Here is a 72089-nt window from a genome sequence, read left to right as displayed (position 1 = left end):
CCTTCAAGCAATTGAGCATTCTAGGTTTCCATTCAAGGCTAGGTGTTGCATTCAAGACAAGGATTCAACCATTGAAGAGGAGATCACCTACAACACACAACATACAACATACAACATCATTTACACCTTCGCATGTAAGAATACAAACATTCTTACAACAAGGTATCAGTACTTGATTACATTACAAACATTTACATTTACAACATTCTCATTTCTTGGTTAATTCCAAAACTGGGGTTTGACCTGAAGGCAAACCCCTAATCCCTAACCCCTCAATCGTCCTCTCTTTTTTGTGTGTAGGTTGTAGGTATGCAGCTGTAATTGAAGATCTGGAATCCTTGTGCAGAGACGAACAGATCCCCCTTCGTTTCGTGGATTTTTCGGAGGACCGTGTGCACTCCGGGCACCATCGTCCCGTCAACTTTCGCTCAAACTTGCAGGACAGCATCATCTCGACATTTTACTGCTAATTTCAGGTCCATAGCTTCATCCCGTGTCTCTAACTCCGTCTACAAGCGAATCTTTCCTACTTTTACATACACTCCTAGTTCAATCCTTTTATCTACATTCTTTACAAAAGAGGGTATCCTTGCTGTCTCAACCCTTGAAACTCATTTAGAATTCAATCTTGCATTGTGTGGGATTGGATCTTGTGAGTTTCAACCCCTCTTTTGAATGTAAAGTCTCTCCTAAGTGAAAACCGTCAATCCTAGTGACCTCCTTTCTCTCTCCTCGGAGTGGGGGAACACCTAGGGTTCGATTTTCCACTTTACAGTATATAATGAGATGGGTAAATAAAATATAGTGATGAAAGAGGTGGGAGGAGAAAGTATTGTTCCATGTTTCATGCCCCTTGACAAAGCGCCAGACCAAGATGGCTTCATCACTTCTTTCTTCCAAAAGGGATGGGATTTTATGGCACGAGAGATTTGGTTGGCCTTGGAGGAGTCTAGAAGAAACAAATCCATTCTTAAGGAAATGAACACTACCTTCTTTGCACTTATTCCTAAAAAGTCAATTTCATATTCTTTTACAGATTTTAGACCCATCTCTCTTTGTAACACCATATACAAAATCTTCTCTAAAGCAATATCACTGAGATTAGAAAAGGTTATTCCTCATATTGTTTCAGATGAAGAGGGGGGTTTAATCCTGGCAAAGAGACAACAAAAGGTGTGTTTTCCCTCATGGGTGTGAGTGTGTGTTTAGTGCATTGCAAATAACCATAATATGACAATATACACAGATGCAGACAAATAGATGAACTCAATACTGCATACTCATTGATAACATGTGCCAATACATCGGATAACATCAAGCATGTACTATCATACCAGAAACTGGAAACAAGGATGACTATATAGGTGTCGGCACAGTTACTCGGTGCCAATTGCTAGCAAACATCAGTTAACTGGTTACCTTTAACACACAAATTAACACATACATAATTACTCGACAACATCATCCCCCCAAAAAGAAGGGTCATCTCTGGATGACATACAACCAAAATGGGAATGATGTAACATATACAAGAAAAGAAACTCAAGACGAAGGGGGTATAGAGGGCGTCCCTGATGAAGAAGGGCCCGTTGGTGTGGTTGCCATATTCTCCCACAGTTGGTACACTTGCTATGTACGATAGAGAAGATACCTCTCGACGATCAATTACTGCTCCCTAGACCACTTCACCATATGGAAAACCTCCATAAGCTCCTTCTGTTTCCCGTAAAGCTCATCCAAGGCAGAAGTGAGTCGGGTCTCCAACAATGCTCGCTCACCCATGGTAGCTACCAACTTTGTCTTCACCCGAGACAACTCCTCCTCTAGGCTCCTGGCCCTAGCTCACTTATGAGAAAGCTCCAACTCAAGAAGTGGAACACGGGTGGCCAACTTTGCTCGAGTTGCCAGGGAGGCCACCCACATCGTCGATGCACTGTGTTGAGTCTACCTAAGCTGATAATAACCATCTCGAATAGACTATTTGAATCACCTAAGTAGGGGCTGCATCCCACTCTCTCCAGCCACCCCTGAGCATTGCCACTCCTCCAACATCACAAGAAGCTCAACCTCAAGCTAACCCCTATCCTCAAAATATCGCCCAAACGCCTCCATGCAACCCCCTATGGAAAATGCAAGGAGACCCTCTAAGGCTGGCGGGCTGAGACTTCGCTCTTGCGCTGAAGTCGCCCACCGCCGAGCACATACCTCCACCTCGGCTAAAAACTAGCCCATCCCACTGGGATGGCTCTCCGCAGGGTCCCCAGTCTATAGATCTAGCTGATGGGCCTCCTCTCCCAACCCCTCTATCTCATGTAGTGTCATGGTGTTCTCTTGTTGGGGAGAAGAACTATCCCTCTCCATGTCCACAATAGCCTTCAAAGGTGGTCATGGGGATACGAGCGGTGGTCCTACTGGCGTCAGGGGGGAGTTACATAGTGACCCAACCATGTATCCATAGAGGCGTCATCCTCTGCCATGTCCGCACCTCCCTCCAAGGTTTGTACTACTGGTTCCATGGAGGAGGGTGTACTCCCTACAACCCTTTGTGTTGGCATCTATGCGGGAACCTGTGCTGGTGGAGGATGCAACTGTCCAAAACCTAGCACAGGGATTGCTAAGATGACACCAACTATCACCCCCGTACGTGAGAGTGGTGTCACCTAGCCATCCACACTCAAAAACATCAGTGTAAAGAGATGTGGCTTGTCTTGGCTCCCTCTGGGGGCTTGACCCTACTAGATAGAATCCCTTAACATCCTCTAGGTATATGTCCAAAATTCATCGTGTCGTTAGTAATCTCCCCCATACGAGGGCTCTCCTGCACCTCTCTCCGACCTATAAGGAAAAATGCATCATCTCTACCATTGTTCCTCGATGAGCCATCATTAGACTCCATACTGCTACTATCAACCTCTTTTGTGGTATCTGCCTCACTCTAAAAAATGGTCACCTGGACTGGTCTCCTTCGCTTCTTACTAGACTGTGCATCTCCAACACCTGTGAAGGTGTCAAGGTGGGTCCGATAAAAAATGGAGGGCTGTAAGGGGTCAATGCTACTGCTCGACTTCCATACCCACTGTTCCAGAGCCCCCTGTGTGCGTACTGCATCTAAGAAGAGGCCAATGGTGTGGAAGGGAATGTAGAACACCTTGTGCTTCAAGGTAAACAATTGATTGATTCTATCTGAAAGCATCGTCGCCCAGTTATACACCGTGCCATTCTGCAATCCATCCATCAAGGCGATCATAGGTACTGTCGTGTTGGATGCCTTGTTGGCTCTCGTGAGCCAACTCTTCATTACATCGAGCAAACACTGCCACCCTCCTAGTACAATGAAAGATTTCTTCAAACCCCTACCCTTCGGTGCAGTTATCTCCCCCATTTGGTTACTGACAAATCACTATGGCATATCCGCTATAGAAGTTGTGTCTTCCTCTCGACTGACATTTTTGTGACACTCCTATCCACCTCCTTTCCCTCATCTGGAATACCAAACACCTGAGCGAAAGCGTCTAGTGAGAAGGAAATGACAATATCCATGTCTTGGTATTTGAATGTTGATACTCCTAGCTCTGTATTTGTATAGCCCAATGCACATGTGCCCTGCACAATGATGTCTTCAACACAATGTCATCTGGGGTTTGTGCTACCACCCACCATGCCCGACACACACTTCTGCTCAAACCTTCGAATGTAACTATTTCTGCTGCAATTTTTGTTGGCATTGCTTTCTTTCCTTCATCTGGTTGTACCACCTTTTTCGTTTTATCGACATTGCTCAAATCCACCATTCTTCTCCTTCTAGACAGTTGTCCTAATGAGTTCTCGAATTGCTGTAACTGCTTCCTCCAATCTAACTTCTTCAGTTTCCTGCTCCCTAACTCCACCGATGGATTTGTACCCTGCTTGCACACTTATATCCTTTTCAGAACTCATACCTTATCTCAACTTCTTTGGCCTTGGCTTTGTATGCAATCTTTAACAATTAATTATTCCACAAACTCTAATCTCAATGCCTTCCTTGGTCCTATGGATTTCACCTTTTGCACGTACAGATTTCATTTTATGATGTGCTGAATTTGATTTACTACTGTATAGAATTCATATTTCATAATGTGCAGATTTCTTTTCTCCATCGTATGTACAGAATGCTCTTGTCTATGTGTGTTGTACTGATTTGTATGGATTTTCCCCCAACATGACGTACAGATTAATAGTACAGACTTATCTTATAAGAACAATATTTTTTTCAAATATAATTGCTTTTCTGTAAAGTCGTATGGATTTATTTTTTATTTTTGGTTTAGTATGACTGTACGACATTTTTTGTACGATCATACAGATTTTTCATTTTAAAAAAAAAACTTTTAACTGACTCATCCGGTGGGGTCCTTTGAATGCCTCTTGTAATACAATTTTAGTTTCGACCTGTTTACGACGTCTGACACCTCCTTCCCGTTGAGCCTCGACAATTTAATTGCTTCGTTTGCACTGACCTTGCACACCTTGAAGGGACCTAGCCACCGTACTTTAAATTTACCAGGTTTGATTTTGTTCTGCCCATTAAATTTCAACACTAATTGCTTCAGAGTGAATCTCATTCGCCTAAGATGCTTGTCATGCCAAACCTTCCATCTTTGTTGGGCCACCTCTTTGGCTCATTGTGCCATCATTCATTGTTCGTCCAACTTGTTCAAAGTGTACAACCTCTCCCTTAGGCTTTCCATGTCACCCAACTAGTTCTCGATGACAATTCGAAGACTCGACACCATGAACTTCGTTGGCACCATGGCTTCTTGTTGGTATATCAACTGAAAAGGGGCCTGGTCAGTGGTCACTTTATATGTTGTCTGGTAAGCCCAGAGTACCGATGGTAGTCATTCCTCTAAATCATCTTTTTCAACCCCACACGACTTATAAATGAGAGACACTATTATTTTATTGGTTGCCTCGGCTTGGCCATTCGCTCGAGGGTAATAGGGGCTTGATAGGGAGTGGAAATTTTTTTAACTTTGTGGTTAACAACCGGATGGTGTGGTTTATGAAGTGGCCCCCCCGATCGCTCTTTAGCTGGATAGGAATTCCATATCATGTGATGATTTGTTCATAGATAAACTTTGTCATGTTGATTGCTGAGTTATCTGGGAGAGCTCGTGCCTCGACCCACTTTGTTAAATACTATGTCGTTGCCACGATGTACCTGCATTGACGTGCTCTACTTGGCTTTAGGGGTCCGATGAAATCTAGCCCCTATCATTCGAATAGCTCCTATGCATGCGATGGGTTGAGCGACATGAAATCCCTCTTAATTGGCCTTCCAACCCATTGGCATGTATCACAACTAATCATCCATTCCCGTGAATCATTACAGAGTGTCGACCACCAAAGTCCTGCCAACAACACTTTCCTGGCAATTGTATCCGGCCCCATATGTGCTTCCCTCAAGACGTCCTGAACCTCTTGTTCTACAACACAATGTCGTAGGACTTGGTCAGGTCCCATTTTATACAAGAGGCCATTGATTAATTGAAATGTCTTGCTACGGAGCACCAACTTCCTTCTTTCTCCTGGCGGCATCTCCTTTGGAAACTGTGACATTGAAAGGTAATCCCCCATGCTGGTGTACCAAGTAGGCAAGACAACAATTTGAAATAGATGAGCATCTAGAAAGTCTTTGTTGACTCCCTCGGCCGACTCACTAGACCTGATCCTTGACAATTTATCAACGATCACATGGATTTTCCCAAGTCAGACAATGATATTCAATGTAAACTCTTGCAGGAGGAGTAACCACTGGCTAATCCATCCTTGGATGATCGACTTGTTCACCAAGTACATCAACGCCTGGTGGTCCACATAAAATGTAAATGGTGTTGCCAAACGATAGTGCCAAATTTTTTGGACTGAATACACCATCCCCAGGGCTTCTCTTTTCATGGTGATGTAGTTCTTTTTGGCCTTTGACAACAACCGACACATAAAGTAAATCAGGTGGTCCAATCCATGGTCCCCAACTTGTGCTAGTGTGGCACCGATTGCAAAGCTAAACGTGTCCACATGGACATGGAACTCCTTGTCCCAGTTTGGGTACGTAAGAATTGGTGAACCCACCAGCCATGTCTTCAGTTCTTGAAATCCTTCTTCCTGCGTCATTCCCACGCGTACGGTTCTCCTCTTTGTGTAAGTTTGTCCAGTGGGTACGACACTTGAGTGAATTTTTTGATGAATCTCCTATAGTACCCGATGTGTCCGAGAAAGGACTTCACTCCAGTGACGTCCGCTGGTGCCTCCATTTCCACGATCACCCGAACCTTGTCCGGGTCAGTTTTTAGTCCAGCCTTGCATACGATGTGTCCCAGTAACTTCCCTTGAGGGACCATGAATCTGCACTTTTTGGGATTTAGTGCTAGTCGTGCCCTCCTGCATCTTTCCATGCATTCCCCGAGAGTCGTTAAATGTGCATCCTGTGTGTTGTAAATTGACTAGTCGTCTAAGAAAGCCTTGAAGTTTCCCACCGACATTTTGTCAAAGACATGGAGGATTATTCTTTGAAAGGTTGTTGGCGCATTGCATAGGCCGAAGGGCATTCTGTTATATGCATAGATGCCATCTTCCACCATGAAGGTTGTCTTCAAATTATCCTCCTTTGTGATGGATATCTGGTTATAACCCCAGAAAATCCATCCATAAACGAGTATATTTCGTGCTCGGCCAGTTCCTCCAGAATGGTGTCGGTGAATGGTATAGGGAACGGGTCCTTGATAGTGACTGCATTTAGGCACCTAAAGTCGACATAGATTTTGATTTGGTTGGCCTCTTTCTTCAAGGATATCACTCTCGGGGATACCCATTCGTTGGTTTGCACCTTAAAAATGATCCTCGCTTTGAGCATACGCTCAATCTCGTCATTTACCCTTGCCATATAATTATTGTTCATCCTGTAGGATCTTTTCCATATAGGTACGACTCCTGGTACCAAAGGAATCCGATGTACACATAGTTTTGGTGGTACAACCTTCAAGTCTTTATAGGTCCATGCAAACATGTCCTTATATTCCATGAAAATTTTAAATGCAACAGCTTTTAATACAGGATTCCAATCATCACCTACCCAAATATTCTTAGGCGCAACTTCTTCATCGAGGTTCGTGGCTTTTATGGAAGGCTCCTCATACTGAATGAGTTTCGCCATGTCGAACTCATGTGCCGATGCTTCATTTATGGGAGTGTCCCCTTCAATGTGCTCTCCATATGCTGGCGAGAACTTGTTCTCCTCTGGCTTCTCTATTTGGAGCATGTTACACTGGAACAACTCATAATCCTCCATCTGCCAATGGAAGAGTCCATTCAATGAGCATATGTCATCCTCTAAGCAACCGTCTAGTTCAAACACTCCTTTGTTATTTGGTTCCATCTTGTCTCTGCCTTCGTAGGAATCCCCCTCCCATCTATTTGAGTCTTATGAATCAGAGTCCGAAGCGAGCTCCTCGGTGACTACCTAGTTCATGAGGTCAATGACGTACTTCCATCCATCTTTCTCCATGGAGAGAGTGTTCTTCTTCCAATTGTGATTCACCTTTGCTTTGACCAACCACCCTCTCCCTAAGATGGGGTCATAGCCCTTCTTCTTAAGTGGGATCACCATAAAATCCAGGACAAATGGTTGTGTTCCGATCATCACTCGTTGTGCCATAAGCGTTCCTAGGGGTTTTATCCCATGTTGGTCCATGCCAAGAAAGTTAAAAGTTGGTGGCCATAGTGTCGGTTTGCCAAGCTTCTTCCAAGTTTCTTCAACAAGGACATTTACCCCAGACCTGCCATCTACAATGGTGTCCGTTAGGATGGTCCTGAGTATGCCCATTTCCACGACTGCTGGATGCCGACCATTGTTCGATGTCAGGATCAAGGGGTTTGTTGTCGACCCGCCAGAGACATCCGTACCTTGGGTTATCCGGCTCTGCACGGTTATTTGTACTAAACGCAAGAGTGTCGTACGTAGTTGAGGCATTGTTTCTAGAAGGTCCTTCACTTTTACTCCGAGTGGGAAGTACTTTCCGCCTTGTAGGTGTCCCTCTGTTGTGCCATCATCTCTTTCTCCACTTGGGATTTCGCCTCTAGTGTTCGTTGTTTCTCTGTACGTGGATTAGGGTAGGTGGCTTTCTTTGTCTTCGACCTTGTGAGAGCCAACAATGGCTCCTCCGTCCCCATTCCCTCAATGTTTAGTAGGTTGACCCCGGATTTTGGCTAGTTCCATTGTCCTGATCTCCTGGTCCACACCACTTACACAACTTTTGTAGGGTTTCTTCCATTGTGCAGTCTCTAGCGAAGTGCCCCCACTAGTTGCAGGACCTACACTGGATCATTGGTTGCCCTTTTGCATCATACTGGATCCAGTTGTTATTGTTATTATTGTTATTGCTTTTTCCTCCCTGCCAGTTGTTCTGGTACCCGCTAGATGATGCATTGTTATTGGTGGACTAGGACGTGCCCGCTATTGCAGACACTGATGATTGCTCTTATGTAAAGAGGATTTGTTGATTCCTCCTCTTCATATTATATGGGCATTCCTTCGTCGAATGTCCCATTATTTGGAAAATGTCACAACATGCCTTCTTCGGGCAAGAACCTTTCATGTTCTCGTCAGTTCTACATTCAGTACACCATAAATCACCTTCCTCAGTTTTGCTTGTATGATGTGGGCAGTACAATCTTCATTTTTTTCTGAAGGGAAGGCCTCAATCCTTCCACCAACCATCTCTTCTTCAGCCCGTCTATTGGCTGGCTATCCATCTTCCCCAACAACTCTTTCAACCTCCGGCCATACACACAGACCGTCTCCTTTTTGCCTTGTTTTGTACTGTAGATTTCGGCCACAATTTCATTATCGTCTCATAGTAGCCGAAACTCTGCTTGAAATTATTTTTGTAAGTTAACCCATGTAGTCACCTTTTGTTTATCTATGTCGGCCAATCGATGGCTACTCCCCTCAATGTGGTTGGAAATTGTAGCACTCACTCAGCATAGTCCACCACCCCATTGGCGGACCAATGGTCTCACATGTACGACAATGTTGTACGAGATCTTCCTTTCCGTACCCCATGAACTTTGACAATTTCTATTTGTTTTCCATCACACTTCTTGGTTGCGCTATGCCTGTGCCTCTCGAACCGGACCCTCCAGAGGTTGGTCCTCCAAAAACTGGTGTGTTGGTTCCTAGAACGTGACTTTGACTTTTAGGATTGGATGTCACCGAGCCAAACATATTGCTTCTCGTACCATGCCCCTGTGTCCCTCTGACAGCTTCAGTCACACTGGTATCCCTGACCTCTATGTTCTCGGTTTCGGTCCCCTTCTCCCTTCTTGTCTCGTTTCCCCTAAATGGTGTGTACGAATCAACTGTACTCCCATCACTGATCTCCTCCAACATGAGGGAAAAATCCCCCAACCATTTCTTGGTGGTTTCAATTAGTACCGAATCTTGGCCCTCGCCAGAGCCATTACTACCATTTCCGTTGCTTCCTTCCTTGACAATCCTCTTGAATCTTCTTCTTCGTTCTGCATGTTGCTCGAGAATTAATGCTCGTTGGGCAGCTTTAGAGTTCCCTACATATTCCTTTTTATTTTTTTCCTTATTTAGCAGATTGGGCATTAATTCTAAATTCTCCTTATGAAATAGAACAAGACACCATATTAATAAGAACACTTTTATTAATTCATCCCTCGTATACGATGTATGTCACTGACATACTAATTACAATGGGGGTGTTCTTGTTTATTCTCCTTCCCCATACACAGTTCAGGGATTATTTGCCCCTTGCTCGGTTTCATCGTGCTCCTCTTTTTGGTGCTCATAAAACTCCCGTAGGATTTGTTGTCGCCATCTCTCCTGATAGGTGTCTTCCTTGCGGTTTTGAAGAGCCAAAAATGTCTGGGCCAGAAGGTTGGGCAAGTTGCTCATCAAACGATTTACCGTCGGGCTTATACCAAGTGCACTCCACACAACATCCTCTGGAACTTCCTCGGTGGTGGCTTCTGTTCGTACGTGTGTTTCGATCACTGCCTGGAGGATGCAAGAGAAATCTTTCGTAAGTGCTAGTTCTCCCTCGAACAGTTCTTCAAGCTCTTTGTCAGGATTACCGCTCATCCCTTCAGGCAATGGTTGTCCCATTATCCACGTGCCATGTAGTATATTCCCGTGCTCTAGATTAATTTAGGCAATGATGCCAGATGTTTTCCCTCACGTGTGTGAGTGTGTGTTTAGTGTATTGCAGATAACCAGAATATGACAATATACACAGATGCAGACAAATAGATGAACTCAATACTGTATTCTCATTGATAACATTGCCAGTACATCAGATAACATCAAGCCTTTACTATCGTACCACAAACTGGTAACAAAGACGACTATATTGGTGTTGGCATGGTTACCCAGTGCCAACTACTGACAACGGTCAGTTAACTGCCGACCTTTAACACACAAATTAACACATACGTAATTACTTGACCTTTAAAACTTCTTTTGAGGCCATTGAGGTTGTTGGGCAACTAAAACTATGTCCAAGAACCATGTACACGCTTTTAGTCCCTAAAATTCCTCAGTAGGCCAACGTCCATATTCCTAGTACCCTGCATGCGCTTAAAACTTATCAAAACCCCGTACGCGTTACTTCCAGTAAAGAAAATGTAAAGGAAAAGGGAGGGAGGGAGGGAGAGAGAGAGAGAGAGAGAGAGAGAGAGAGAGAGAGAGAGAGAGAATATTATTATGTTCCAAGTGGTATATAATGAGATGGGTAAATAAAATATAGTGATGAAAGAGGTGGGAGGAGAAAGTATTGTTCCATGTTTCATGCCCCCTGACAAAGCACTAGGCCAAGATGGCTTCATCGCTTCTTTTTTCCAAAAGGGCTGATATTTTATGGGAAGAGGGATTTGGTTGGCCTTGGAGGAGTCTAGAAGAAACAGATCCATTCTTAAGGAAATGAACACTACTTTCTTTGCACTTATTCCTAAAAAGTCGATTTCGTATTCTTTTACAGATTTCAAACCCATCTCTCTTTGTAACACCATATACAAAATCTTCTCTAAAGCAATATCACTGAGATTAGAAAAGGTTATTCCTCATATTGTTTCAGATGAAGAGGGGGGTTTGTTCCTGGCAAAGAGACAACAAAAGGTGCAATTAACGCTTATGAAACTATTCATTCTATTAAAGAAAATAAAATCTCAGAATGGTGATCAAATTTGACATGGTGAAGGCTTATGATAGGCTAAAATGGGATTTCATGATCAAGGTCCTAGGTAAACTTGGCTTTGCTTACAAATGGTGTAAATGGATTAGATCGTATATTTCTCAAGAAAATTTTTTAGTATTGGTTAATGGCTCTCCACAAGGTTTATTCACCTCTTCTCAAGGGGTTAGGCAAGGGGACCCTTTATCTCCTTTTCTTTTTATATTAATGACAGAATCTTTGAGTAGAACCATTTCAGCCCATCACTCTCAATCCAAGTGGCTTGGTATAAATATTCCAAACTCTTCAATAAATATGACTCATTCGTTGTTTGTTGATGACACTTTATCGTTTAGCATATCTTCGATCATCGAGGCTGAGACCATTAAAAAAGTTTTGTCTGGTTACTGTGGTGCTTCGAGCCAAAAAATTAATTAAAGAAAGTCTAGTATTTTCTTTTTTAATACATCTCCAACTATCTCTGATCGGATCATGAAAATTCTCGACTTTAAGAGGGAATTCTTGCCCAACCAATATCTTGGTATTCTGTTATTTGTTGGCCCCAATAAATCTGAATTTTGGAATAAGATTCTAACTCAAATTCAGAATAGAGTTAATTCTTGGAAAGGTCTATGGCCGGTAAGCTAACTTTGCCTAAATCAGTACTCGCTACTTTACCAAACTACATGATGTCAGTTCTCCATTTACCACTTTCAGTTAAATCTAGTTTGGATCAAAGCATCAGAAGATTCTTGTGGCAGAGTAATATAGAGCATAATATGCAAAGGTAAAATTCCATTAATCTCTTGGGAAAGTATGTGCGAAATAAAATCAAATCATGGTGAAGGTATGCACAACCTAGAAGCAAGAAATCTTGCCTTGGGTGCCAAGCTTGCTTGGAATATGTATGTTAAACCCTCTACTAAATGGGCCCGAATTCTGCAAGCTAAATACATGGACTCTTCAAATCGAGAACAAATCTTCACTATGTCAAATCCACCAAGTGGTTCTAAAATTTGGAATTTCATTATCTCTTGCAGAGACATCATCATCCCATATCTCACATGGATTATCAATGATGGGGAGAAGGCAAATTTTTGGGACGATTCTTGGGGTGGTTTCCCTCCCCTTGCCAGATTCGAAGATCTTGGTGAGGCTAGAATTTACCTTCAACAACATTGGGGTAGCAAAGTGAAGGATTACTTCCTTTGTGCTGATTCCCTCCTTTCAAATGTTCACCTGAAGAGCCTCCAAGGTTGCGCCTTTCCAAAAAACCAAAAGGATCAGTTAACCATGCTAATTTATCAAAGAAAGGTCTTCTTCTTTGATAAGCCATATACTCTTGCTTAGGCCCCCTCCAATTTGGGCAATTACATAGTCAAATCTAGTTACTTATCTCTCACTCAACAAGGTAATTCCACCTCTACCTCAAATGATTGGCCTCATAAGCTTTGTTGGAATGATGCAGTCCTTCCAAAGGCGAGCATGTTTTCATGGTTAGTACTAAATAATTGCATCATGACATCTGATAGGCTAACTAAGCTAAGAATTGCTCCCTCTTTTAATTGTCTCATGTGTGGACTCCAAGTTGAGACAACAAACCATTTGTTACTAACGTGTAATTTTGCACAACAATGTTGGTCTTGGCTGCAATGCAAACTCCATTGGTCTTCTGCTCTTCCAAACATCCTAATGGAAATATTTCTTTATTGGCCTTTACTCCACCAAGACTCCTTGTTCTCCTCTCTTTGGGTCATAGGCCCTTCCATCCTCATATGGAGTCTTTGGTGGGAAAGAGAGAAATTTTTTTTAGAAAAGAATCCCTTCCACTTCCACTTGTTATCAATAAGATTGAGCAGTCCATATCAGAAGTGTTTATGGCTAAAGTTTTCAAACAAGGCCCAACTAGTATGTCCACAATTTGGGATTCTCAATGTGTAAGTCGGTGGAAAGCACTCTATTCTCCTAATCCTGGGTGTTGTCCCCAAAAACCAACAAATCTTAGATCAAATATCTCCTGGTCATCTCATCCTTCGGGAATTTCCAAATTGAATTTTGATGCGGCCTCTCATGGTAATCCTGATCCATCTGGTGCAGGTTGCATTATTCGGGATCATTTAGGTTCTATAATCAAGCACTTGCTCTCAAACTTCCTCCTGGGACTAATAACCATGCTGAGGCTCACGCTCTTCTAGTTGGATTATATCTTGTAAAACAATTGGGCTTAAAAAAATTCTGGTGGAGGGGGATTCTTTGAACATCATAAGAACTTTCAATCTTCTAATTGATCCATTAATTACATCTTACAACAAGCATTCTCAGTTTTTGGTAATTTGGAATATTACCAACTCTCCCACTGCTTCATGGAGGGTAACTCAGTGGCTGATGAATTTGCAAGCATTGGACTTCAACTTCCTGTAGGGGAAATTCAAATGTCTATTCCCATTCCTGAAAGCTTTGTGGAACTAAAAAGGAGGATACCACTAGATTCAGGTAACTTAAATATTGCTCACTAATCTTCTTTTGCTTGCAGGGACAGTATGATTTTTGACACCTTAAGCATCTCTACTTCCTGGTGCATTGTACAACCTGGTGGTAATTTGATTGCAGACTTTGGTGTGGCTCGCGGTTAGGCTAAGAATTTGAGGGTCATGACTGTTGTGAGTAAGAATTTGCAGCCAAATATTTCAATGTGTTGTCCCACATCTCTTGCAAATGTAATGATAAACGCTGGGAGGAATTTCAGGAAATATGGCCCAAGATGGATGAGGTAGCTGTATTGATAGTGTATATCATTATCGATGCTTATAACATCAAAAGAATGGATCAACCTCATGTATGCTTCTGCTTTTAATGGCATTGTCATCATTTATATACTGGTGCAATCACAGCTTGGAATGGCTCTTGTAGCCACTTTCTACATGAGAATTACTAAGTTTTTTGTCATATTTTGTTTTATTGATTGGTGCATACACAGATTGACATGATCACATCAGTAAATGATTATAATTTGGTGTGATCACAATAGCATAAAATCTGGCTTCTGTTCATAACTGAACCTTTCATTGGTCTCCAGTTCTTCTATGGGGTTGAAATTTGGATGGGTTTGCAGCTTGACGGGGTATTCCAAGTTTGCAGCGCTGTGCAAAGTATGGTTTGGTATTGGCTGCCTGTATGGGTGCTTGGCATCCGGCTGGAGTTTTTTCTTCACTGTTGTCTTGGGCTGTGGCAATATGGATACCTCCAGGTGATTAGCAAATGAGCACAAGAATCTCACCATTGCTGTCACAAGGGTTTGATGGCTTGGTCTGATTTTGAGTTTAGTCTCTATGACAATTTTAATCCTTAAATATCATGACATATGACTTTATGTATTTTTCTTATATTAATATAATGTTCAGGGTTTGCCTTTTACTTCTAATCATTAATTTGGCTAAAAAGTCATCTTTGAGATTATCCCACTCATCACTGTTAATGATTTTTAATATAAAAAAATGTCTTCGAGGCTTTCACAATTTAACATGCCCCCGACAATAACCTTTAAATGAATTAAAGTCAAATATCAACTATTAATATAATCTATTATATTATATTGTTGTATAGGAGCAATATTTTAATTAGGTAATAATTGAAACAAGCAAGAAAGCATTTGCCACTGAGGATGGTACATACCTAAATAGGTAAGAGAAAATAAAATCTATCATTAGTCGTCCGTAGTCTAGTGCTATGTGCCCTTCACAATATTTGCATTGGATTTGTAACATAACACTGACGTTGACAATGCCGCATGCAAATAAACAGTCAATTTACAGTGATGTGATGATTTAATATTTTTATTAATATGAGTTTTAAAATTAAAATGTATTTTTCTCAAACGATGTAAAGTTGCAAGGCTTAATCAAAACATTTTAGTCAATTACAAGATCAATAAATCATTTTAAAAATATTTTTTGTATTTTACATGTTAATTTTGTAAAGAATTTTTTTTTTTTTTTTTTAATTCTTAAAATTGATTGGTTAACATGAACAATGATTAATAACTATTTAAACAATTTAAAAACATAATGAATGCAATAGTATCTTCACATGAATTAATAAGTTTCATTAATATTTCTTAAAAAACATATTAGAAGAAAAACCTTAGTTCAGACAACATGATCGTATGAATATTTATGTAGTCACATAAATCTGTCCATTTTAATTAAATAAATATTTCGTATTTATTTGATTAAAAATCCACTAGCCATCAATTAATTAAATTAATATTTAATTAATTCATCCCCAAACATTCTTCTATTAATTAAATAAATTATTCAATTTATTTTAATTAAATCCAATTCCAATCAATTAAATAAAATCTATTTATTTAATTAAATTCCCTTTTCCTCTTTTAAATAAATTAAATAAAACATTTATTTAAATCATTATCCTCCCCCCCACTTGCATTTTCCTACAAATGCAACTTGCACACATTTTGAAATAAATGAATTTTTATTTTAATAAAATCCCATTTTCCCTCACCCACCAAATCCACTTGCAAAATCTAATCCCCTTCTAGATTCTTCTAACCCCTTCCTAATTAACTTAATCCATCCCCTAATTATTGTCACATTCCTAAGCAAAATGGAGTCACTTCTCAAATGGCCCAAAGTCTTGGATAACCATTGAAGGTTTTCAACCTTCAACCACCAAAAACCCCAAAGTCTTTGAAAACCATTAAAGGCTTCCAACTTTCAACCACTTAATCCACAAAGTCTCCAATAACCATTAATGGTTAACCCAAACTCTCCCACATGGTTAAAACATTTGTTTTGACTCAACCTCTACCCAACCCAAGGGTCTCATCAAGCCTTTAATGCTTTGACCATGATTATCTCTTAATCATTTGCACAAAGGTTTATCCTTGCATTAACTCCTAATCCAGTGGGTAATCCTAATTTAGGCTTGACTCTTAGCCTTTAGATAACCATGAGGTCTTCTCAGGCCTTTAATGCCTCCAACCTCTTCTCTCAACCCAATCCTGTGTTGACACTTGTCACCATTTCATTGGTGCAAATTGTGCACATGGATCCCCAACTTTCAAGCTTGGCCCTTGATTAAACCTTTCAATCCTGGCCATCCATTGCTCCATTTTTCCTATAAATAGAGCCCATTCCTTCATAATCCAGATCCTGAAAACTTGTAAGCATTTAGACTATAGCCATTTTAGAGAGCATTTAGCAATAGCATAACTAAATATTGTCTTTTTGGTTAAAACACATCATTTTAGCATAAAAATAGCTTTTCATTTCATGTTTAGAGCTATTCTATAAATCTCAATCCTCCATAAGCATCCATAGTGCAAAAAGCTGCTGAGAGCTACACTATTTTGGAACTTGGAGAGGAGAGGAACAAGGGAGAAGGAGCTAATCTCATGCTAAGAGACAGTTGGAGATGTCTCATTGTCTTACTTCTTTAGTTAGATTCATTAGCATGTGTTTTTAGTGTCTCCTTTGGAATGCCTTCATTGTTTCAGTTTTTGATTGACTAACTCTAACATCTTGTGTGTTTTGTGTTGTTTGATCTTAAACTAACATTGTGCCATTTAGGAGGGCATCAGTTAACATGAACAATGATTAATAACTATTTAAACAATTTAAAAACATAATGAATGCAATAGTATCTTCACATGAATTAATAAGTTTCATTAATATTTCTTAAAAAACATATTAGAAGAAAAACCTTAGTTCAGACAACATGATCGTATGAATATGGTAGCATATATGTATTATTCAGATGCAAATCATGCACCTCCAGAGTATAAATTAACCAAAACTAACATGTTATGGCCCTGCTTTTCCATCAGGTCGCCATTCAAAAAATGATAAAACAGAGAGGAAATCAAAGTCCCACAAGCCAAGCCTTTATTAATGTTGGAAGATTACTGTTGAAGTTAGTGACCAGTTACAGCCATCAACACCAGGTAACCACCATGCCCGGTAAGAGATCTTATTTGTGGAGATGTTCTCAGAATTACAAAAGAATATTAGGTTTAGATTTCTGATGTAGGTTCATTTTGAGGATACCAATACCGATTGTAGAACCATTGGGAATCACCCACTACAGCATCTCCATCCTGATTACGATGCCAGTTATAGTAAGCATGAGTTCGATTTTTAATGTCAAAGATTGCATGTCCAAAACTTGCTTCCCTGTATGCAGAGTATTCAGGTTGAGGGTCTGTATACCTGCAATCATTTCCCATGCAAACCGTGCGTGATTTTTACATAAATCAAGGACTGTGACAGATAAAAGAAGAATTCTGAAACCTAATAGCAGTATGAATGAAATTTGTTCTGTTACATGAAGCAATAATTGACCTATGATCTGAGCCACTTTTCCAACTTACACTGATGCAAGGCCTTCTATATTTCCTCCATCGCCTACAGTAATGTACACTGGGGAAGATGAATTAAACGCAGGTGTACACTCCCCATTTGTTATGTTATAAGCCACGTTCGATACCCGCTTCTGCAAAGGCAAAAATCAGAGATATAACTAAAAGTTGGGGGGAGGGGAATTTCTGAACTGTTTAATGGCTGCAAGTGTATGGGTCCAAGTGAAAAACAAATTAGTGCTTCTTAGGTAGTACATTCCTGGAGATTGTAAGTCCAAGGCTCAGAATGTCATGAATTGAAAAAGAAAACCCTACAAATTGCTTTATGCTAAAGGTTTCTTTATGAATAGGCATAAAGCAAGTGCCTTTTGCTTTAATGGTAGCCGTTGCTATTGCTTCTAAATTGACATGAAGAAACTAAGGTTTCCTGTCCATCAAAGTACTTGTATCTCTTTTCTCCCCAATATTTGCATTAGGTGAGCAAATATTGGCTCAGATTAGAGAGATGTAGAAAATTACAGGGAGCGAAGCAGGAGTTCTATATCAAGGATGAATTATATGCTCTCCAAATTAAGATTATTAAGAAAACTCTTAACAATGGAAAGTTGAAACTTACTGATCTCTCATAGGCATGAACATGACCTGCGAAAACAACGTCAACCTTATATTTTGTAAACCACGATTCAAATTGGACTCGCATAGTCTCCCCTTCCATGTAGTGGTAAGTATTGCTATTGTACCATGGGCTGTGCATGAGAACAATCAACCATGGTGTTTCTGATCTGTTAACCTTTGGAAGTTCGTCACTAAGCCATTGATACTGGGGAGTATATTTTCCTGTACAGTAAACAATTTTGTAAATCTCAAGTCTTGATGAAAAGATATATAAATCTACTGTTCATAATTTGTATAATTTCCTCTAAGAAACGCACAAGATAAAGGAGATGGTCACCATATGCTTTAAAATTGATCAAATTTTACTAGGAGTGTAGGTTGACATTGCTTATAGATATAACGCGACCTATAAAGGCACAATTTACGGGGAAGAATATAGCTGCAAATTTAATCGCTGGCCTTAAATTTGGTGAAGTTTAGTTACAAAGTTGTAACAATTTTTCTGTGGAGGCATCTAAATAATTTATTAGATATAATAACAAGTATATGAGAGCAAAACCCTGGCACTATTATGGAATTGCATAGCACGAATTCCAAATATCTACTTAGGACAAAGAAGAATCCTTTTATCACAATTTTGCATTCAACAAATTGCTATAGAAAAGCATATTACCATTGACATAAAGTGGTGTTTTTGTTGGGAAAGGTGTCTTAACCTTACGTCCTAATGTTCATATTTATTTATTATTTTGTTGAGGGTATCCCAGTTTGAGCCAGCGTGTCAGATTTTTTTAAAAATGGCTAAGAAGTTGTAGAGCATCTAATGTCATTGTCATTGTGACATATTTGAGTATCTTATGACATTTTGAGGTGGAAGTTACTTATGATAAACATGATGCATAAGAAGAGAATTAAAAAGGTTACATTGGAATCTTAACCAACATTATGATGGTTTATGACACATGTCATAGAGCATATTTGACTGCATAATGAATCCAAATTGGGGCATCTAAGTTGCGTGGTCAAATATGGCAAGTTATAGAATATGACAAGGTGTAAGAGAATAATATAAAATATCTTGGAAGACCAAGACCAAGGGAATTGGAAAATGACATGGATTTGGGTGCCCCACTTTTCGTAGGTTTGCTCATGGTTTTCCAAAGCATTTGGTGGTTTCCTATTTGTGCTTCATCTATTTATTGGGTGCTTGGGTTGGAGTATGCATAGTGAGCTTTGCGAGTATTGTAATGTTGCCAAAATTATATTTGATGGGATACTCCTATAAGGCCATGTCTCTGGATATTGTGTCGTTAACTTTTGTTGCTGATAATACAAATAATTTGTGTTTTGGAGAGCGGAATTTTCTCCTGAAGGGTTTTCTCCACATAAATCACTTTATTATGGTATATTGTTTATATGTTGTTTTTCATTGTAACAGTAAATATTTAATTGTTTTTACACATACCTCCTATCATAGATTAATGTAAGAAATATTCCACACCTCTACTTACCCCAGCCTTTTTTATAATGAGATTTCCTTATCTGTGAATTAATTTAAGATTAATAAAAATAGGAAACCACCAAAATACAAAACAAAAAATCATATGATATCATGGCAGCAATGTGTAAAAATATCTTGGTGTCGTTGAACATCTTGATAGCTGTTAAATATAAACTGTACTCAACACACATCGGTTAACCGTTAAACAACAACCTATGCAATTTCCATTTATTAAAAAATATTCATTATTTCCAAATTTGTACAAGGTGTTAATTTTTGATGTAGTATGTACACATAAAGATACACATTGACAAATTTTGCATTAGGTTGTTATTGAATAATACAAGCAAATCACTATTTGGCATCATTCATATCTTATCCTTTCAAAAAGAGATGAACTAGACATTCAAAATATTAGAAATGCCGTTAATGTTCAAAATTTATCTTATGTGTGTCATTTATTTACTTGATATTCTATCATGTCAACTGCTATAAGCATTTTAAAACCTGGAGACATGTACGACAGTTCCTCAAAAAGGTTTTTAGTTGTTTCCACCTCCGTGAGTCATTACTAATTGGTGTTTGACATTGTAATCAGAACTTGTTTATTTTTGTGGGCTGTATTGATTTTAAACTAGTACAAGCATGCTCGAATTCTTTAAAAACATCCCATGCCCATTTCCTATTTTTATTACTGGATTTTATTTGATAAGCAAATTGTCTGATATTTTCTGTCTTACTTTTTCTCAAGTGTCGAAACCATGTTATTAATTTTCCTCCAGTAAATGTCATGTAACTGTTTATTTTCCCTAAATAATTTGTAGAAGCCGTGATCAAATTTATCCAAACTTTCTAATATTTTTAGCCAATGTTGTATTGACAAACTAGCTTTAAGGACATAGATTATAAATTTAGTCACTGATGTTGACCCTTGTAATTGATTCTTAATGGAGTGATTTTAAGTGTGATAGCTTGATTTGATTTAGGTGAGGAGTATTTGAAGATCGTCGAATAGATACTGTGAAAAGAATCAAAATTTCCAAATCGAAAATGGTTGGATATTCTTTAAGAACAATGTTGTGACTCCCCATTTCTGTGTGTAAGTGCAGAGTGTCAATACGATTAAATCCCTATCAAGAATCTTTAATGGAAATTAAAAAAATGTAGGGAATATTTTATTGAGAATGAACTTAGCATGCTCTATTTCTAAGAAATTGGTTTTCCAAATAGGCTGTGTACACCCACTTTTGATGGTAATTTTGTCTTTTCTGAAAAGTCCATACATCTTATGTAAAGGGAGTGGGTTGGGAAACTTGTGTAGATATCTCTACTGTTTGTTAGCAAACTATACAGCTTTGAATCTACATATCATAAGTCAGAAATGAAAAGGAACAAAATTAAAGGCATTTAAAAAGAATTTAAACAAGACCCACCATATGCTGAGTATGAGGAGAGGACAATGATGTACGCTGATGCACGCTTAATTGAGTACCAAAATGGAGCCGTGCTTTGTGAGTAACGATATGGGACATGATATCTATGCATGTATGGTTTGAAAGGATGTATTTCTCCCTGATATACAAGACACCAAAATAGATTAAAAAAATTAGAAATTAAAAACAAGCAATTGTAAAGAAAACAGGATAGCACTAGAGTACTTCACTTGGTCAACTAATCTCCACTCAAGAAACACATCCATGACAATAACTTAGATCATTATATAGAGCGAGAAAATTTGGAATTAATATTATAATCTTTATCTTGTCATGTTTCTTTATTTAGGCTAAAATGTATAACAGGTTGAAATGATGTATATAAGCATGATCAAAATTGCTGATATTAGTAGTGCACAATATGCAGCCAAATTTTCAAAGACTAACTGTTCCCCTCATCAAATGCATACTAGTTTTAGAAGTTTATTTTCACCTGTTGTGGAATTTCAAGTCTAAGATTGTATATATAACATCCCAAGCCTTGATAAGAAATAAAAGCTAATATAATTGATGAGTAATCTTGTAAATGTTGGTAACACCCTCGTGAACTCCATTAAAGTCTTTGAGAAAGAATCTTCCAATGACTTTAAATGTTGGCGGCTTAGTTTTCCTTGTCAGAGTATTTGATTCAAAGAATTCCTGCATTATTCAAAAGGCTTTCCAAGCGTTTTCCAAAAGGTGGCCACAACAAAAGTTCTTAATATTGAGGAAGGGTAGTCATCAAAAGTTGACCTTTGGAATTGCAAATCTGTTATATTTTCAAGGTGTGGCCCTGGAAAAATATTCATATCTTGCAATCTGGATAAGCAAATTTCTGCTGCTTTTGATCTGCTTTCTCTTGTTTTTTTTCCCTTAAATTTAGGTGAGGAAAGAAATCATCTGAATGCAAGTTTTCTTGAAGATCTAGTTTTCAGCATGATACATAAGTTTAATAGGAAGGATGTTGTCAATGCTAGACAATGGTGCTTACAATTTTGAAAGACCTATTTTCAATATACATTTGCGCAATTAATTTTTTTTTCTGTGACATTGATTAATTGGTTTTGTTCTAAGTAAAACTGGAAAAGTAGAAAGGAACTTTCTTAGGAAGGAAACTTCTAAGCCCCTCATCACTCATCCAATCCTTGCTGCCCCTTTTTTTTCAAACTTCCATCGAAGTTGATTTCAATCAAAAGGAGGGATCCATTAAATTCTGTTCAAGACCTTGGAATACTGGAATTTGCAACAGAATAGGATTTGCCACTTTTTGGCCAGCCCATTATCTTTGATATTAGAAGATAAAAATATATCTTGACAATGATGAGAGAGGATATAGCCAATGTTTTAAATATGAGCGTGAACCACACAGATCAAGTCTTTTCAAGAGGTGATGGTATTTTCAAAGCTTATTCCATTTCATTTCCTCCATAGTGTTGACGTGTATTTTGTAGAATAAAATACCCAAGGGTACCTTATCCTCTCTTGAATAAAGACTCTGATTGCTGAAGATGTCGTGAAAAAGGATCAATTAGGATGACTCCAAGGTTCTTCGATGTAGGGTCTCTACGTGTGGATAAGCACCAGTGGTCGTTGTGAATGCTGTTTCATCAAGGGGCCTTACGTTTCCGAATTGTAGGAACAAAATTTCCTAAAACTAACAAGTTCTCAAAAAAGATCAAAGGATAGGGTTTGCAAGAGATGGATTCTAATCTAACCCTAAGAATGACTCAATGTAGGCTAAATCTACCAATCTTAGTATTGCCAAGGAATTACAACTTTACTGGAATTGATGCGATCTTGTAAGGTGACTAATGATTTTTCAAATCATCAAGAATTATAGACACTACTATGAAGGTACATATCAATAGTTCAATAATGATTGAAGGTTCAAGCAATCCAAATATCTCCAGTTGACCACACAAGGCGTTCTTACAATCAGTAAGAAGCTAGTGGTTTGGAACGTGAATCTCACCAAAGATCAAGCTCGACACTTAGTCCTTCAAACTTAAAAATGCTACTTCGACTGAGAATGATTCAAGAAAGTAAACAACCATGAAGATAGCCACAAGAATTGCAATAAAACACCATAATTTCAATATTTTAATGATCTCAAAGCCAAAATAGACAACAATTGCTTGAAATTCCTTCTTCAATGCTCAATCTTGCTACAAAATAACTTTCTTCTCTCCAAAAGCTCTAATCTTCTAACTGCTAATTTCTAATAATCTAATGATCTAATGAAAATGAGTGAGGGTATATATAGCATCCTCAATTACAATGAACGGCCTAGATCAAAAGAAGATCAACGGCTGAGATTCTGACACCTAAACCCTAATTAGGGTTTGTTACAAAAAGTTCCCCTTTTATTGAACAATATTAAATGCATAGCCAAATATTTAATTGGCACAAAAATCTAGGAAACATAGACCAATGATAATTAAGGTGCCACATCATCTACAACAACCTCTCTTCTAGAACCTTATTCCCTTTCCAATGCTCTTTCTTAGCATATGCAATGAATCTGGACACAATTCCCTCAATCTCAGCAATAGGAATCTCGGGAAGATTCCTCATTCGTTCCTCCAAATGGATAACCTGATCAAAGGCCTTGAGAAGGGCTGCATCCCATCCAGGTTCGAGTTCTTTGATCTTCTCAATCAGGAGCATAGTAGCGAACATTTGATCCCGTTGCTCATCTGTGATGACATTCTCATCTTTGCAAAAGATGACCTTGACTCTTTCTTCCAACTCTTGAAGGTCCACATCTGTCTCAACTTCGATCCTCCTGCCAAGAATGGTACATAATACCTCAAACACCTTGTCCTGAATTGGATGGATGACGCCTTTAACTTGATTGCATTTGGTGCTGATATCCTCGAAAAGAACTTCTTTCATCTCGAGTAGAGTTGACCACTGAAGTAAATTATGAGCTCCTCCTTCCATTATCTTTTCTTGTGCCAGGATCTTCCTTGGTGTTTGCCTAATCACTTGTAGAACAGGAATGATAACATCTCTAGTGTGGGCAAAAGCGGCTACTGTTATCATTAGGTTGTGGATGATCTCAAGGACCTGGATAGCTCGGTGGATTGTCTGCATCATTCTTGTTGCAAATTCAACGGCAACTGTGTGGGATTTGTCAATCCAAGAGCTCATAAGCTGAACCAAGCTCTTGACTCTCTCTGCCTCGCCAACTGATTCAAGGGGAAGTGCTTGCACAAGAGACACTGCTGGATCCTGACGTCCCAAGGGCTGATTGAGATGGATGAAGTAGCCTCTCCAAGCACCTCTCTCTCTCTCAAGCTTTCTATTCTTTTCCATTTCTTCCTTAAGCTTGTCTTTAAGTACTTCAAACGAATCGGTTGCCTCATCCAGTGCTTGTTCAGCAGTGAGTGGACCAAGCTCAAATGTTTCTACATCGTATTCTTCTACAAGGATTTCACCTTCATACTTGTCCACTGTCGGTGTAGCTATCTGCAACTTCCTGGACCCTGTCTCATCTCTAATCATCTTGGACATCTTGGTGGCCTTCTTCTTCTCCGTTATTTCCTGAGAATTTCCTACAAGGCTCTCTAAGTCAATCACATTACCTTCATCCTCGATCACAATCACCCTTGTCAGTCTCTCCTTCAACCAATCTGGAATGGCGGATCTCGTCTCTCTAACTTGTATTTCTTTAGGCAAAGGTTCTTCTTCTAGGAGAGGAGATGTCACTTCATCATCATTCTTGTCTTCATGTAGCTCATTGACTTGGGGAGATCGACTTGATGAACGCTGGGGTGCCTTCCCCTTTTCAGGTCTATCATTTTGTACTATTGACTCCATAGACTCATCCACCTCAGGCATCGTCATCTCTTGTCCTTCAACTTGACTTGTCCTTTTCTCATGTCGAGATGATGTACCTGATGAGCGATCTTGATTAGCCTCTTGCTTCTTCTTGGAGGGTTCCCTTTTCTCAGGTCTTTCTTTCCTCTTCGTGCCTCTAGGATGAGAATTGTCTTCACTTGCGCTTGCTCCTCCTTCTTCTGGTCTTTCCTCCAAAGTATAAGTCATTGGTACGTTCTGTTCTCTTAACTTTTGATGTTGTACATCCACCCATCTGCGAGTACATGACAAAACTGGAGCCATCAAAGCTCTCAAGTCTGTAATCTCAGGCTCGTTCCAATCTATCTTCACTGCCTTGTCTTCTCTATCATAGGATGACTGGAGATGTCTGCCACTGTCCTGAGCTTGATCGGCCACTCTGTAAACTTTACATTTCCTGATGAAATCTAAAGGCAATCTGGAATGCATCTTTCTTTTCACTTCTAAATCACTTGAGAGATTCATCCAAAAGTCTTCTACCTGAAATTCGTGCTTGTACTTCCTACCATATGTCTCTTCTATATACCCATAAGGATCAAAATTCTCCCTTGAGGCAAAGAACGTGAATGAATATGAGGCCAACTCCCTCTCTGCATCATCCAAGGCTAGAGCATTAGGACATACCTCAATTGAATTCCCCAATATGATGAGCACGGGAGCTCCATTTCTATGTCTGTGTCTGAATGCCTTCGCATAGTTTGCCAACTGCCTAGTGACCTCGAGTAGCACTATCTTGTCTGTCGGATACCTCGGCAACATGTAGGGTGTGAAGGACACCCATGAACTCTGATATATGTAAACTTTTGAAACTGGATGAACCAAGCACCGTACCTCTTTATAAGTTCTTGTGCATCTTGAGATAGTCGGTTGTGAATCCCGCCTTGTAATATCCTAGTGATGTTCATCGTGAAGGTATCATTGACTAACATGTAGTCACTTCCTGGTGGATGATGCAAATGAACATAAGAATCACAAACTCTGACTTCTCCGGGTCCTCTTCCGATCACTCCTCTGTGAGGTAGTCCTGCATATTCAAAACTCCTGATCAAGGCATATATGATGTATGAGCTCATGTGAAATGACTTGGTAGGCTTTAGTCTTCTTAACTGCACGTCCAAGCAATGGCTAATAATTCTAGCCCAATGAATCGTTCCTTTTCCTTGAACTATCACTTGGATGAAGTAGAACATCCACTTCTCAAAATAGAAGGCCTGAGGAGCCCCTGTAACTCGATTGAGCAAAGTTATCAAATCTCTGTACTCCTCTTGGAAGTCGATCCTATGTGGTGTGTTGGGAATCTTGCTCAAGCGAGGACGACTTTTGAGTAACCAACTCTTATTGATGATGTTCAAGCAAGAGTCTGGATCATCTTCATACATGGACTTGGCTCCTTCTAGGCTCTTGTAAATCATATCTTTATGCTCTGGAAGATGGAGAGCCTCACTTATAGCCTCCTCTGAAAGGTAAGCCAAAGTGTTCCCTTCCTTGGACACGATTGATCTTGATTGTGGGTCATAATGGCGAGCACACTCGATCATCAGCTCATGGCACTGGACTGCTGGAGGGAAACCGGCCGCCTTGATGATGCCACTTTCAATTATTCTCCTTGCGACAGGTGATGGCTTTCCAATGTAAGGGACCTCTTGAAACATCTTCACACTGAAGTTTCCCAAGTTGGTATCTCCAATGTTGCTCCACTTTGACACGATCTTAGTCTCCAATTCTTCATTCCTCTGATCTTCCTTCATGAGAGCTGGACGACTAGTGGATGCTCCTGCCTTTGGGGTCGCCATCTTGACACCTACACAACATTTCATAATGAGTAATATATTTTGCAACGTAGAAATATAGAGTAGAAAGGAAGACAAAAGATTTTAATTAGGAAACTTCATGATAAATCTTTGAGTTATCATTTCCTAATTAACTACGCAATTTTCAAAAACTTGAAATTCAAAATTCAAAATTTCAACATTGGGACTAGGATGATCTCGCCATACCTCCACTTGAGAATTAATTCTAAAAAATGATGCAAAAATAAGGTGAATTTTGGCTGGGCGAAATGTAAATTGAAGTCCTTCCTTTAGCAAAATGCGCCTCCTTTAGTCTTCTCAAGCATCAATTCCACCACCTTTAGTCTTCAACACTTAAGATAATTCGCTCCAACTAAACCAGATTTCGCACCTCCTTCCTTGCTCCTCAAATCGCACTTGAAATAATGGATGAATGATGGATTAAATTTGATCAAAGCACCTCCATTATATAGGGTGTTCACCATTTCATTTCCCTATAGGCCGACTTGATGAAAATAGGCAAAAAATTAAATAAAATTAAAAAAAGGAAGAGGCCGACTTAATAAAATAATAAAAATGATACCTCAAGTGCTCCCTTTTTTAATTTTAATTTCACAAACATTAATTTTAAATAAAAAATCAATTTTTTGGAGGCTCAAAATTAATTTATTAAGTGCTATGCTCTTTTATTAAATGCCAATTTAATTAATTCTTTTTTCAAATATTTCGAAGTTGATGATTTTGGCATTTCATGCGATTTGGAGGATGTTAACGTTGGGATATTGCAAAATAAAGAATGCACATGTTAAGCGCTCTGGTCCCTTGGAGAGGGCCAGGAGCACTTTTTTCATTTTTAGGCTAGGATTCTCAATTTTTTGAAGTCAAACCTTTGTTCACCATGTTTTAGAAGATCCTTCCCATCTCATACAACTTTGCCTTAGCATAATCTCGGAGGGAATTTATTGTTTTCAAAAAAAGCGCTCTGGTCCTTCAGTGAGGGACGGGAGCACTTTTGAGTCCATTGCATGAATTCTTGATCACATTAATCTTCAATTTACCCTCAAGGCGTAGAATATCACATTTCATTCCATCTTGAGCCTTGGTAATAAAAATATCATTTCAAAATGCAAGGTAAATGGCCATACTTGGAAATTGCGGCTTGGTCCCTTGGTGAGGGATGGGAGCACTTTTGCCAGTTGTCGTCAAAATTTGCAACTCTCGCATCTCAATTCCACTTCAAGGCATTTTAAACACCTTTTCAAACTTGCGCCTTGGCCTCAATTTGTCCAAAATTGGTGAGAAAGGCAAGATAACATGTTAAGTGCTCTGGTCCTTCAGTGAGGGACAGGAGCACTTTTTCAACTTCAAGCTTATCTGTCCTTTGCTAGCTTCCCAAATTATCTTCAATGGGCTAATCATGTCCTCTTCCATTCATTTCGATCACAAACTTGCCTTAGCCTTGCAGGAAATTCACACTTTTTTGGAAAATCGCTCTGGTCCCTTGGTGAGGGACGGGAGCACTTTTTGAAAATTGCTCTGGTCCCTTGGACAGGGATAGGAGCACTTTTTCACTTCTTGGCGTACTTCTTTGTTCTTTAAACCTCTCAATTGCGTCCAAGGCATAAAACATCATTCATCCTTCCCATCCAAGTCAAGTTTTGCCATAAAATATCAAAAAAAGAAGAGAAACTTGAAAAAGTGGCATGGTCCTTCAGTGAGGGACGGGAGCACTTTTTGTCATTTGGGTTGATTTACTCCTTTGTAGACTGCTTAAATTATATTCAATGGACAAAACATGCTTCCCTTAACCTCTTCAAATCATAAAATCACCTTAACCTTGCAAAGATAGTGCAAATTTGAAATTCAGTGCTCCGGTCCCTCAGTGGGGGACGGGAGCACTTTTTGCCTTCTAAGCCAAATTGTCTCACTTTTCACCTCGAAATTTCTTTGCTAGGGAAGATTTCATCTTACTTCATGCTATGAATAGAAGTTAACGTCCAATAGAGGTCTAAAATTATGCATATAAAGAAAAGTGCTCTGGTCCTTCAGTGAGGGACGGGAGCACTTTTGACCTTCTAGGCCAAAACTTCATTGTTTCATTGTTTTCAATCAAGTCTGGATGCTCTATAATGTTCATTTCGTCCTTCACCATGCCTTTGATGTCTCAATTTAACCAAACAAGGCTAGGAATGGCCCAATAAGTCTTTTCGCCCCGGTCCCTCAGTGAGGGACGGGAGCACTTCGCCTTGGTCCCTTGGAGAGGGACAGGAGCACTTTTTCCTTTAACCTTCAGAATTCACCATTTTTGTGTCTTCAAAATCTTCAAAAATATCGAGTCATGTCCAATTATCATTCCGGAAGACCTTGCACAAAACAAAATAGAAAAGTTAGTGACAAATATGCATAAAATAACATTTGTGCTCTGGTCCCTTGGTGAGGGACAAGAGTGCTTTTGTCCTTTCTGGCTAAAATATTCAAAATTTAGGTCTCCAATCATTTCACAAGGCAGAATTAGGTCATCTTCAAGGCTAGGAATCAGTTAGCAAGCCCTCGCAAAACAAGAAATTGCACTTAGAATGAAATTCGCCCTGGGCCTCCAGTGAAGGACAGGAGCATTTTTGTTGTTTCAGGTATCATCTTGCCTCCAAAATTTGATCAAAATTTACCTAGGCAAAAATGTACAATTTCATCTTCAAAGTGCTAACACTTAGACAAAATTTGAATTTTCCCTCAAAAAAACCCTGACTAGACCTAACCTGAGACATATCTGACTTCCTGACAGACTTATCTTACTTCAATAATCAACCTTCGGAAGGACACTTAATAACTTTCAAAATTTGACTGGACTCAGCTTGAAAAATATCCAAAAGAAACCCCTAAGGTTTAGCCTTAGCCCAGACAACTCACTCACTCACTCAAAACCCTAAAAGTAGAGATAAGAACAAGCAAAATAGAAGCAAAAAGAGGGGGTCCCCATTTTAATGGGGCGATGTGTGAAATGGTCACAACACATAGGAACTAGAAAATTTAACCATGGTGATCATTGATGATAGAGTTATGATATTGGCATTTGCATACTCTATAATGACCACCTCTCAATTTTGTTTCCTATAGGGTTGCCCTTTTGTAATCTAGTGTGAAATTGTTCAGCCAAAGATCTCAAAATATGAATAGAAAGGAAAGCTAATGAAAAGTTACGTATTTGTTTCATCACTTTGAAGGTAATTAAAACAGATGGTCTTTACACAACTATTCCATGGCAACTATTTGTCCACGTCGGACAAGCCAAAAGAAGTGCTTGACTTTGGGCCATCTTGAAAAGTTACATATCTAATTCTAATGATCGTTATAGCTTCATTTCTCTATTTTACAATTAGCATATACAAAGCCTAGCACACAATTTCCTAATTGAGTGAAATTCCATCGGATTAAATATTTGGACATTAGTAAAATGGATCATACAAAAGCCTCATTTCTTTTTTTGAAACTATAGCCATTGGCAATCTCTACCAATGGAATCAAACATGTGGGTCTTCTAGTGGTGTTGCTCCATACTTGAGTATTGCACAGTAACATACAATTGGCAAGATCTCTGAGTGATTGCAGTTTGTTTTCCTAGAGCTAGACATGACCATTCCAATTGTCCTCCCAAAATCTTGCTGTTCAACCATTGCCCATTTGCAAAGTGAGCCTTGGTTGCATATTAATGACTTCTTGTTTAATGTGCTTTCCCATTCTTGAAAGGGATTACTTCTGTTTTATGTTTATTTGGAATCAGTTTCAGAAATCTGATGTTTGTATTTGAAAATTGAGACCAACAACTAAGAAGCATTAGAGGAGATTAAAAAATGCTAAGCAATCTGCATTGCAAAGGCTAAGTTGACTGTTTCCATATTATTTATGTTTAACTCCCCTTCTACCTTTGTCCCTACAATAATATCTCAAGCCAAAAGGAAGTGTTTGAAGATAGGACCTCTGCTTGTCCATAAGAAATTTCTCTAGACCCCTTTAAAGTTTATGACTATGAAATTGGTATGGAGAGGAGTTGCATCATATAGATAGGAATAGCTCGAAAGATTGATATATATATATGTGTGTGTGTGTGTGTATGTATGTATGTATGAATAATAATTATTGTTGTGTTAAAATAAAAGTAAGCTGTACTAACAACTCACATAGCTATTCTAGGTGTGAGAAGAATCAGTTGGGATTGTATTTAGAATAAATTAATATTATATTATAGTGTATATATATATATATATATATATATATATGTTTGAATAATAGTTATTGTCGTGTTAAAATAAAAGTAATAATTATTGTTGTGTTAAAATAATAGTGAGCTGTACTAACAACTCACATAGCTATTCTAGGTGTGAGAAGAATCGGTTGGGATTGTATTTAGAATAAATTAATATTATATTATAGTGTGTGAGTATAAAAATGTAAGTGAATTTTTAACACAACTCATGTAGGGGAAGGGTACCAGTAGTGGACATAGCTCCAATAGTGGACAGCTTTTTGTCAACCTAACCCCCCGTTACTAGATTGTAAAGGAGCCCAAAAAATTGATAATGAAAAGTTCATTAATGAATATCACATGTACCAATAGTGGATAATTTTAGCTTTTTTGACCATAATTAGCCCCATTTGTGCCACCACTACTGGGACATTTGTGCATAACTATCGGGGTATTTGTCCACTACTATTGGACTACCACTGGATATAATTTATGAAATAATATTCCCCCCTGCAAAACCCCTTCCCTTGTATTAATGGGGTGTGTACAGTGTACATATATATATGAAAATTGTCTTTAATGTTTTTTTTTAAAAATTTCAAGCTGATTTTATGAAATAATAGACTAAACCAAGTATAATAGCTGAGACCCATGACTCTACTCAAAACCAAGCAAGTTGTTTTTTGACTTACACTAACAAATTTTAAAAATATAATTTATGAAAGAATATTTCCTCCCTACAAACCCCCCTCCCTTGTATTAATGGAGTACACACAAAAGGATGTTAGAAAGCATATTGTTTGGCATCAGCAACCCCCTGCTCCCCTTGGGTGGCAAAAGTTAAACTTTGATCGAACTTCCAAAGGGAACCCTAGCCTTGCAAGTAGCAGAATTTTTATCTAGAACTCTAGGGACCTTCTAGACTACGTGGGATCTCTTCCCTTTGGTCATAAGTCTAACAAAAGAAAAATGGCTTGCCATTGTGGCTTCTTTGAAGTTGGCTATTGAAAAAGGTTGTAATGTAATTATTGTGTGGTGCGGGAGCACCTAATAGGCCTTCATGCCTTAATGAGACCATGAGGTGCAATATCCTAAGGATTTTGAGTTCATTTTATGTAATAAGGTCAATCATGACCATTATTGATGTAATAAGTGTCAAAGGTCATTAGATAGGGTTTTGAGTCATAATGACGTCATATTGACAAGATTGTCAAAAATTGTCAAGATATCACAAATGTGTGTAAATGGGTCTAGTATGGAGTTCTATGACGTATCAAGGTGTTTTAAACCTATTTGGACCTATTTGAGTCATTGTTGGGTCATGGAAGTCTTTGATTAGGTCTAGGTTCCATTTGAGCAAAAATTGTCAAAGTTGACAAAAAAGTTGTCAAGCAAAATTTGCATTTTGGAGGTAATTATGTGTTGGTTGTTCAAATCAAGTTTTAAAGGTGGTTACAACCGATGAGAGGCATGGAGAATGTTTAAAAGTCCCTTCCCACGTTGAGTGTGGTTGGTTGTTCAATGTAATGAAGAAGAACATCAATAAAAGATTGTGATTTCCTGCATTTTTGTTGTATGTTTCAGACATGTCAGTCTGATTTCTGTTGTTTTTCTCATTGGAAACTCATTCATTTGCATTCTAAGGCATGTTTCAGACATGTCAGTCTGATTTCTCTTGTTTCAACTGTTGGATCTGGCTATAACTTGGGGAAAAGTTTTGTAACTAGGCATTATAAGATCTGACTGAAGAGATTGTCTTAATGGTCATTCTTTGGAAAGTTACGAATGACTGTTTTTCTGCATTTCATACTGAAAATCAGACTGTCATGAAGAGCAAGTTGTTGATGTTTTGAAGGTGGTTCAAGTGCAAAGAGGGCTTAGGAAGGTTGGTGAAGGAGTTTAAGGGTGTGGGAAAGTGTTCCAAATACAAACCAAGTGTTGGAAACCAAAGGAACTAATTAAAATGACCATAGTTAATGACTCTCCTAAATTTCATGTTGACTGTCACAGTTTGACAGTGTCTTAAATCATTACTCTTGTATGGTTGAAAAGTGGTCTTGTTGATGAGTTTGGTGACTGAGAGGAAGGTAGAGAATCCCTTCACCATAAGACAAATGTTTGGAGTCCTTAGAAGGAGGAATGAACTATGTAAATATGACTGTTCGCACAATTTGTATGACTGTCCCAAAAACAATGAATCCACATTGAGCATTGTTATGATCTCTTGGGTGGTTGGGGGGGTAGAGGACCACGTTTTTTCAAGTTGAGAAACCCTTCTAGGTTGTGTCAAGAGGGGTATAGGTGTTTGTGAGTATTCATTGCATGATGAGAGTGGAGGTTGGAGTCCTAGTGAAGGATTGGTGTTGAGTGAGTGGCCACAAGGGGTGTATGAATGTTGGAGGACTTGGATTGGGCTTTAGACATGTTGGTATTCCCTAGTTGAATGTATGCCAATGGTTGGTTAAGAGTTTGAGAGTAAGGGGGTACCTTTGGGTTATTGTAACCTTTTGAGTAACCAATGTTCTAGTGAGGGAACTAGTGAGTAAGTGAAGGGTTGTCACCTTATCGAAAAGGTGAGTTGGAAGAAAGATCTCCCTTAAGTGGTTGAGTGTGTGGATGCTCTGCATCATTGTTGAAGGTGACTCTCAAGTTGTTATTACAGGTCTTAGTAACTATAATTGCCTAATTGGAAGCTCTAAGAAGATTTAGACTTTAGCAAGCACTTTTCTAATATCTCTTTTGTGCATTTTTATCATTAACTAATGCCCTAGTTAATGTGGGGATTCTCCAAGATCCTTTCTCTGCCCTCTTCAACGATAATGTGGAATTGTGACTTTTGTTAGGAAACATTCTACTAGATGATAAGCCACCTTGATTAATCCAATGAAGTATCAATTTGTCATTCCCAATGGTAGTGGTCTCTTATTCATTGGTTTGTTAGATTTTGATGTGAGCATATGTTGGTACTAAAGGCATTTGCATTAATTAGAGCTATTCATTTCAGCTCCTGCCATGTGCTCACATATTTCATTCCTCCATTTCTCATGGTCTGCGGTTTCAAGGTGCATTATTTGGTTGATGCTTTGGTATGTTTCCTAGTGTTTGCATTTTGGCTATGTTTAGGTGGCATTTATTCATTCCCTACTGCTCTATTTATGGCTCCTAAGTGCTTCTCTTTGGTGGCAAGAGACTCATTCATGTCTTCAAAGGAAAATTTCAGATCATAGGCTTTGCTCTATTTTTTGGCCCTCTTCCCATTCTCTAATTAATATGGTGAAAATTTTCTTGAGTCTAAATGGCACTGAAGATAATGGAAGGCTCAGCTTGATTATCTTATTAATCAAGATAATAAGATAGTTGGGATGGAAATTTTCTCCAATGACTAAGAGACCATTTTTCTTGAGTCTAAATGGCACTGAGGATGATGGCGTTAAAAGCTGACTTCAAGGAAAAGCTTCATTTGATCTATGGGCTTAGATAGTTGGGATGGAAATTTTTTCCAATGAAATGTATTTCCCAGTGACATCTAATTTTTGTTTTCTTGAGACCAAACCTGTTCTTGGTCACAATAATGTGTAAGGGCAATTTGTGGCTTCAATTTGATTTCAAATTTTTAAGTACCATCTGCCTCCTTGCAAGACTTGGATTTCAAAGTTTTGCAAGATGATGTACTTGCACTACAAGAAGATTTTCAAAGTTTATCGTCATTCTATATTGATTAATATTCTTCTAGGGTCTCATAAGAGCTACAATTGTGATTGGGTGAGTGTATTCACTCTCCCACATTAGCTAGCATTGGTCTTGTTAACAGTAGGAACTTGTAGGAAATGATTTGTGGGTTTTTTTTCAATTCTCTAGGGAATTTTGGAAATTATGGTAGCTTGAGTTCCAAGAAAGTGATCATAACTTCTCAGGGATATTAACGTTACATTCTAGAATACTCTCTTAACGTTGATGAGGGTGTTGGTAGTTAGGTAGTAATTGTGTTTGAGTTTGCACTATTTCGTTTTGTTCCCTAATTCTTCAATATGACTTGTGGTTCTGGAGCATCATTTTGAGGTTTCAAAGTTTCAGGTTGCTGAGGTTGCACCCCTACTCTTTTAGGATTTTGAGTAGTTTTTACTGCAGTTCAATTGTGTTTGGAAACTACATTTGCAGGATTTTGTATTATGTGTATCATACTTTTGATCTTCAATTGATTGCCTTTGTTGTATGTTTGGTCCTTCATGGACTTTTGTTTATCATCTTCTTGATATGAATCAAGTGAGGTACTCTATAGATCCCTCTCTAATTGTATCAAAAAAACAAATGTTTTTATTGTTTTTTGCTAATTCCAAGTTGATTTTCTATTTTTTTGTAGACTCAATTGAGTCTGCTCTTGAGACTCGCAAGTGTTTGCAGCCTTGCTGACCTAAATGTGATCTAGTTTTTGAACTTATGGCATTTTTTTTGAAATAATACAAATTTGATGATGGAGAATGTTCAAATTATAATGGGGCATCCACTGTAGGCTTTATTTTAAGAGAAGATCTTCAAAAATGAGTGTTTTCCCTTTTTTGGCAAAATTTCTAGTTTTAGAAGTAGAAATAATGTAATTTCTATGGAAAAATCACCATGACTACAGTGAAGGCATAAACACCTCTCAAGAAAAAGTGATGAATTAGTCACAACAGATTGTGTACATCCAATGACGTTCCAATTCTCAAATTTCCCTCTTCTTCACACAGTTTCTAAAACTTTTTTAGCTTCTATAAGTGATGGAAAACCATTTGTAGTCCCTTTGGAATGTTTTTATATAATTCTTAGTGTTTTTCTATCATCTCGGAGAGCTATGAGTTGACTTCTAGTGAGATATTTGTTACTTGTGACTGTCGCACTAGTAGTAGCAGGGGAAGTGATTTAAAGAGCTTGAGGAGGTCCTTGGGAGTTATTTATGATGTTTGGAGCTTCTTCCGTTAAATCCCTAGGGCTGTACTTCCATTGTAATTTCATTTTGAAGCACTAAGTATATATTCACATTTGCTAGATTATTTACCCACAAAAGATTTCTCTAATGTAAACCTCTCTTCTTCTGGTGTTCATACTGTCTTTGTCCTATTTCCTTGCTCGTTCATTGCTGATTTATTTCAGCCATTTGTTCTCTCTTTGATGAAGAATTAATTTCGTTCTTAACAAGCTAGTTAATAAATATATTTCTAGTTTATGGATCACATGCTATTAGAGAAATTTCATTCCTTTGGAATCATAGTCATCTAGATGATTGTTGTTTATTACATCATGCTTTGACTACTGTAACATACTAGTTGTGTATGGAGGAGGACAGAGATACACAAGGTTCCAAAGAGAACCGTCATCTCGGGGAGTATGATTCCAAAAAAATCTTCATGTTCATCTAAGTAGGATACCAAAGAAGCTTGATGGTAGAGTCCCTTTTTTTGTAAAGCTCACAAAATGAAAACAACACCAATCTTCTTCTTTAAACCACCAGAAAAGTGAAAGAGGAGGACGATATCATCACCAAAACTATATATAGCAGTCACAGTCAAAGTAGGATGTAATAAACAACCATCATTTACATGAGTATGATACCTAAGAAAACATTCAATCTCAACTATCTGGATAATTCTTAACTAAAATATCGAAGCCAAATGCCAGTTCTTTATTGAGATGTATCTACTTACAATTTCAGGAGCAAAATCAATCTCATGATTTCCTGCTGTCCATATCCAAGGTTGGTAAGCTGCACTTTTTTCAGTAAATCGCCCCCAACTGTCCCACCTTCTATTATCATGAAATGGATAGTGATCTGCATAAGAAAGATCTCCTACAAACAGAACTGCCTGTCCTTTTGTCTTTAAATAATGCTGAAAGGTCTTATTTGAGTCAAATGTTTGACCAAGATCTCCTGCATATACAACAACTCTTTAACAGCCAAACCAAAAAGTGAAAATAAGGTAAGTGTTATATCTTATTTCAAATCAAAGACTTAACCACCCTTTCATGTTAGAATTTCATTGTTATTAATCTTGTTTTCTGTGCACAAATAAGTTTCTATGTCGTGACGAGAAAACAGTTAACTAAGTTTCATAACAATACTTTCTAACTTTATGACTCAGCTAAAATAATATGACAAAGCTTAAACTAAGGAAATGGGACTGTGGAGGATGATTACTACAATTCTTATTCCAAAATTTTCAAATAAGTTTAATAGTGATAATCAAAAAGAGGATTGAAATGAATTACAATTAGCAACGATCTTTGGGGAGTGGTAATATTGAATCAAGAATTAAGCATAGCATTATAAAATTCGATAATCACAAATATATCCTTCTAAAGCCAATGAGACCAAAGACTTTTACCAAAGACCAATTTAGAAGACATCGTCCTTTTTCCTTCCTTAAGATATCTGTTTTATCATAATAAGTTGTCCATATGAAAACATTTATATGGATGGCACAATTTCAAGCGTCAATTGATATTTTATTTACTTAAGAACGAAAAATATGATGAGAAAGATAAAATTATAACTTATGAAACATTGTCATGGTTGTGACCTATTGACAATCACATAATTGGACTTAGTATATGTTATACATGCCTATATCTGATTTACTCTTCTCCTATTTCAGACACACAAAGTAAGAGCAACTGACATAATAAGTAAACAACCAGTTATGTACAAAAGAAAACATTATATACAGAATTGAGATTTGAGAATGCTTTCATAATGTTTCATTATTGTCACACGTACAAGGTCCCCAAATATGATTTGGCCTTTTTATGAGTAAAAACTCATATTAACATTGTACATGTCATACTTTCATAGGTACAACAATATTGTAATGTCCTCGTTTGTAAGCTCTTAAGATCTAAAACTGATTAGCCCCCTGCGGGCTAGCGGAGTTGGCTTGAGTCTTGGGTTTTCTCCCCGAGGTCTTGGGTTTGACTCCCTGGCCCGTGAATTATTCTGCCGTGCACACTTGGGGGCAAGTGCTGATTGTCACATGGCCCTAGGGACTAGTCTCGCCTCAGCTCGCCTCTCTCTTGAGCCCCAACTTGGTTGTTAATGGCCAAGGTAAAGTTCCAGGTTTAAGCGTTATAATTTCAATTTGAAGAGACTTCTTTTATTAAAACTTATACACTAAATGAATTTGGATAGTCATGATATGCTTATTTCAATTATCTGCTTCCTTGTTATTAATGCCATTGTAACAAATGATGGAAATTATCCTCAGTCTGCAACGATTATACTTATATCTAAATGTCTTTGGCGCTAAGATCGATATGAATATCTGATTGGAGACTCCATTCAATTGATATAGACGTTGATCAAATATAAACTATATTGACCCAAAGGTGTATGTACGCCGCTGTTTCTGATATTCTGCTCGATATGAGTGCAATACAAACTAGACTGATCCGAATTATGTATTTACTGCTGTTTCTGATATGTCTTTATGTCTATATGAAATATATTGCTGTGGATCGGTCTGATAGGACCTTGCAGATTAAATCCGATTGCTTGTCTGATATGTAAACTTTGTTGTAGTGACATTTGGCGCCGTTCCTGATTATAGTTTCTTTTAAATTATGTGTTCAATCCAATGAGGCCGCTGCTCAACTTGACCGATCCAAAAATGGATATGAAATAGAAATAAAGACAATGATCCATGATGATTACTCCCCCCTTCCTATCCTTAATATATATCTTCTTATGAATGAGACATATATCTTCGTGAGAGGTAGTGTCCCTTCCTTGCTAAATCGCACCATTTGATACAACAAATATGTCTTTTCTTAATCGCTGGGGTTAAGGAAAACAATCCGCTGTCTTTAAGACTTGTATAATGTCACTTTTATCTAGGCTTGATCGTTGTACTTAAGACATGTCCGCAGGTCTAGGATCATAATCGTTACCTTTATTAAAGTCTTTGCCTTTACCGTTCAATACCCACTTTTCTAAACAATTTGTTTCCTTATATGGATCACTGTATATCGTCCTTTATCATCCCTAGCTAAAATATGCCAGCCAGCCTGAGACGTTTATGTTCTTTATGTACTCATTTTGGTTTCCTTTCTTAATACGCTGCCTTGAGAATCAAACATTATCAATTTGCAGACATGTTATGTTGTCTTGCCATTCGTGACCTATCATTCACAATCTTTAATCACTCCTTCTTTAGGATACCGCTGCCCTTAGTTATCTAGTAGTTTATGACCTATGTAAATTCTCGAGTATCGTTAATTGGTATTAATTGATGATACCCAATCACTGTTATTCTTGATTATTGCCGATCTCAATTGTTGCCCCATCGTATGTGCCTTACACAATCCGCTCTTTTGGTAACGGTTGCCGGGGTTGCTTATTAATATCGAAAAGCAATGATGTTCGATGCTAGCAGATTAAACTTCTAATCCATACTGAACAACTTTGTCCATTTTAGAGACTTCTCAGAACTGAAGTATCATGTGAAACATTAACGGCGTAACATCAAGGATGGGGACATTACAAATTTATATGAACAAAAGTAGATTGAAACTGTCCATACATAACAATAACCTAACACTAATACCAAAAATTCAAAGGGGTTTCCGTACTACATATCAATATTTATTTCCATCTTTAATTTATGCCTGCACTTTATCAAATCAGTGGAGATAATCATATCTAGATAAAAATTCCATGCACAGAAACTTTATTGAACCTGAACCTTCAAACAAGGTAAACCCAAAAAAGGAAGGTTTAGAGGAAGTCTGCTTCTCTGAAAAAAATATGAAGCATATGTACTGAATCATATTACTGTTTGAAAATTGAAACCAATGGTAATAAATTCCATTCTAGTATTTAATGAAACTAAATCGATGCATTATGATACTAAATCCTCTTGTAGAACACCATGGATCCTGTGAAAATGCATAGGTTCTCAAGTATTCTACAAAAATAACTCATAGTAAACTATTAGAGATGCATTATATTAAATATTTGAATTCAAATATTTTTTCTTCCTTTTCTTTGTCATTATTAAGCATTACCACTATGCCAAACAGTTTTTTGTTTAGATTATTACATCTACAATAAGATTTTAAACACCTAAAGTTCCAAACTTTTATTCAGTGCACCCTAAACCTAAAACATCTCATTATTTTAAGGTCAACTTTGAATTCACTTGTAATAAATTTCATAGAGCCAAACTATTGTAATTTGTGTTATGTGCTTTGTTAAGGAACCATAGACCTTGATTATTAAATTATGGTTAGTATTTTAATGTAGAAGTTACAAGCAATTCAAGGTTTGTTGTCTTTGGTTTGCATGAATTGTGATACAGAATAGTGGGTTCAAAGCATGATATGCTCTTTGAAATAATTGTGCCACAAGTTAGAAATTGTAATTTCAAAATTATATATATGCAGTTCAATGGTTAGTTGGGTCATAGGACTTCCATAAAGTTCTAAGAAAATTTATGGCAATGGACCCTTATTAAATCTATTTAACTATAAAGAAGCCAACTATTGCCTGGATTATTGAAATAAGATTGGTTTCATGGTTGTTTCTAACATTTTGTGCAGAGGGAATGGATTCAAAATAAGGAAAATTTACAATGTACTTCACACTTAATAATGGTTATCAGTTTCAAGCTTTATAATTCTTTTGACAACACTATAAAATGTAATTTAATAGGTATTTTCATGGGATGCAGACTAGCTAAGATGAGCACTCACTCGTATGTACGATAATTAGAATGTATATAAGTGGTAGGTTGTCCAAGCTGTATCTTGTCCTAACCACTTATAAATGCTCTGAGGACTTCACTCGAATTGGTGAAAATTTCAATACCAACTGCAAACTTTCAATACCTCCTAAGGCATTAATTGTGGTGAAAATGGAAAGGTGTAAAATTGTCTGGGAATATTTATTAGCTAGAGAAAATGACAGATAGGGGTATTGGAGGATGAATCATGAAGGAAAATACACATGGGATGAGAAGAGTCCATTGTTAAAACATGTTTCCAAATTATGACCATAGAGTCAAAGCATCAGCTAATAGCTTTATGAACACATGTAAATTTACACCCACACAGTTATTTTGGCACTTGTCCAAGCAATTGGGAGGGAAATAAGCAAGAGTCAGAGGAGTATTATGTAGCACACTAGCATATCCAGGGTGTTTGCAAACTGTTCCACATTTTAAAGAAAAAAAAATCTCTTTAAACACTCACAGAACATCATCTTGTGAAAAGAAATATTTTATGTACTTCTTAGATAGTCTATCATGTAAGCTTGCATTAGCATTTTAAATTTAAACCTTGGAGATAAGTATAGAGCCCTCCTCAGATCCAAAGGATCATAATGAATGACCAAAAAGGCTCTGATCTGTTTCCACCTCATTTAGTTAATGGTAATCATGCTTGACATCCTAAACAAAGCTTGTACGGTAATTACACCATATAGCTTGGCCAAAGGTTCAGAACTTGTATCATTTATGCAAGTTACATAGCTTTCAATGTTTAAACTAGTAAGAGAATGGTAAGTTTCCTAAAAACTACCCTGTATCACTTTCATGTTTGTGATGGAACCAGGAATAGTGAACAAGCAAATGTTCTGAATTTTTCAGTCTTAGTTTTCCTCAATCTTTGAAACTGTGTAATTATATAAATTTAGTACTGTACAATCTATGAATCGTGATCAGTACTATCCAGGCTTACTTTTTATAAGACTTTAAACAAGGTTTTATTTACAAACTAGCTGTTAGGAGAGAGATTATATATTTATTCACTTATATTAAACCTCAGCCATAAATTGTAAATGCATAAATTTTGAGTGTAAACTGTTTTTGATTAAGTGGAAATAATTTAAAGATAGTCAGATATATACAAAGAAGGGATACTGGGAGTGTTATGTAAATCCAAATAGTCTGGATGGTGTTAAAATGAAACAAATGTACCTACTGATATCTCTGCAAGAGTGTAGAAGGTCAATATGATTTAAGCCTTCACAAAGAATAATAATGGAAGTAAACAGGTAAGGGAATACTATACGTGACAATGAACTTAGCATGCACCATTTTCAGAAATAGTTTTTCTCAAATAGGCTCTGTCCAAATACAAGTAGTTTTTATTATATTTCTTACATAGTGATTTATTTCTTTTTCCTCTAAATGTGCATAGATATTATAAAAAGACAGCATATGGGTTAAAGGAAGCTTTGGATAACTGTCTAGTGTTTAATCCACAGCTTTAGAATATGTATATACAAATCCTATGTTGACAATGCAAAGGAGCATAATAAAAAATACTTACAATAATCTTAAGAAGAGTCACCATATACAGAATATGAGGAGAGAGCATCATATTGTAAAGGGAGATAAGGTAAAACCAATAAGGTAATAGATATGTTACCTAGACTTTTCTTCAGAAAGTTGTAGCAATAGCCAATAGGTACCATCATGCAGCTTGAATCATTCAAATTTCAAACTATGAGGTATACAAAGAGTAGTATGATGAAGATCATGATTTTGGGGAAGAGTTTCAGCAATTAAATCTTCCAGAAAACCATGATCGAGAGCAGATAGTTGATTACCACATTGGGAAAGGGTTGTTTTATAAGTTGGAGAGATTGTGCATGCCTTGCAGAGATAGCTGTATTTCTAATGATGTAGGACAATATCTACAATGTAGCCAGTCACTTTGGGTTTTAAAAAGTAGTTGCCAACTTGCAGCATTATGGGCATTGTTCCAAAAAGAAAACGGATATGACAAGTTTCATGTGCACATGTACACAATCTAGCAGTGGCAACACATACAATATAAAATTAGGATTATACACACAATTAGTGGTAGCTCACAGACCATGGCAAAGCATATCCATGGACCTTCCAGGTGGTTTCCCTAGACTCAACATGATAATGATCATTTCTTCACTCTGTTAAATCATTTCAGCAAGACGTGTAAATTAATTCCATGCAAGAAGATATTATCAAGTGAAGAGGCCACCTGACTTTTTCACAAATGTATGGGTGCACTTTGGGTTCCTGAAGCCTAAAGTGTCTATTTGCGTAGAGAAATATTTGGACCATTGTGTGAGGAAAAATAGATACCAAGTTGATGTGTTCATTGCATTTCATCTACAGACAGACAATCAAGCCTAGGTTGTGAAGTTGGTGTAACTATTAAAAGGCAATATAACTAGATGAATCCAAAGAATTGAGATGAAAGCTTAGCCTACAATCATTTATTATAACACAAGTTTGTTCACCATATACAATAAGTTGAAAATATTTTTCCTCTTTTTGTCTGTAGTGCATCGGGATGGACATCCACCTTACTTTGACTTGCCTATCATGAAGATCTGAAGGAGATACATTGCTTGTAAATATACTCAAGAGGGCATCTTGCTAGCCTTTTTTGGTTACGCAAACCAAATGTATTTGGCCCTTTATCTTTTGAAGGAAGTTAATTCTGGATATCAATCTCTACATGATACTTCCAAGACAACCACATTATTCCTTCCTTTTTTAACCTGATTTCACTCTTTGGGGGCCCCAAGCATCCATTGGCTAACAATAGTTAGTAGCACAGATGGTGACATATTTGTGAGACAAATTCTCCCTTCACAAGCAGCCACTAAGGCACCACATACTTTTCTCACTCCTAGTGTAGAGGTTCAACTACCTTCAACTGTTCAAAGTCACAGCTGTCTTCTCTAGTTCTCGACTCTCAAAGGCTGCTGGCCATGGATGTTAGGCAATCCATTGGGAATACTACCCTGTTTTCCAAGGCTTTTCTTTTTAGGACCTCATTAGTTTCTGTATTGGTCCCTTTGAGGATTAACAATGATACTCCTCACTCTAATACATATAAGAACTTTGTCTCAATCAGCCCTTCCTCCCAGCTCTAAGAGTGTTTTTTCCGACAAAATTCCTCCTCTCATGGTATAGCTTTTAATTAAGTTTTTTTGTGCATATGAATTTGTAAAGGATCTTACCAACTCTCTGACATGGCTGAAAGAACAATCAACAAGCATGTTTCCAAATCATAACTGAGCTTTATGTACAATCAAGAAATTGTTATTGCTTAATACTGTTTATTTTCTGTTCAATACTACAGTTTGCCAGCACTTTGTAAGTTTGTTTAGGCTTTGCTGGCCATATTTATCATCCATGCATCTATGCACTTATGCAGTAAGTACTTCCTGTCAATTTAAAATTTCGTGCGATTGTGCTCAGACTATGTTTAACTACCTGGAATGCTCTTTTAGTTGTAAAACTGTCACGGTACAAAAAGAATTAAAATACAATGTAATTAATTAACAAAATTCAAATAATTCATGACAGCGTGTGGTAATAGATATTTAAGTGGACATACCAATGATACCAAATGTATAAGGTGTGTCCAGACCAATGCTTGGAGGGGTTAAGAAAGAAAACTCCCGTGTTGTGTTTCCCAATCCAATCTTGTAAAAATATTTGGTATCATACTGCAATCACATTAGAAAAAGAGTTACCAATACAAGAAGTAAAAGTTTGTCTTCTAAAAACAAAATTGAAAATAGTTATCCGACAGTAACTGTGAAACATTAGAGCACAAGCTGAAATTTAACAGAAATAATCTAGCCCCACTTCTCAAAACTCTAGCAGTTATTACATCTACTGCTATTCATAACTAGATAACCAAAAACATGTATGATTGATTCAAATGAATTTTTTGTTTTGTGCATTCACATCGTTTATCTATGTGCATTAGAGGCTTGAGGACTTGAAGTCAGCTTGGCAGATATATATCTTACCGTGCTTTTGCACAGGCTAGCAACAAGGTCCCATGTGGCTACCTAGCTAATTTTATTTAGCAGACACTGTTCAAATTTTTTAGTAGTTTTCTGGAGTTAGTGTTCTCATGATTTTTTTAAATTTTTGAGTAGCTGTGAAATTAATATTTTAATTAATTTTTATTATATATATATTTTTAACTATATATAAAAACGTAAAGAAGGAAATATGTGCAGTCATGTGGCACATTTCTCATTGACCTGTGGCTGCATAATTTTGGCCCCTATTTATCAACAACTTAGTTCAAATCCTTAAATTGTAGCAGCTCCACTATTGTAGGAGAAGATTTCAAATTAAGCAGCAAACTTAATTAAGCACCTGCAGAACACCCCTGTGGAAATGCATTGGGATTAGCAGGTGCTTTATAATTTTTTTAGGATTTAATGTCAGGTCGGCAGAACTATATCAAACCAGAGAGCAACTGATTCTGTTTTTTAAAGGTAAAAGTGATCGCATGAATATTCCATTAGCAGATTAGAGGAGCTTTTAGAATCCTCCACGTACAAAATAGGAGCTGCTATTATTTAGGATGGATAATTTTAGCATCCATTGAAAAAAGATCATGAAACATGGCCGAAGAAACCTTCCCTCTATATTTTTCTCTGACTTCCTATCTGGATTCATCTCTAAATTTTCCTAAATATTTTATATGCCAGATGAAAAAAATCAGCAATACAAGATATTCATGAGGCCACCTAAAGCAAATCTTCTTCTAAAATTTCTAAGCAGCCAATGCATGCATGATTTAAGAAGCCCCCCACAGGGAACCACACTACAAATGAATTGGAATCAGATGCTATTTTTCAAGTTTCAAACATGAAGTGATGTATGACTCAAGATTCTCTAATATATTTCACAACATTTCTCAACCTTAACATTTTCCTTTAAACTAACACCCTTCTTTAATGTGGCATGTGCCTTCCATGACTTTTGTCATACCATCTCACTTAACTCGATTCCAGGCTTTACCAACAAAATTGAATTGCTACATGATTAGACCAACAAGAAGTCAAAACTTTCAGTGCTCTTTGTTTCAATTTCTGGGTACTATCATTACAAGTTGCTTAATATCTACCCATGTAAATGTCTCATTCTAAAGGCCATATAATAAAAAAGAGTCAAAATCACATTCAGCGAATGTCTATGTCAATCTATCCCGCAGTATATCCTAGGAAACTAAAAATGTGGACTTAACGAGGTTGTATGAGTTCTGTGATTTCAATTGCCACGTGCCTTAAGCTAATTTAAAGCCAGCGCTTCAATAAGTTGGCCTGGGATATTTCCTAGTTTAAATGGTGCCATAACTGTTCAGGGATTTTTTGTCACTAGTTTCAAGGACAGCAGGGATAAGTTTGGAAATATCTTTTAGCGAGAAATCTGTTGAGAAGTTGGGATCGCTTATTATCACCATGTATATGAAAAGGACTGCATTAATCAGACGGGCTGTCCCATAGGCCCCGTCTCCCATAGGCTATGTTTAGTCTTGTGACCGTTAAAATTATTTCTTCTTTCTTCTTCTTCTATATGAACAAATAATCTTAGCGTGGAAACCCATTCCATACACGCAGGTACACAGAAAAGAATCAAACAAAACCTGAGATATTGATTTGAAATCTGAACACTTATAGAAACAATTACCTAACCAAGTAAACATTTAACTTGTTCCCAGAGATCCCACCTCCGGTCTCCTCCCCGACAAAGAAAACAATACTTTATCTTGTTTCAATATGAACAGTAAAAGGAAAAACGACCACCCACCTTTAATCTCTTTACTGTACAATGATGAATGTAGCCTGATGTATAGTTATAATACTTGTAGCTTGTAACAATCCCCTCTGCTGAATATTTGTACTTAGATTGCTCAGTTCCATAGAGAACAGTATTAGACCCAGGCTCAGAGGGTGTAACCCATGATACAAGTACACTCCTACCCTCATGATCTCCTTGAGTAATATGGACCTGAATTCCCAAAACAGAAAAATTACACATAATCAAACGTATGCAGTAGGCAAAGCACCTGCTTCTTGACCCATTACAGCCCAAAAAAAACCAATCTGTCAAAAGAAGGGAATGCGAATTACCTGTTGAGGGGCATTATAACCTTCTGGAATCCTAAAAACATCACTATCCATGGGCATGTCCATAGATGCTTCAGTTTTTCTCACATACTTGCTGGTTATTCCACCAAAACATGGTATACCACTGAATAGCATCAAAACCAACAAAAACAAAAGGTGATTCAATGGTGCTTCCATTTTGCAATGAAACCCAAGGATTCAACTTCTTCAATCTATATCCTCCTGTGGGTATAAGTAAAAGCTATTCAACAGCATCTGTGTAAATATGCTCTGCAGATTAAAGATCCACCAAAAGAGGGGCATTGTGGAGAATATTCTCAATCCGTGACCTCATCTTGCCGAATTGCACAGACTTGCATTCAATTTTTCTGCGTTGTTCAATCTTAAAAAATAATTGATTGCATGTGGATATGGGTTTTAAACGAGAGTTTTTTTAACGTGCGTTTATTGACCACCTTTCAAGCTCGTTTTTGATCTAATTATAGAATGGTCCACTAAATTTGCAACTGCAATTAGACGGCATGTTCTTTATTCATGCAACTTAGATTATTCAATTCTATTATTTAGTACGATATAATCAATAGGAAAATATGTAAACATAAAAACCAGGAAAATTATATATAACAGCTTTCTTGAGATCTCCAGAGGATCCAATAAAATCAATCACGTAAGCCAAAAATATCATTTTCCAAAGGACGTCTAGGAGAATATGGTAACCACAGATTTTTTTTAAATGGATAAATAAAAAATACGTTTTTGGTTTTCAATACATTAATTTATGTTAGCTACATCGATTGAGATTTGTAACAGACGTGGACAAAATGCATAGTACAAAGAGGTCAATCTTGTCACCATCGTAAAACAGTGACACATGCAAAATATTCTTCAAGGCCTGACATATTTCGATCTTATAAAACTCTTAGATTACCAATATAAGATGATGTCTTCAAGCCACAATACTCCCTGTTATGTGTCAGATGTCATGAGCAAATCACTAGATTTTCGTTTACTGTGTATAAAGCAAGAGAAAAAAGTGTCCTAGTTAACTATTAAGGTTGACTCTAGGCTCTATGTATAGGTACTTTCTCTATGATATAGTATCATTAATTTGACTTTTTATTGTTATTCATTTGAGATGATGGTATAGAGAAAAAGTTGTGAACCATCTTAATTGATGGAAAGTCAAAATTTCAGTTGTGTAGCATCTAGTCATGGATGTCATGGTTTATATTGTTTCCGACATTGTAAATATGTAATGATGATTGTTTGTTGGACACTGGATAAGGATGAAAATTTTATGTTAATGTAGAAGGTTCTTATATGAAATGGACAGCCTACTTTTTATAATTGATGGTTCAAAATTGAGGACAAGCATACAAGACAATAGAATTAATCTTAACCATATGTTTATATTTATATTAATTCAAAAAAAAATCTTTCGGATCAAGTAGTGCAAGGCTCCGACATCATAAGGGATGAGGCCGGGATCGTGCTCCGGGCAAATTTGGCAGAATGGATACCCCTCAGTCCTTGGCTCTTAGCCGAAGAGGTTCAACCTATTGACTCGTGCCCCCGTATCGGGTGACAAAAATTATTTTGTGAAGGCCCTCGCTAGGCTGGCAACGCACGGGCTTCATGCCCTTGCTCGACTGTCATACTCGCAGGTTTGGACCTCCATCCAAACAAAAAAAGAAAATAAAAAATAAAAAAAAATTTATGATAAAAACAATAAAATATATATTTTAATAGTATCAATTAAAAAACGCATAAAAGGATAAATTTATTTTTATTATCTTCTTATTTCATAAGAATATCTTTAATATTATTTTTATCTTATTTTTTAAAGTTTCATAAATGAATTTTTAAAAAAAAAAATTAACTTTATTATAATTTTTTAATTTTCCATTAAGTTTAAAATTTATTTTAAGTATTTATGTATTTTTTATGAAATCATAAATAATAAATAAAAATTATTAAAATCAATTAAATTATAATTATTTGTCTTATTAAAATTCTAATTATTGTATTTAATAATTATATTTTGAATTAAAAAATTATTTTATTACTATTTTTTTATTAGGATAATTTGCTTCTTTTTTTTAATTTATTAGTATTTGTCTTAGGCAATACTATTGCTTTCACTTAAGTCTAATTAATCGATTTTTGGCACCAATTAAAAGTGATTATTATTATTATTTTTTAAAAAAATTGATTTTTATAAAGTTAAGATTTATATTTTTAAACTAGTTTTTATTTATCTACAATATGATTGAATGAAAAAAATTTAAAATTGATGTTATAAGAGCAATGATAGATTTATAGACTTTTTAAAGATTTCTTTATATTTAGAAAATAAATGACTATTTTAGTTTTTTATTGATAATCTTGTAAGTGTTTTTTTCATATAAATATATATAAATTTTAATTAAAAAAATATGTTTGAAAATATAAGTAATAAAATGTAGAGGAATTTGATTCACACCATTTAAATAAAACTAGCATACCTATATTTTAAAAAACCTAAGTAAAGTATGTCGAGAGATATCAAGTTTGAAAATATGCAATATTTATATATTTAATGATAAAGTATGAGGTGCAAATAAATTCAATGATAGATGATGTTTTTAATTTAATTTTGGTTAAATTTGAATTATTGATAATCAATATGAGATAAAGACAATATCATACTTTTAGAGCTCTGATAACTAGTGTTCCACGGGGACGTGTCCCCCCCCCTTTTTGGGTGTGTCCCCCCGTCAGAAACGTCTCGAGGACGAGGGGACGGGGACCCATCGTCCCCCGTTGTCCTGCCACCGCCACCCAAGCGCCCCCGGGACGTGGAGACGTCTAGGCATCTCCATGTCTCTCGAGAGACGCCTAGATGTCTCTCGAGGGAGGGGGAGATGCCCAGGTGTCTCCTGCATTCCCACGTCAAAGCTAACCAAAAAAGCAGTTTTTAAAAAACATGTGATTTTTCGGGGGGGTTAAGGGGTAACCCTAATTGGACGTGGGGAAATAGAAAAATAACACTTGACGCCTTTAGAAAATAATAAAAGTATTTTTGGCCTCGTGGGGCGTTGCCCCTCGACCCTGCCCTGTATTGCGACAGGGAACGCTCAAGGGGTGCTACCCCTTGACCCCAACTTTGGGGCGTTGCCCCCAAACCCCCGTTGAAAAATATAGGGGGAAACCGCACCGATAGAAGTAGGGAAAATTTAAACTCCGAGTCTAATTAGGCTCCATATAATAACACAATTAGCATTGAAGAAATCTTGGTATTTAGATTTAGTATTTAAGATTTCCTATAGTCTCATTTGAAATGTAATTCTTATATTGTAATATTGTCATACATCTTTTGAAAACTAGTTTTTCAAGTACTATATGTATATGTATAACTATATCATCACCCCCCCCCCCCCCCCCCCCCAAACTTAGGCCCTTGGTCCCCCCATCTCAGAAATGCATCCCCACGTCCCCAATGACCGTGGAACACTGCTGATAACAACATTTGTAAAATATTATGCAATTTAAAATTTTGGAATCATTTATCAAAATGATATTTTAAAAAAGGAAAAAAAATATTTGGTTAATCATTCATGTAGTAGTAATAACTGTCAAACAACATCTATACTATATTATAAGCATTGAATTTAATCATATATACAATGTGTAAATAGAACTTTTTCAAAAATTTTAGATTTTTTTAACTTTGTTAACCATTTATGCACTGGTAATATATCTTCATTTTCAATATCATGAAGAAGAGCCTGAAATTTGATTGTAAGTTGGACTTCATGGCATATAATGTAGATATCTCATAGTGTGCATGTAAAAACCTAAATGATGGCATGCCCTGATGCACTGTGAATCTGATTGAATAATTAAACTTAAAAGTAGCGAGAAACCATTCTTCAAGTGGTCCTGTGATAACTAATTTGTGATTGTCCCTTGAGAAATCTCATGAACTTCATACTGAGTTGTTTAGATAGGTTTTTTTTTTAATTGTCATTGTTGACCTATAGTTACCTTCTAGATACATCCAACAAGGTAAAGGTCTCAAAGCTCATGGTATTGAGAAATTGACTAGTCACATAAATCTATATAATCTCAATTTGTAGATTATAAAATTTTACAATTCTTTCTCAAAATTTTAAATCTGATTTGTATCTAAATTTGTGATATAAATTTTTTTAATTGCCATAAATTTTAGTGTGTAGTTTAAAGGGAGAAAACATCTAAACGAAGATTGGCAATGACATTTGACCTCTTGAGTTATCAGTGCAACAATCATCCAGGTACACATAATAATACTTGTGTCTTTCCAGTTTCATTTTTTTACTATTTGAGATGGATACCATCTTCGAATTCAATATTTTATCATATCATGCTATGTTGAGTTTTGTGTTTTTGTTAGGTAGTCATTGTAAATTGCATATAATTTCATTATCATATTTTCATGTAGATTTTCAGTTATCAAATATCTCGTACTTTTTAGGGGTTTAATGTAAATGTAAAACTTCACATTGCAAATTATGCTCCCTCCCTTAAAAATTTGTGAGAAATGAAAATATAGCATATTATTTATCTTCTAGATCTGACAAAATTCTCATATGAGAGTTAGTAATATCTTGCAAAATATAAATCATTGAAAAATTAAAAAAGAAAAGATATTTAAAATTAAAAAAATATTAAAAAATATATTATTGAGAGTTCAATCAAATTTTTGAAATTTTTCTATACTAGATATAAACCTTTTTTTATTAATATGGCAAGGACTTAGGAAAAGTCACCAACAGTCTTGTAGTGACACTAGAGACAATAAAGGCACCTCAAAATGGCATTGTAACATGTCAGAGTACACTGATACTAGATTGAGCACAAAATTGGCATTGTCAGTTATTGGCAAACTGATCAGACTGCACTGATGCTGGATTGTATTGTTTGCTTTCTTAGGAGGGTTTGGTTTACTAACATATGTAAAGCATAATTATCAAATTTTGTTTGAATATTCTTTGGTCCATTTTTGTCAATTCTATTGACTATTTTTTCTCTCAACCAATAGCGGACACTTAATTCCTCTATACGAAGGATGACATTGAAGGAAAGACGATAGTGGTACTTTGTCAACCAATTGGACACCCATACACATGCATTACGTGACATCTTGCTCACCTACATGGAAAAAATTAGAATGAAGATTACAAACTTCGCATCACAATCAAATAAAGTGGCAATAGGTTGGCAAGGTCATAAGAATCAGATCTTGACAATTGGTAGACAGGGAAGCGACCAAGATTGTCAAATTGTGGATGTTAGATCTTTTTTGGATGAAATATATCTATACTTTTTTGCATAAATAATGTAGAGACTATTCACTAAAAAAGTAATATTTTAATATCTCAAATTATCCCTTAATTCCTTTCAAAATTCTCATTTTCTAACTGATCAAGTGAATGCTATTGTAGGGTCATCAAGTATTGTTTGGTCAAGCATCCAAGTATTCCTTGAGGAAATTAACCTAGTCCTCTCAAGATAGTGAATCTACTTCAATAGGGGATTCTAATGATATATGTGGTAAGTACGGTATAATAGTTGCAACACAACATGCTATGATGTCAAAGAGGTCTATGGATTCTAAGATGGAGCTTACCTCCTCTCAAGCTATTTTTTTGGAAACTAAGCTTCAGAAAGACTCATTCATGGAGGCCAATGTTTCAAAAGAATGTCAAGATGGGGTTCACAGCAGTTCCAATTCTTCACTTCTTTGAACACAATCTTTGGATGCGACCACCTGTCAATGCAGTGCAAAAATGGGGAAAATGAACGAGGAAAGTATTTATTTGATTGACAAGCATAGGGTTTAAGATACTCATTTTTCTCAATGCTAGTAGCATCACTTGCTCAATAAAAAAAGTATGTGTCTAATAGTGATAATATTATGAAGATTCCCCTCTTTTTTAGTGGCAACAATGCTTCTTAAACCTAGCTCAATAAAAATGTGTGTCTTAGGTCAATAGTAAAGCTTTGGAACTATTTCCAAGGCTTCCCAATAGTAGCCTCTTAAAAGAAAACAATTTGTATCTATTATAATTATAATGAGCTAAGAGTGACACTTTCTAAAGTATTCAGTTATGATCATGTAATTTGTCTTATGGTCTTCATAAAAAAAGTTTCATGGATAATAGAATAAATGTATATAGATTTAATGTTCTAATTTTATGAACTATATACACAAACAATTACTCTAAACTCGAATTTAAAGAATTTCTTGTTTTGTCATTTGAGAAAAATTGTTGTTCTGTGTGTCAGATTTAGGATTATGTCAATCTCTATGTTCAATTGTTGGTGAAAATCAAATTCAGACCATTTAAAACTGATAGTAGAAAATATTTTCATCTTAAAATTTGTGACAACCATTGCAACAATATTAATATATACATACTTATAAAAGGCAAGCTTAAAGCATGGGGACTACCCCACAATGCAATAGTTAGTTGCGAGCCTCCTACATGGGAGGTCTTGTGTTCAAGTCTGGTTGAGGCCCATGTGTCCCACACACATGCAATGAAGAGATAAGGTGAATTCTGGGTGTGAAAGACAAGACAACACAAGGAAATATAAGGGTGTTATTGTCGATCAAATATGAGGATAAGGCCCCTAAAAAGTGTGGTCTCACTGGTTCATAACTCTAGTCAAAAGTGATTCAACTTTGTCCCATTACTAAAAAAAAAAGGCAAGCTTAAATCATGTTATCAAATATTTGGTTAAGGATAAGTATGTAGTTAAATCTTTGGATAACTTTTATCATTATGTGAAAAAGTAGTTTAGAGGAGGATTAGAGATGACCTTGGAATTTTCTATGGCTAATCTAGGATAAGGGTTTTGTGTTGGTTACTATTGCTTTCTTTCAGAAGATTCAAAATATAAACATAAGTTTTCATCTTCAGGCTCTAAACATGGCAACTGTAATGCCCACAAAAATGCATCAAACCACAACAGGGTAGCCAACATTAGTATCTTATATTATGTTTACTTGAAAATTAAGCCCAACCAAAGGGACATTCAATAAAAAGGTACTATCCAGCCATCTTATATAAATGAATGTTCCTATCCTGACCAATTGAATGAGGAAATTGATGCCTTTGAATTCATTCCAATTAAATCAATATTCATGGTTAAATTATAGAACCGGATGCACTTTATAATGGAAGCATGTTTTAATTCAACTACAAGGATTGAACTTTAAGTTTGCAATTTGAAACCTTTATAATATTAAAGCATATAATTTTGACAAATTTGGGAAGTGACTTGCATATTACTATTAAATTCGGCCACCACCTATAGGCTATCAGTTGGGAGAACATTGAAATCCTTATTAAGGATTCAAAGCAATCATTCAGTTTGGAAAGCACAATATGCGTTGACATTAGATTTGGTTTAGTTTTATGTTTAGAAGTAAGAAAGTTGAAGCCATACGACCTTGGAACTTTGTGGGCCATAAATAATATACATGTTAGTAAACCAAACCTTCTTAAGAAAGCAAACAATACAATCCAACATTAGTGCAATTTGACCGGTTTGCCAATAACTGACAATGCCAATTTTGTGCTCAATACAATATCATGTTACAAAGACATTTTGAGGTGCCTTTATTGTGTCTTTGATGTCACTTCAAGACTCTTGGTGATTTTTTGTAAGTCCTTGCTATATTAATAAAAAAGGTTTATATCTAGTATAGAAAAATTTCAAATATTTGATTAAACTTTCAATAATATATTTTTTTTATATTTCTGTAATTTTTTTTTCCAATAAAAGTGGATTATTCCACTAAACTTTTTTATTAATATTTTTTTATTTTATTTTTTACATAGGATTCAAAGAGCATACCAAAGGAAAGAACCCTGAGAAGAAAACCTCTGGTCACAGCTCATAAAATAAACCTATAGTATCTAGCAGATCAGTTTATACACCCCGTGCAAAACCACATACAAAATGCGGTCACAACACATATAATATCAGTTTTACATAGAGCCCATATAATTTTCAAATGTAGACTCCACAGTTTCTTTCAATGGAAGAAGACAAAATTTTCCAAAGCCCTGTGCCAAATCCCATGAGCCAAAAACCTTCCTGCCAAAAAATAAAGTATCAAAAAACCTTTGGAAAAACACTATTGTATCAAATACCATGAGCTCAAACACTCCTCTAGACAACGAACATGAATACTTGAAGTGAAAGGGGAAAGCAGGAATAATTATCATCATAAAATTTTACATCAACATTACTCAATAAAATCACATAACTATTGTTGCAAACCTTCCCATACCCTAGTAGGAATTTCCTCAAAACCCACCTCTCGCTGATTAGCATTGCTATCAATGGCTAAATTTGCCAAATAATCTGCAATCTTATTAACTTCTCTGTAACAATGGGATAACAAAAAAGATTCAAACAATTCTAATTTTTGTAAAATTAGATCAAGCATATACTGCAAATTCTAACAATTTGATTTCTTTTTCATAACACATTGAATAATCACCATAGAATCACCTTCAATTATTAAGTCCTTAATTCCCAAAGAGATTGCCATATCCAATCCAAAAGACAAAGCATGAAATTCCGCATAATTGTTAGTTTTAAAACCAATAGCATGACACTTAGCTCGAATAAAATTTGCATTGTGATCATAAACTACCATGCCTACCCCAGCCGGCCCAGGGTTACCACGAGAGGCCCCATCAAAATTCAATTTAAAGTGCCCCTTCGGAGGAGGTTTCCATCTAGCAGAGCATCTCTTACCTATTGCATCATTCCTTTTTAAAATTGAACCATGAGAGGGTAAAACCGACAACATCTTCCAAGCTCTAGTAACTCTACTATCCCAGTGCGAAAAAGAAGTAAGATTGTCCAAATTCTTATAAATAAACGACAAAGCAACCTCAGAGATTGAAGACTCAATTTTTAATAGAACCTCAGACACAGGAGAACTTGTTTTTTTAAATATCCTATTGTTTCGCTCTAGCCAAATATTCCAAATCACAATAGATGGAGATATGATCCAAAGGCATGCATAAAAAGATGAGGCAAACATAAAGGGCCAAGATCTAAAATAGGAAATGAGATCCTTACCAATAACAAAGGATATATTTAACTTCTCAAACAACCACTGCCAACATTCATAAGCATAATCACAATTTAGGAACAAGTGTGAAGAAGATTCCAAATTTTTGTTACAAAGGACACAAGGGAAAACAATAGTAATACCAAGCCTATCAAGTCTCATACTTGTAAGGACTCTATCCTGAACTGCCAACCAAGCAAAGGCTCCAACTTTAGGAAGACAAGCCGAATGCCAAAACAACTTATAAGGCCAGGATGACAAAGCTTTAGCAACCATAAGAGAGTTGTAACCATCTTTAACAGTGTACTTACCAGAAATATTCTTTGTCCAAACAAGTTCATCCTCAAAATCAGAAAGAAATACAATTCTATCCCCCAAAATCTTCTCAAAATCTAATTTCATACTTTGATCAACATCTAAGAAATCAATCGACTTCCATCTAGCTAGCTTAAGGGGTCCACTAGTCATAATTTCAAAATAATCTGCTACAAAATACCCCAAAGGGAGGAAAGAATAGTGATCAGAGGAGACCATTCCCTAATATTCACCAAAGGTGTGTATCCATTCCATACTTCATCCCAAAATCTGACCTTTCTACCATTGTGAACAATCCATGAGAGATGAGGCAAAATAACTGATCTACATTTACAAAGGAAATTCCAAATGGTGGAACCCGAAGGCAAATTTGAGACTTTAAAAATGTACTCTCTCAGTCCATTATTTAAATATTTGGCAAACATAATCTGTGCCCATAAGGAGTTAGGCTTGTCATATAAATTCCAAACCAACTTAGCACCTAAGGCTAAATTCTGATTCTCTAGATTCTGAATTCCTGTTCCCCCAAGTTCCTTAGGCAAACATACCTTATCCCACACAACTAAAGGGAATTTTTTCTTGCCATCTTTATTATTGTTCCAAAGAAAATCTCTAAGGGTATCTTGTAAACTAGCAATAACTACTTTTGGAGACTTCAAAATAGACATGAGATATATGGGAACAACATTTAAAACAGACTTGATGAGAACAATTTTACCCGCCAAAGTTAACCATCTATGGTTCCATGAGAGAATTCTTTTAGAAATGACCGAAATAATCTTATCCCAAAAACCAATCTTATCCTGTTTAACAAAGAAAGGAATCCCAAGGTAAGTATATGGAAGATTTCCAGTCTCAAATCCCCAAAAGGATTGCAACCTATGCTGAACCAGTTGTGATGTATTAAGGAAGAAAATCTTTGATTTATCACCATTCACTTTTTGACCAGAAAACGATGCATAATTTTGTATTATTCCTTTAATCATTTTTGCCTCAACTAACAAAGCATGTCCAAATAACAAAGTATCATCTGCAAAGAGACAATGAGAAATACTTTGGGGAATATTATGAATCCTTATACCTTTCCAAAGTCCCCCCACTTTAGCAGCCCTAATAGCCCAACTAAAGGTTTCAGCTAGGAGAATAAACAAAAAGGGAGAAAGGGGATCTCCCTGTCTTAAAACCCTGGTGGGAGAGAAAAAACTATAAGGAGAACCATTAATTAAAACTGAGAATCTTGCAGAAGAAATACATGCACGAATCCATTTGACCCAGGCTATGGAAAAACCTAACTTCTCAAGAACAACACATAAAGCCCCCCACTCTACTCTATCATAAGCCTTCATCATGTCTAGTTTAAGTATCATGGCCGGTGTTCTTTGGGTGGAAATAGAATGAAGCACCTCATGTGCTACAATTGCACCCTCTATCGTCTCCCTTCTAGGAACAAAACCACCTTGCTCTAATGAAACAATCCTAGGTAGAATTTTTGCCAACCTAAGGGAAATTGCCTTCATAAATATCTTGTACAACATGTTACATAAAGCAATGGGGCGGAAGTCAACAAAAGTCTTAGTATCCTCTTTTTTAGGAATAATTACAATCATTGTAGTATTAAGTTCTTTTAAAATGGACCTATTTCTCCTAGCTTCCTCGAGAGCCAATAAAACATCATTTCCCACAAAATCCCAATAATTCTGAAAAAATAAAGGAGTAAAACCATCTGGTCCTGGAGCTTTATTCGGATTCATGGCAAAGACAACAGTCTTAACTTCTTCTAAGGAAAAGGGAGACATCAACATCTTATCGTCTTCCAAAGATACTAAAGGAGGAATATTAGATATAATATCATTGCTGAGATTTCCATTTTTCGAAGATAATAATGACTTAAAAAACCTAACTGCCTCTGAAGCAATATCCTTTGGCTCTGTCAATAAATTCCCATTTTGACACTGAATACAAGATATCCTATTCTTACATCTTTTAATCTTAGTTGAAGAAAAAAAAAATTGTGTTCTTATCACCATCTGAAAGCCATAACTCTCTAGATTTCTGCCTCCAATAGATTTCCTCTCTAGCTAACACCTCCTCAAGTTGTAAGTTTAGTTAGAACTAAAAGATAAATAATATGCTATATTTTCATTTCTCACAAATTTATAAGGGAGGGAGCATAGTTTGGAATGCTAAACATTTACATTAAACTCCTAAAAAAGTAAGAGATATTTGATGTACTAAAATTCTACATGAAAATATGATAATGAAATTACATGCACGGTGACCCAACAAAAAACACAAAAATCAACATAACATAATATGATAAAATATTGAATTTGAAGATGGTATCCATCTCAAATAGTCAAAAAACGAATCTGGAAAAACACGAATATTATTATGTGTATTTAGATAATTGTTGCACTGACAACTCAAGAGGTCAAATGCTATTGCCAGTCTTCATTTAGATGTTTTCTCTCTTTAAACTACACACTAAAATTTATGGCAATTAGAAAATTTTATATCACAAATTTAGATACAAATCAAATTTAAAATTTTGAGAAGGAATTGTAAAAAAAAAAGCACAAAAGTAAAAGTTACCTTTGCATTCACCCAAAATTTCAAGTCACCACAAATACAAAGACACCACAAATACACTTCAACCATGTTTAAATAGAGGATTTCTATTTTGAAAGAAAAAAATATTACGTTGAATAAGACTTTGCTTTCAAAACAAACTAAAAACTTACCAATTTTAAATTTGAAAAATATAATAATAATAAAGAAAATTAAATATTTTATTACTCTACTTTGAAAAAAAAATTTGCATTTTAAATTTACAGAATTTGATAATAATAAAGAAAATGATTTTTTTCTTTTGAAAACAAAAAAGTATTACATTTTAAAATTATATAATCTAATAATGATAAAGAGAATTAATTGTTTTTTCACTAAAGCTAAAAAAAATACATTTAAAATTATAAATCTAATTTAATAGTTTTATTTTAATTATTATTTTTTATTTTATAAGATTATATTTTTTTTGCTTTTAAAACATAAAATTTGATAATATTAAAAGAAATGGATTTTTTTTGCTTTCAACCCACAAAAAATATTTCATTTTAAAATTATATAATCTGGTAATAATAAAGAAAATTAAATGCTTTTAGCTTTTTCTAATTATTATTTATTTTTATTTTATATTATATTTTGATTACATAAAATTTGATAATAATAAAGGAGTGCATTTTTTTTGTGCTTTCAACAAGAAAAAATATTGCATTTAAAAATTATATAATCTGATAATAATAAAGAAAATTAAATATTTTTTCTCTTTGAAAACAACAAAAACTTGCATTTAAAAATTATAAATCTAATTTATAAGTTTTTAAAATTATTATTTTTTATTTTATATTATATTTTGATTAAAGATTTTTTTTGTATTTAAAATATAAAATTTGATAATAATAAAGGAAATGCATTTTTTTCTTTGAACACCAAAAAAAAAATATTACATTTAAAAATTATATAATTTGGTAATAATAAAGGAAATTAAATGCTTTTTCCTTCTTAAAATAGGAAAAAAATTTGCATTTAAAATCTAATACAAGTTTTTTTTCAATTATTATTTTTTATTTATATTATATTTTGATTAGTAATTTTTTTAAATATAATAATATTTCCCAACAGTTTGCGCTCGAAAAAATTAGAGTGGTTAACCCAAATAGCAGTGAGCATAGTAAAGATAAAAATGTTGGGGCGAACAATTCTGCTTCTCCTATGGAAGATGATGCACAGGAGAAGTCCCCTGAGAGGAGATTCTCAGATACAAATGCAAATTCTTCCCTTGTCAAATCTTGGGTTAAGAATTTTGAAGGGAGAGACAAAAACATTAGTGAATCAGGTAAGGGAGGGAGCTCTAGTGGGGCACTCATCAAGCCTGTTGCTCGTAGGGACTCTGCAGATATGGATGTATCCTATGAGATCTCTCCATCTAGTGACCCTGGATTGGCTGAGGGAGCCCCCCCTCTTACAAAATTCACTACTAAATCATCTATAGCCCTCCCCCCTAAGAAGTTTGTTGAGATTGCAAATAACTGCATTACAGAGGTCATTGTTGCTGACCCTATTAGAGGTGAACCCAACCCTAGTGAGCCATCATCAGATGGTTTTGAAGCCGCAGGCAATAGTGATAGTTTAAACACATATAGGTACAGGGGTTGAGGTGGCCCCCAATCAACCTGATCCCAACAAGGATTCAGACTGTGGGGATGACTCCCAATATAATGAAGACTCTATCAAAGAAGGTGATGAGATGGTTGATAGTGAGAACACTGATCATAAACCCAGAGGAAGGAGAGGTAGACCATTAGGGTCCAAAAATAAAGGATCTTCCAATAGAAGGAAAGCTAAAGAGAAAAAAGATCTCCCCAGATGCTTCAACAGTTTTAAGACTACCAAAGAGTTACAACAAATCTCCTAGATACGACGAAGTGCATTTCATGGAACATTAGAGGTCTGGAGTCTCCCGATAGGAAGCATATTGTTAGGAGGTTTCTTAATCAACATAGAGATTCAAACTTTGTGATGCTACAAGAATTGAAGGCAACTAAATTTACTCTAGAGGTCAATCTTGATTTCATTTGGAGAGTCTCTATTAAGATCTACTCAGATCATGATAAAGGGAGAGGGGGAGTTGCGCTACTCATCAACCCTAAGTGGAAAGATCACATTATTAGTTAGGGTCACTCTCCATGTAATAGAGTAGTTTGGGCTTCATTCAACTTGAATAATTATGTCATAGGTGTTTTCTCAATTTATGCTGCTAATGATTATAGGGAGAGGACTGAACTATGGGACTGGATTGCCTCTCTTCCTGACATTCCTTGGATTATTGTGGGAGACTTCAACATGATTGAAAACCATGAGGATAAGTCCGGAGGTGTTTCTATGGAATGGAAAGGGGCTGAGAAACTGCATTGGGAAAGGATGAAGAACTGTAAGAAGCTCTTTGACCCATTACTTGGTAATAAGCAATCTACGAGAGGGATATGGTACACTTGGTGCAATTACCAAAAAGGAAAACACAAAATATATTGTAGGTTGGATAGATTTTATGTGGACATAGATCATTTCTCCTTTACACTGGATGATTAGGGCAATGCAGTAACAGTCTAGCTAGTTTCCCTCTCTGATCATCACCCTATTGTTTCTCTCATTAGGCTTGGAGACACACTGACCAAGAAGGGGAAAGGTGGAGATAAATTTATCCTCAACACCCATCTCCTTAAGGATCAAGATGTGTTGGTTGCCATTAACATTATTAGGTTGCTCAATAAAAGAAATAAGAACGTGCAATCAAATTTAGCAGATGGAATCAAAATGTTAAGAGTTGGCAAAATTTTCTTCAGACTATTGGGCATAAAAGAGCTAAGGATAGTAGATTTCAGGAAAGAGCACTTGTTGATGAGTTGCACCAGATAGAAGAGGATATTCAAAGCAAGCCTAGTAAACTTGAGTTATCCTGCAGAGTTTTACAGGCTAGGGATGCTTTGAGGAGGCACCTTTAGGTTAAGATTAGAGATGCAATGATTAGGGCCCGAAGTCAGTGGATGCAATTTGGTGACAAAGGGTCTAAGTTCTTTTTCAATTTTCTTAGACAAAAGTAGAATAGAGAAAAAAATGATAGACCATGGGTTGATAACAAGGAGGTAGTGGAGGTAGAAGATATTAAAGAGGCCTTTGCCCTATTCTATAAGGATCTATTCTCCTCAGAAGATTCTCCCAATTCACAAAGAGCTAGAGAAAGATGCAGAGCATTTATTCCCAACAGAATAATTGATGAAGACTCCCATTCCTTGAAACAAGCTATATCTATGGAGGGAGTGAAAAATGCCATTAGAGCCCTTAATAATGACAAAGCACCTAGACCAGATGGATTGCCTGTTGTGTTTTATAAAGATAATGAGGAATGGATTAGCCAAGATCTCCATGAGCTCTATGTTGAGGCTCTTGAGAAAGGATCCCTAGGAGACATCATCAACAAAGGGATTATCAATTTGTTACCCAAAGAGGGGGATAAGACACTTATCAAAAACTGGAGACCTATTACGCTTCTCAATGTGTCATATAAGATCTTGGCCAAAGTTCTTGCTCTTAGATTAGAAAATGTGTTGCCCAAGTTTATTTGTCCTACTCAAACAAGTTTCATTAAGGGAAGATTCATTTTGGAAAACCTAATAACTAGTTGGGAAGTGATGGACTGGGCTAATGCTTCTAGGTAGAATGTTTCCATGCTCCTCTTAGATTTTGAGAAAGCCTATGATAGGGTTGAATGGGATTTTATATTGATGATGTTAGAAGCTCTCAGATTCCCTTCAAAATTCTGTCAATTTGTGAAGGTTCTTCTCAAAGATGCTTCCTCACAGGTTGAGGTTAATGGCTTACTCACTCAAGTCATTAAACTTGGAATGTCCATTAGGCAGGGATGCCCCCTTGCCCCGGCCCTATTTGTAATTGCCTCTGATACATTGTACTACATATTGAGAGACTGCACCATTTCCCCTAAAATTGGAGGTGTTGTGCTTCCCGATGGATCAAATTTGGTTAATATTCAGTTTGTAGATGATATTGCATTATTTGTAGAACTCACCAAGCAAAACATGGAAGCCCTTGAAAACAAAATCAAGTTCCTCAGTGAGATCTCAAGGGCCAAAATCTCTCAAACTAAATCCACCATGCTTGGGTGGAGAGAGGACCCTTCGGATTGGTTAGAATAATTTGGGTTCTAGTGGGGGGTCCTAACAAGATCGTCAGATACCTGGGGATACCCTTCTCTATCTCCTCTTCTCTAAAGGAAATGTGGATATGGGTTAGAGGAAAAATAGAAAAGAAATTAAATAAGTGGAACAATAGATATCTGTCGCTTTCTGGTAGAGTGCAAGTTTGTCAAAAGATTCTATCTTCATATATCATTTTCTATTCATCTGTCTGGGTGTTTTGTAACTATCAGATCCTTGAAATCTAGAAATTTATAAGGAAGTTCTTATGGTTTGATGGCAAAGGAAACAATAAGATACATTCAGTTAAATGGGGTTGGTGCCATATCGAGAAGAGATTGGGAGGGCTCATACTAAAGGATCTGACTCTAAGGGATTGCACTTGCTGTAAAATGGATCTTTCAGGTGTTTGAAGGTAGTGAACCATGGAAAGTATTGGTCAGAAGCAACATTATGAGGGTTGTACCTAAGGAGGCTAAATCTTGGAAGTCTTTGCCTTTTTGTGACCTGGTGGTTGGAGGTTTCCCAGACTCAGTACAAGGTTCATGTGTCTTTAAATATATCTGGAGGGCCTAGGAAATAGTTAGACCATTCATCACCAACAATAGGGCTAGCAACAATGATCACATTCATGGAGAGAGATCTATCTGGTGGAACCTTTTCCACTCCTCCAAACCTCTTGCACTTACAAAAGGTTGTTCTGCTAGAGCATGGGCTAACAAAGGTATTTGTTGCTTTAAAGACATTATTGATAGTGATAGGCTTATGAGTTGGGAAGCACTTAGTGCTAAGTATGATCTTCCAACTTCCCAAAATAGAACTATATGGTTAAAAATGCTTGTGTTGTTCTTCAGTTGCCTAAAACTTGTAATGTGGATAATAATAGATTTATTGCTTATACATGGAATAATGATATCCTTATCTTTAATGTTAAGTCTATCATTGTTTATAATAATCTCTCTTATGATGAGTCTATTATCAATCATGCTAATAATTTATGGTGTGCCTATTTATCTTTAAAGCAATGGCAAAAAGTATTCATAGGATTATTGGACAATCCTATTGTTCCTAAGAAAAAATGTTTTAAATGGCTGATGTTAATTAATAGGCTTCCTTTCAGGAAAGATAAATCCAATATTGACATGTGCAATATATGTAGAGTGCCTGAATCTATTAGACACATCTTCTTTGAGTGCATTATTGCTAAAGAAATCTGGTTGATATTAGGTATTTCTATTCCTAACCAGGTTAATATTATGAAAGTTCTTACTGGTTGCATCCATGGTTTGAAAAAAGATACTAATCTATTTTGGCACATTCTTTCTACTGATATCTTATGGTACATTTTGGAAATTAGAAATGAAGATAAATTCCAAAGTAAAACTAGGGCCCTTATCGAGTCATTTCATGGACTCACTCTTCATTACATTATTTTGCAGGTCTTTGTAACTATGAAGATAGAGAAGAACAAATTTATGTGGTTTTTGAAAGATGGTCATGCTACTATGTTCATATATGAGCTGGAGAATGGATTTGAATGGAGGTGGGTTGTAGGAGACCACACCTCTTTTTCCACTGCAATGGAGAATCTTGGTGCCGAGATTCGAAAAGCCAGAAACCCAACAATGGAATAGATCTAGATGTTGACTCAGCTGCATGAGGGAAGGAAGACAATCTAGATGGAAGGCCCTTTGGGGTGGACAACTTGGATGGAGCCCTGTCAAGATCATCTTCATGAGTGTTGAGATGTTGTTTGGTTCTTCTTTTTTTCTTTTCAAACATGAACATTATCTATGTATACTTTTTTGCTTGGACACATCATAGAATAGGCTATGTACAAGATTGTGTTGTTTATAATGTGCATGCAGGACTGTTAGTAGTCATTGATCAGATCTATGTAGGTCAGGATTGTTGGTTTTGAGGCATGACCTCACGTTACTGTTGAAGCTATATTTTTTGTAAGTTTACTCCTTATATTTACTAAAAATATATATTTAATAATATTTTAAGATCATTTTTTGTTTTTTTTATAAGTCACAAAACTGAAGCGGTATTTTTTAGCTTTTCTTTGGAGCTAAGAACCAGTTGAGTAGACTTGAATCCAAGACCTCCCATGTAGGGGGCTCGCGGCTAACTGTTGCATTGTGGGGCCATCCCCAATTTTAAAGTAAAATTTGAATTCAAATAATATAGATAATACTTTTTTTAATTGAAAAAATTGTTGACGTCCAAATGCATGTCAACTTAAATGACTTATTTTTATTGACCGAATTTTTTACATCCATCTGTGAGTGTAATATGCCTCTTGGAGTAATAAAATAAAAATTTAAATAATTAAACTATTTCATTACAATACACAACAAATATTTCTATTAAAAAAAATAAACCCAAAAATGTATCTTTTGTAATTATAATTCTACATAAATTCTTTTTTGAAATCAATCTATTTTTTATTAATACTTTTTGAGAATCATAATTTTCTTTTTTAATCATTTTAATTTTATAACATTTAATCATAAATTTAAATATTTTTCAATTAGTCATTAAAAGATAAATATTATCACTTTATTGTTCATATTATATAATTTTATAATTATTAATAGTTATTTTATTAAGATCCATTATAAGTAATATTACATAAATATAATTAAAATAATATATAATTTTAAAGTAAATTAATAATTAAATTTAAGATTAATTTTAAATTTTTATTAGAATTATATAGATTTTATAATTAAATTAGGATTATATCCTTAAGAAAAATGTACATATTTTCACTATAATGTTTATATTATATTATAACTATTAATATTATTTTATTGAAGTGAGAGTTATAGTTAATATTATAAAAATATAATTAAAATAATATAATTTTAAAATCACAATAATTCAAAATTATAATAATTAAGAATTACAACAAATGTTTTTATTACAATACTATAAAGGCAAGTACTCACCACTACGTGACACTTGCTTTTTAGTTAAAAAATAAAATTATTTATGTCTTCTTATGGAAATATAAATAATAAATAAAAGATATTAAAATTAAAGAATAAATATATTTTTATTTCTATAATAAAATAAATTTTAACTTAAAACCTAAATTAAAGTGTGAGTGAGAGAGCAAGAGAGAAACTAATTTTTGATTACTTGTTTCATGCTAATAATTTAAGGACACCATGTGTCCCTACGGAGTTAATGTTATGCTTGGGGTAGCATGTCATTTAATCTCTCTCTCTCTCTCTCTCTCTCTCTCTCTCTCTCTCTCTCTCTCTCTCTCTCTCTCTCTCTCTCTCTCTCTCTCTCTCTCTCTCTCTCTCTCTCTTTATGACCCCATCTTTTTATCTCTCTACTTCCCTATCCTTTATGTATCTCTCTCTCTCTCTCTCTCTCTCTCTCTCTCTCTCTCTCTCTCTCTCTCTCTCTCTCTCTCTCTCCCCCCCTCTTTATCTATTTATATATATCTTTCTCACTTTCTATATTTATCTTCATATCTCTCCCACTCACACACACATTCCCTATTTCTCCCTCTTTATCTCTATCTCTATATCTCCCACTCACACAAACACACTCCCTAATTCTCTCTCCCTATCTCTATTTCTATATCTCTGTCTTATACACTTATCTCCCTTCATCTCTCCTACTCTCTTTGTATCCCTCTCCACCTCTCTCTATATATATCAATTCCTATATCTTTATCTCTCTATCTCCTCCCATCTGAGTGTCCCCCGCTTTCTATCTATGCTTCTCCTTCTCCTTGATACTCTATCTTTCCATATCTTCCTCTCTAACCCCCTTTATATTTCACAAGTAATATCTACTATATCTCTCTCTTTTATATCCCTATCTCTAACTCTTTCTATCCCTCTCTCCTTCTTTCTATCCCTATATTTCCTTCTCTCCCCATCACTCCCTCTTTTTAAATCTCTCTACTCATCCTCTCTCTCTAACACATATACGCACACTCCTTATTTCTTCCTCCATGTCTTTATTTCTATCTTTGTATCTTCCCCCCTCCCTCTCTCTCTCCCTAAACCTTTCTATCTATTACTTGTCTATGTCACCTTCTTTCTCCCCTCTTGTCCCCTCTATCTCTATCTCTATATATATCTCCCTCTCCCTTTCTATCTATATATCATTACTTCTACCTCTCTTTCTTATTCACTCCATCTCTCTTGTATGATATATCTATCTCTCTATTTCTCTCTATCTCCATCTCACTCCCCTCTCTATCTCTTTATATATATATATATTTTCCTATCCCTCTCTATCTATCTATATTTCCCTCTATCCCTATCACTCCCTTTCCCTCTCTCTATCTATTGATCTCTCTCCCATCTCTATCTCTTTCTATCCATATTTTCTCTACCTTTATCTCCTTATATCTCTCTGCCCCCCTCTCATTCTCTCTCTCTATGTCCCTTTCTCCCTTCCTCTCTCTATCTCCCACTCTTCTCTATTCCTCCCCATCTCTCTCTCTCAATCCCTACCCATTCCCTATCTAGCTCTTTATTTCTACCTCTCTCTTCCTTTCTCTTCATGTATATGTCTATCTATCTTTCTTTATCTTTCAATATATGTCTATCTCTCCCTCTATATCGCCTTATTTCTCTCACCATATCTCCATCTATATTTGTCTAACTCTATCTCTCTATGTTTTCTATCTCTTTATCTCCTTATATCTCTATATCTCTCTATCACTCTATCTATCTCACCATCTAGATATCTCTTTATCTCTCCCTTTTCCTGTATTTCCCTCTTGAACCCACTCTCTCTCTAGAACTTTATATCTATATCTCTTTTCCTCTTTATATCTATCTCTCCATATTTCTATTTCATCTATTTGTCTATATCTATCTAGTTATCTCTCTATCTCTCTCTACCACTATATATCTCCCTCTCTCTATATAGCACTTCCTATCTCTACCTTTATCGTTATATCTCCCCCTCTATTATTTTTCTCTTCCATCTCTATGTATTCCTCTCTCCTATCTCTATTCTCCTCTCTCTCTCTATCTATCCATATCTCTCTCCTCTCCATCTTCCTCTCCTTTCTCCATATCAATCCCCATCTCTATCTTCTTGTCTACCCTTGTCTCTTTACCCCGCTCTCTCTTGTGCTTCCTCCCTCTATCTTCCCCTCTTTCCATCCCCATTTATCCCTCTCTATACCTCTCACCCTATTGCAAACATAACATGAGCCTATTGGAAATGGAATTTGATTGTCTTCTTGATGCAGGAGCACCGGTCTAATTCTTACCGATTGGGCAATTTTCAGTGGAATTGCTTAAGAGCATGGCATTTCTTCATGTTTGAGTGTTTAGCATTGTGGTTTTGGGTTTATTCCCTTGTATTTGTGGTCTTTATCATGTTTTAGTTTCATACATTTGGCTTTGTTTCCAGTGAGATGTGGATTTCAATATTGTCTCGGTTGATATGTTCTTACCGGTCAGTTTGGTTGTATGTTGAGCTAAGATGATTTTGGGTTGCAGTTGATCTCTGTGACTTGTAGATTGTTTGAGGTGTTGCTTTGGGCCTTGGCCGGTATTCCCGGAGGTCTGTACATCATTTTATGATTTGGAAATTGTTCTTAGCAATTTGAGCTAACATGTTACTGTTGCACGTTTCATGAACTGATTGGTCTTTGGGCCGACTTGATTGAGTTGTAACTATTTGCAGATGGTATAAATGGAAGATTGTGAATCATTGGAAGAGAGGGAATAAGTTAGAATATTGAAGACAAAGCTTTGAGATTGAACGAAGATGTAGAACCAGTGAGATTCTGATCCAGTAGGATAGAACCAACAGACTATTACCGGAGGCCGACTTGATGTGTAGATGATCTGTGGATCTTGTAATTGCATTGTAAGCACTATTTGTATCTTGGAATGCGATCCAACATGTGGCATATAAAATTCTTCAAATTTTAATAAGATTCATTTACATTGTTTACCGATTATGTGTTATGTGTTGTTACCTATTGTTCTTCTTGCTGCTTCTGGCACCTTGTTACCGATTACCGGTATGCTTTGCATGGTTTATGTTTTAAGCTGCAAGGTTGGGTTGTCCTTCATTGGATCTCCCTGTTGACATTTTGATGATGTTGTGGTTGTCATTGATGGACACAAACTTGCTTTGTGTACACTTTCTTGATGTATGAGTTATGCTCAACCGATATTTGTTCCAACCAGTATTATGTATTATAGTCTTTAGACTATCGATGTTTTGCAGAAAGTGTTTACTGGTCACAAATTGACTGAAGACCTCAAGCGGTATGAAGACCTCAAGCAGTTCGATAATCTCAAGTGGTATGAAGGAAAAAAGTGGTTGTTAACATTTTTCCAGTCTTCATTTTTGACAACCGGTAATCGGTAAATTGTATGAATCGGTATTACTCTGTGATGAGTTACCAACCAGTATTTCTGTGATGAGTTATCATCCACTGACACTTTGGCGGTGATTATGTGTCGTGTTACCAAATGTGTCTAGATGCATTGAACCTAGGAACTTGTAATTTAATCCTATTGGACCGACATGAAATCAGACTCCTTTATAAGGACATCATGTCTAGGGTTTTAGAAGAGGACGAGGGTTTGTATGTGCGATCTTAGCAGAGAAAATTAGGTATGTGTGAAGAGTAAGAGTGTCGAGATATTGAAGACTGAAGTAATGCTGAAATGCATTAACGATGAGCCATCAAGGATCTAACCAAGCATACTGTGCTAGTATCTAGATCACTCACTTGTTGATTACTCACATCTTCGACAAGTCTGAAACCCTTAATCGGGTAGGCCTAGAAAAGCCTTTGTAAATCCTCTAACAAGGTGGTTCACAACTGTGAATCTAAAATCCTCTCACAAGGTAGTCTTTAACAGGACTTATCTCCTAATAGAGATCTAGATTCCTAACAGGATCTGTTCTAGTGAAGAACATTGTATGACCTTAACCGGTCTGGTTTCTATTATGCAGATAGTTACTTGTAAGTTTCTGCTCATTGTGGTTTTTCCCATTTGGGTTTCCACGTCAAAACATCTTATGTTATGGTGATTGTGCTCTTATGGGTGAATGCTTTGTTTTCTATTTGGTTTGCGTTTATCTTAACCAGTTTATTAGTGAATCTGTTGTACCGGTTATCTGCTAAATTGTTTAAGAGTTTGAGTACAGTAAATTTTGGTATACTAATTCACCCCCCTCTTAGTATTCATCAATTGGTATCAGAGCCAACCTTTCTATAAGTCTAACCACTTGGAAGGAGATATGGGGGAATACACTATGAGGGAACTTACTTATTGTCTCACTCAGACTGAGAGAGCCTATGATGAACTCAAAGTCAAGTATAAAGCCTCTCTAGCTAAAAGAAGAGAGCATGCTGAGAAACTAATGGAGCTTACTGAAAATAGTTCTTCTGATGAAGCAAACATGGATGCCCTAGTTGAAGATGTTGAAAAACTGAATGAATCTAATGCCAAATTGAGAAGGGAACTGGAAGGACTGACTATCAGAATGTGTTAAGAGCTTGAGAACCGAAGGAAAGCTGAAGATCTGGTAAAAGACAGAGATCATGAGATCTCCAAGTTGAAGCGAGAAATCAATGCCCTTACTGCTCATCTCCAAGAGAGTAAAGTGGAAAAAGAAGAAATGCAAGGTGAACTAAACATGGCTATTTTTGAGAATGCAACCTTGAAGGAGTCCAATGCTTCTATTTCCAAAGAACTCACTGAGTCAAAAGAGATACTTGCCAAATTCAATCAGAGTACTGCTAAGCTAGACCAAAACCTTGAATCAACAAAACCGGTAAAGAAAACCACTGAACTTGGTTTTTCTGGGTATGAGGAAGGTGAGACCTCTGGAACAAAAGATGTAGCATCAAAGAAGAAACCAACATCCAAGGATAAAGGTAAGAAAAAGTTTAAACCTGTTTGCTTCAATTGTCTCAAGGAAGGACATACTGCTAATGTGTGTAAAAATAAGGCCTAAAATAATTTTCCTTATTTTCTAAACAATAAGCCTAGATCCAATAGATTCAATGGAAACTATTATGCATGCAACAAGTTTGGGCATAGAGAATTTGAATGCGGGTCTACTTTGCACAACACTAGGAGATACCCTCCAAGGACTCAAGGAGTTATCCCAAAACCCACTATGAACCAAAATCCAAATTGGTATAATGCCTATGACCATCGGTTAGGTGGCTATCAAGCAACAACTGGTTGGAGAGCAACCTGTTTGATCTGTCATGGTAGAGATCACATTGCTACATCATGCAGAAGGAAGAATGGTAGTATGAATAATGGACCATGGAGAACACATGGAATGGTATGCTATTATTGCAACAAACCGGGACTGCCAGAACCTGCAGAATGAGAAAGAACCTATCGGATGATATACCGATCACTCCAGAAGGGAAGATTGATGTTGAAACCATTCAAGTGGGAATGAATAAAAAATAGAAAAAGAAACCCGAAGAAGTGTCACAAGATGAATCGGTTTCTGCACCTAGTGTGGAAGTCTCTGAACCGGCAAATTGAGCTTTAGAAAAGCTTCGGGGGAGCATATCAGTGAAATATTTGAACCCCCGATTTATATCGGTAAAGACCTTAACCAGAATACGTTACCTGTCAATCGACAGAAGGTTTTGAAGTGGTAAAAGGAAAAATTAGGGTTTGTACCCTAGCGGTGGAGCATTTATTATGGTAGGTGAAAGATCTTTTAAAAGGGATTTTTGACGCCATTTTCACTTATCTATTTTCGAGCGAAGAATTTTCAAGTGCAGAGCAACAAGAGCGATTCGTCTAGCGATTCAAAGTGAATTCAAAATCTTGCAAAAGAATCCAGATATCATTTTCAATCAATAAACTGAAGTACACCAAGCAGTAATCCAACAACTGAAGTGGTG

At 36.3% G+C, this 72089-nt stretch overlaps 1 protein-coding gene across 1 annotated transcript; it reads right to left on the bottom strand.

The window, feature by feature from the left end:
- Positions 1–16971: 16971 nt before the first annotated feature.
- Positions 16972–47555, bottom strand: LOC131079727 (purple acid phosphatase 10). The gene is made up of 8 exons (XM_058017761.2): positions 46991–47555; positions 46668–46868; positions 44449–44560; positions 36768–36991; positions 21157–21295; positions 18224–18444; positions 17620–17741; positions 16972–17458 (listed from the first exon to the last, which is right to left on the bottom strand). The coding sequence occupies exons 1-8, from the start codon at positions 47162–47164 to the stop codon at positions 17263–17265; spliced, it is 1389 nt and encodes a 462-aa protein (XP_057873744.2). The 5' UTR covers positions 47165–47555; the 3' UTR covers positions 16972–17262.
- Positions 47556–72089: the final 24534 nt, after the last annotated feature.

Source organism: Cryptomeria japonica, chromosome 1 (genome assembly GCF_030272615.1).
Source record: "Cryptomeria japonica chromosome 1, Sugi_1.0, whole genome shotgun sequence".
NCBI lineage: Eukaryota > Viridiplantae > Streptophyta > Pinopsida > Cupressales > Cupressaceae > Cryptomeria > Cryptomeria japonica.
Note: the sequence above shows the minus strand (reverse complement) of the source record. Positions and strands in the feature narration are given on the sequence as shown.

Excerpts from the sequence above, each read along its gene's own strand:
- LOC131079727 (XM_058017761.2), bottom strand. The coding sequence starts at position 47,164 with ATGGAAGCACCATTGAATCACCTTTTGTTTTTGTTGGTTTTGATGCTA. Across the intron at positions 46,869-46,990 it reads GTTATAATGCCCCTCAACAG|GTCCATATTACTCAAGGAGA; the intron begins GTAATTCGCATT and ends TTGGGAATTCAG. Across the intron at positions 36,992-44,448 it reads TTATACATTTGGTATCATTG|GAGATCTTGGTCAAACATTT; the intron begins GTATGTCCACTT and ends TTGTATATGCAG.